This window comes from Urocitellus parryii, chromosome 5 (genome assembly GCF_045843805.1).
Source record: "Urocitellus parryii isolate mUroPar1 chromosome 5, mUroPar1.hap1, whole genome shotgun sequence".
Taxonomy (NCBI): Eukaryota; Metazoa; Chordata; class Mammalia; order Rodentia; family Sciuridae; genus Urocitellus; species Urocitellus parryii.
In genome coordinates, this window is record NC_135535.1 from 173891608 (window position 1) to 173950024 (window position 58417).

Sequence of the window (58417 nt, forward strand, 5' to 3'; positions counted from 1 at the left end):
CCCTCTCTCTCTCTCTCTCTCTCTCTGCTTCCTAGCATCATGTCCCCAGCTGCTTTCCTCTGCCACACACTTTCTCCATGATGTTTTGCTTTATCTCAGGCTCAGAGAAATGGAGTGAACCATCTATGGGCTAAGATTTCTAGAACCATGAGCCCCCAAATAAACTTATCCTCCTCTAATGCATTAAACCATCCGATTTAAAGGCAGTATCCAAAAAGAGCCAGACCTCCTCAGGTCTTTTAGTCAGAGCAGCAAAAAAGCAAACAAAACCAGATAACCTCTGGGTTCCATTCCTAGTACTGCAGGGGAGGAAAAAAAATCTTAAAATTATACAAAGTATCTTTTCTGTCCATAAATAAATTATATTAGAAACCAATAACAAAAAGAAAATGAGAAAATTCACAAATATGTGAAAATTAAATAACATGTTTCTAAATAATTAATAGGTCAAAGAAGAGATCATATGGAATTTAAATATTATTTGAGATGATTAAAAACAAAAACAACATGACAAAATTTATATAATACAGCAAAAGAGTGCTCAGAGGAAAATTTAGAACTGTAAATGCCTGTGTTTTAAAAGAAGAAAGGTTTCAAATCAATAACTTAACATCATCTTCAGACTATAGAGAAAGACAAAATCTGACAGAAGGGAAGAAATAAGAAATACTAGAATGGAGACAAATGAATAAAAAAATGATAGCGAAAATAAATAAAACCAAAAATAGATTGAAAATATCCATAAAATCAAAACATTATGAGGTAAACTGACAGAGAGAGAGAGAGAGAAAGAGAGAGAGAGAGAGAGAGAGAATGCAAGTAAAATAAAAAATGACAATTGAGACATTATAACCAACCTTACAGAATATATGAACCTTGTAGAATACTATGGACAATTGTAAAGCAGCATGTTAAATAACCTAGATGAAATGGAAAAATTCGGGGTGGGGATGTGGCTCAAGCGGTAGCGCAATCACCTGGCATGCGTGTGACCTGGGTTCGATCCTCAGCACCACATACAAACGAAGATGTTGTGTTCGCCAAAAACTAGAAAATAAATATTGAAAAATTCTCTCTCTCTCTCTCTCTCTCTCTCTCTCTCTCTCTCTCTCTCTCTCTCTCCCCCTCTCACTCACTCTTTGAAAAAAATAAATAAATAAACAAAGCAAAATAATTGTCTTTAAAAAAAAAAAAGAAATGGAAAAATTCCCAAAACACACAAACTGCCAAAAATAACTCAAAAAGAAAGAAAGTCTGAATATATCTTTAGCAAGTACAGATAATGAATTGCTAATCCAAAAAAATCTCCCAACAAGAAAAGCCCAAGTGGAAACAGCTTTATAGGTGAATTCTACCAACCATTTCAAAAATTGACACAAATCCCTCTCAAACTTCCAAAAAGATGGATGAGGAGGGGATGCTTCCTCACTGCATTTTTAGGCAACATTATTACCCTGTAATCAAAGCAACATAAAAACAATATAGAAAAAGAAAAATGCAGATCAATATCCTTTATGAACATGTAACTATCCATACAAAATACTGATAAACTAAATCCAGCATTATATTAAAAACATAATGTACCATCACCAAGTTGTTTTAATTCCTATATGGATCAAGATCAATCAATGTAATATATCACATTAATGGAATAAAGGGTTGAAAAAAACCTGCATGATCTTATTTATTTATTTATTTTTGGTATGGGAGATTGAACTCAGGGACACTTAACCACTGGGTCACAGCACTTTTTTGTATTTTATTTAGACACAGGGTCTTGCTGAGTTGCTAAGTACCTTGCTAAGTTGCTGAGGTTAGCTTCTAAATCTTTGTTGTTGTTGTTTATTTATTTATTTATTTTTACATGAGCTCTATTATTATTATTATTTGCATTACAATTCTTAATACACCTTTATACCACAAAAATTTATCATATCTCTGTATACAAGATATGTTGACACCAAATTCACATCTTCATACATGTATTTTGTACAATGATGAGAGTCTCCTTCCACCATCCACCCAATTCCCCTTCTCCCTCCCTTTCCCTCCCACCCCTCTTCCCTATCTAGAGGTATTAGCTTCTAAATCTTGATCCTCCTGACTCAGCCTCCCGAGTCTCTGGGATTACAAGCATACACTATACTGCCCAACCTACATGGTCATCATAAAATGAAAATGCAGAGAAATACTTGACAAAAATCCAATACCCTTTCATGATAAAACACTCAACAAATTAGGAAGAGTGGAATCTTCTTCAATTTGATAAAGAGCATGAAAATCTATAGACAACATCACTGTAATGATGAAAGACCGAAAGCTTGTTCCCTCGTGTCTGGGTAAAGACAAGAATCTCAGCTCTCATCACTTCTGTTCAACATTGTAGTTGAAGTCCCAGCCAGGGAAATAGGCAAGAAATAAGGGCATTGAGGTTAGGAAAGAAGTAAGTATTCACAGATAACAAGATCAACAGGAAACCTTAAAGAATCTGCACACACCCATACACACACACAAAATTAGAGGTAATAATTGAATTCAGCAAAGCTGAAAGATCACTATGCAAAAATTATTTGCATTCCAATATACAAGCAATGAACAATGCCAAATGAAATTATGGAACAATTCAATTCATAATTGCATAAAAATAAAAAATTAGAAATAATTTTAATATATTTTTTCATTTGCAGATGGACACAATACCTTTATTTTATTTATTTATTTTTATGTACTGTTAATGATCAAACCCAGTTCCTCACACATGGTAAGCAAGCACTCTACCACTGAGCTACAACTTCAGCCCCATTAGGAATAAATTTAACCAAGAAAGTGCAAGGTTGTACATTGAGGACTACAAAACATTGTTGATCTGAGTGTGGTGGCTCACACCTATAATACCAGCAACTCAGGAGGCTGAAACAGGAGGATTGCAAGTTCAAGGCCAGTCTTAGCAATTTAGCAAGACCCTAAGCAACTTAGTGTGATCCTGTCTCAAGAGAAAAATATAAAGAACTGGGAATACAGCTCAAAGGTAAAGCGCCCCTGTATTCAATTCCCAGTACAAAAACAGAAACACTGCAGAAAGAAGTTAAAAGAAAACCTTAAACAGGTGGAATGACATATTGTGTTCCTGGGTTTGAAGTTTTAATACTGTTAAGATGGAAATACTCTAAACTGATCAACATATTCAAATCAATTCCTTTCCAAATTCCAACAATTTCTTTTGTAGAAATGTAGAGGCCAAACCTTAAATTCATATGGAATTTCAAGGAACCCTGAATAGGGAAAACAGTCTTGAAAAAGAGTAACAAAGCTGTGAGACTCACAATTCCCGATTTCAAAATTTGCTACAAAGATACAGTATTTAAAATATTGTGGTACTTAAATATGGATGGACATCTAGATCAGTGTAACACAATTAAGATTCTGGAAGCAAATTTTCATGGCAATGGTCAGTTGATTTTGACAAGAATTCCAAGACCAGTCAATGGGGAAAAGAAGTCTTTTATACAGATTCTGCTGGATCACTGGATACTCACATGCAAAAGGATGAAGATAGACCCTTACCTCAGCCCATACACAAAAAAATAACTCAAAAGTATCAAAGGCATGTATATATAAGAAATTAAGTTATAAAACCCCCAGAAGAAAATAAACAGATAAATCCTTATAAATTATATTAGGTAATGGCTCTGAAATATGACATAAGAAGTACCAGCAACAAAAGGAAAAAAAATAGATAACTAGAATTACAACAAAAATTAAAGATTTTGTGCATCAACAGACACTATCAGAATAGTGAAAAGATAGCCCACAGAATTGAAGAGAATATCTGTATATCATATATCAAATAAGGCCCTAAGACTCTAGAATAAAGGTGAATTTCAATCTGATGAAAGGGATACACACAAAATTCAGAAACAATATTATAGTTAATGTTGACATTATAAATGCTTTCCCTTTAAGATCTAGAATAAAGCAAGGATAGTCTCTCATTATATCCATTTAATATTTCACTGGAGAGTTCTAGCCTTCTAGCTGGATCAAGAAAGAAAGCGAAAGGAATAAAAGGGAACTAGGTTGAAAAGAAAGAGGTAAAACTTTGACTTGTGCACCTTCTTTATCTGCATTCTTCTTCACTCTGGATTCCAGCCGGTCAGAGTTTGACTTTCGTCATTATTCTGCTGGCTGGGGTCTTCAAAAGGATGGACACTTTTAAATCTCAAGGACATCCTGCAGACAAACTGCAGTGGCACGCAGCCTCGTGGTAATTGCTAAGGCCATATTTATTTTAGAAAATGATCTTTAGCTAAGGATAAAACCTGCCTTAACAACCAGCTAATGAGCTTAACTGGGAAAATCAGAGGACAGAGAGAAATGGGTAAGAGGAGAGGGCCTGGAATTGCAGAAGCAAGGGAGAGCTCTTAGATGAAGGAGTGGCAGCTAAAAACAGCATGACAGGCCCGGAGAAAGGGCATCAGCAACAGATAAGGCCAGCATGGGTCCCGGCTCTTCCCATAGAGCTATTTGATCTTGGGCAATTTACTTAATGCTTCATTCTTGTATATGGAATGGAAATAAGGACGTAGCATATAACACCTGGCAGATACCCTCTTGTCCTTCAAGTCTTATTTGCCAATATTATCCCCCATCTTCAGAAACCCTCTTCCTACCTCCATATAATTCTGTCTTATTTTCTTCAGAGCATTAACGTAATCTGAAATTAATCAGTTCATTCGTTTAATGTTTGGGGTGGATCTTTGAGATTAGTCGATAAAAATATTACTTAAGCCAAGCAGTTTGTTGGTTCTAAAAAGGGGGTTGTTTTAAGAAGGAAAAGAAATCACCTGTGCCAAGCATTTGGCTTTGTGCCTGGGCCACAATAAGCAATTAGTATATAATAACCATGACTATTATCACCTTTGTTCTTTATGATCACATTATAAGTGCTTATTAAAGTTTGGGCTGAATTGAAGTGTTAAGCCTTAGGACATGGAGGCAACAGAGTAGTTCCAGGTGGCCCAATGTGCTAGTCACATGCAGGTGACTTGGTCAAAGAAAAACCTCCACTGGAGGCCAAACTCGAGGGTCAAACTAGAAAGAAGCCCTGACTCTAGACAACCAGCCCATAGTTCTAGAAAGAAGCCCTGACTCTAGACAACCAGCCCATAATTCTAGAAAGAAGCCCTGACTCTAGACAACCAGCCCTTAGTTCCTGGCTGGCTGCTCAGCTACCAGGATTCACTCTTGGGACTCTTACCTTGGGCCTTTTTCAATTCCCTCTTCATTGCCCCTCAGGAGGCCCCCCCACTCACCCCACCAGAATAATGTATGCCACATCTGTACCAAGCACAGAACTTTCTTTGCAAACTAATTTCATTTGTGACCCTATTCTCACTTCCATCAGTGAATGCTAGCTGGGGTGACCCTCCCGGTCTATCTCAAAACATTCCCCTGAGCAAGCCCAGAATCAGCTCAATGGAAATAGCTGCCTATGGAATACCCCATTGAATGTGTCTACAGCTTCCTTTTATGAAGTGTCACCCTTGCTTGTAAGAACTCATCTTTTCCTTGCAGGAGAAACAAAGAAAAAGCCAGTCAAATGAGTTGGAATCTGGTACATAGTAGGTACATGTCATCCACAGAACAGGACAAAGCAAAAATGAAAGGAAAAGTGGCAAAAGAGACACAGCAAGAGACAGACAGAGGCCATCGGGCTGTGTTACCAAGTTACTAAGATTAACTGAGAACTCAAACCCATGGAGAACCAAAACACTGCAGGACCCATCACCCATAAAATGTCTGTTAGGGAGTTAGAGATGTGTCCTCTGTGAGAAGAATGGAATTTGGATAAGATTTGAGCTTCCAAGCAGGCTTTGATTCAAAGTCATTTTGATGGAATGTGGGATGCCTTAGCAAAAATATGAAATCAATTCTGGATTCAGGTTTCTATCAAAGAGCAGCTCTTGCCCACCTTGGGGATTAGATGGTCAAGATGGAGTTTACTGCCACTAAAGAATATCAGAGCACTCACTTTGTGCTTCATGTTGGCCCTAACAATCACATGTAGTCAGTTTGCTTACCTGGCCTGTGGGGCACCACAGCACAGCCTGTGGCCAGCACTGAGGACATGGTTATTGGCTGTCCACTGTTGATGACCATCTAAGACCTTCTAGACTTGTTTGCACCAAAAGGGTTTCCTCCTTCAACATGAAGGCACAAAGACACCACAGAGCCTTCGTGTTTTAAACAATTTTCTCTGGGAAGCAAGATCCAAGAAGACATTTGACCAGCAACAAGGTGAATTTATTGAGGAAAGTCATAAAACCCGAAGGCAGAAAAGACAACAGGTTTAGGGCCTGGAACTTGGGCCTTGAGTTTCCAGAAACCAAGGCAGCCAACTGATCTAAGAACTCTCCCTCCCTTTCTTGCCAGGGAAGTTGACCTCTCATTTCTCCTCCCTGAAAACCTGTTCATGCTCCTTGGTACTACAAATGAGCACTCTTTGCATTCCCATTCACATGGAATGGGTGTTACCCACAAACCGTCACCTTGCCTCCCTTGTATGTGTATCCTAAATTCTCAGGAGATAATCTAATTATTCCCTTGTGGATCATATTTTCAATCCAGGTTCAGAAAGCTGTGGCTGCAACAGAAGCATCAAATAGTAGTCACGGTAGCTGGGACCCAATCTATGTGTGGCAAGGCAGGGTGTCCTCAGAGAAGCCATCACCACAATCAAGATAGCATGCACATCCATCATCCCTAAACACTTCCTGTGCCCCTGGAAATCTGTGTTTTTTGACCCTCCCCAAACAACTACTGATCTATTTCTTTTTTGGTGGGGTACCAAGGACTGAACTCAACCACTGAGCCACAATCCCAGCCCTATTTTGTATTTTATTTAGAGACAGGGTCTCACTGAGTTGCTTCATGCCTCACTTTTGCTGAGACTGGCTTTGAACTCTCTAACCTCCTGCCTCAGCCTCCCAAGTCACTGGGATTCCAGGTGTGCGCCACTGCACCTGGCTCTGATCTACTTTTTGTCACCATGGCTTTGTTTAGATTTTTCTGGAATTTTATGTAAATGGTATCACATAACATGTACTGCTTTGTCAGATTTTTTTAAGATTCATTTTTAGTGTTGCATGTATTTATAATTCATTCCTGTTCACTGCTTAGTTGTATCCCATTGTATGGATGTTTTCTTAGGTTTTTTAAAAATTTATTTCCTAGATATTTTTTAAATGGAGTTTTTCAGGATTAAAAGTTCACATCACTTACTCATCAAGAATGTGACAGGATAGATTTTTAGCAGAATGTGCAACATTTAGCTCAAGTTCCCAGGAATTGGCAGAGCAGTTTATGCAAATGATTAGCAAAGAATGTAGACCACAACAATGTCTAAGTAGTGTTCCCTAACTGCTTTTTTGACATGCAACAAGAGACGGCACAATGGCTCTGAGGACTCAGAAGATGGGAGGGAAGCAGCAAGGAGGAACAGGAAGAGCATAGGTCTTTGAGTCCTAGCCCAGCTGTTTGACCCAGGGAAAGTCACTTCTCATCTCTGAACCTCAATTTCCTTCTTTATGAAAGAGGGAAACTATACAATGATGTCTCAGGCTTAGCATTGGTGGAATCTCCTAACTCCACGGTGTCAGCAAGTGAGCTGTCTTCTCTCAGCAATGCAGGGTCTGAAGAGCATCCAACCTATGACCAAGGATGAGCAGCTCCTTCCTTTCTCCAGCTAACAGTAAACTGCATAGTGCAGAGTGATATTTTAGAGATAGCATCCAACTCCAAGGAGGCTTCTTCTTTCAGAAACTCTTTGCTGTCAGATTCTATTTATCTAGTCAGCTGCTGCTCTTGGCTTGGAGTTAGTCCTTGACATAGAAAGAGAGAAGAGCCCCCTGCTGGTGAGTCTCAGGCTGACGCTGAGTTCTACTTGGATAAAACTACAGCACAGCGTACTTCTTCAGGCTGTGTGCTACCTGGGCCCAGCTTCCTCTAACTCTAGTCCCTCTGATGTGCTGCCCCCACTTCCATTAGTGCAAGTCCACCTTCCAGACTCTCCTGAGATTCAGCAGGGAAGAAATGGCCAGGGAATACAATAAAAGGAGGCTGGAATGGAGCCAGTTGGACAGAAAGTAGTAAAGCATCCTTATGGCAAGGGTGGAGTGAGAGATGAGCTGGAGCACCTTCCTCTGTTCAAAAGTGCTTAAGGTCCACCTTGTCACAATCAGCACACAGAGTCTACTTTCATCCATTCAGCTTCCTACTGATCTGCCTCACTGGATCTGTAGCAGCATTAGGAAGTAGGTACATCCAGTTATGGTTATACCACCCTCCACCCATCTCGTAGAGAATATTCAGAGCCATAAAATGATTCCCTGCAAACAGGTCATCAAATAGCTCAACCCCAAGCTCTTCAGGCTCAATCCGAGGGTGTCCACTCCAGAGACACTTATGGAGCACTTTCCAAGTGTGACATCCTTGAAGGAATCCAAGATTTATCAGGCATGCCTCTTTTAGAGAATTGCTCTCCAGTAATAAACATCATTGCTTCAGTGGAAAGCAGGGTATAAAGTTACTGTAAAAGCCACCAATGAAGGGCCATCAGCAGCAGAAGAACATAAGGAAAAACTCCAGCTAAAAGGAGCAAGGAAAGCCTTGCTTTTCCTTTGGCTGCCATTTCAGATTCAGAGCCAGCAAGCCTGCTGCGGGAGCCAAGGAGGAGAGGGAACCCCGGAGCCTCTGGTTTCACACAGTGATCAAGAGGTATAGAAAAAGGAAGTGAGTAAAAATATTTAGAGGGTGAAAATGCCTGTGAGGTTTCACGTAAACAATTTCATTCACACTAGTTTTTTTTTTTAATTTAAAAACCATTTAATACATGCCAGCTTGAAAGGAGAAGACAGAGAAACTGGACTTTTTTTGGTTTGGTACCCAAGAAATGGTTGAGGGATTGTATCTGCAGTGGAACTAAGTGAATAGAATGTGAATGGAAGCTAACTTTTTACTTTTCATTGTTTTCTAGTGTTTAACATCTTACCATGTGCATACATTACTTTCATAATAAAAAAAACCCCTTTTATAATAGAGGATAAATCCAATCCTTCCTCTCCACCCTAACCACACTTGCTCAGTGACAGGCTCATTACCTCTCATCTATAATCATAACACTTTTCTAACAACTTATAACAAAGAGCTAGTCTCCACAGGGAGCTTGTCATATGTAAGGCATTGTGCCAAGTTCTCTAAATGTTGTTTTCCCTATTCCTCACTACAATTCTAAGGGTAGGTACTATGATCCCCTCTACAGATGAGGAAACTTAGAGAGATTAAGTGACTTGCTCGAAGTCATAAAGTTAATAAGCAGTGGAGCCAGCTTAAAATCCAGACAGAACTTGCCATGGCCTGTGAACAGAAATAACATTCACTACTTTCTGTTGCCAGTTATTGTCTTAAACTAGATATAATCACTTTACTCTTTTGCTTAAAGCTTGTGCAGCACCTGCTGCCATCTCCATTATTCAAATTCCATTTTCTACACACTCATTCACCTATTCTTTAAAAATCAACAAATTATAGCAAGCTCTAATGTTTACTTCAAACCTGTTTACATATGGTCTCTCGAAACCCCTATGACACAGGCAGGAGAGCAAAGAGTCCCATGCAGTTTCAATGGTTTGTCAAGAGACAAGACAACCAATGCTTATTATAGCTGGGACCCCAACCCAGGCCCTCACTGCCTCACTGGACATGTGCCCTGAAATTCCTTTCTGGTTCGTTCAGTGCTCTGAGCTTACTCTCAGATTTCAAGAATACCAAGTTTTTCCTTCTGTCTCTGATTTAGCCATGCTCTATCTTTTCCAGGTGTGCCTTTGTCCTGCCTGGTGAACCTGGGCAAATCCTTCATGACTTAGCTCCAATGGCCCATCTTTCTTTGGGCTTTTATAATAACTATTAACATCCCCATCACAGCACTGGTCAGTAATTTTAGATTAGATGATTTGCTCGCCTGGCTTTCTTTCCCAGGAGACTGTTACCTTCCCTAGAACAAAGATTATAAGTTGTGAGCATAGCCTGAGTAAAAAACTGGGATGGATTAGTGATGGTGGATGGATATGAACAAGAAATGAAGGAAGATATGATTAACAGTGAAGCTTTGTTTCTAATGCTTCCAAAATTCATTCAACAATGAACCATGTGCACATATACACAATATATAGACAATATATAATATCTACACATAGCTTGTTTGAATATGTATACATATATAGTGTGCATATATGAATGTACATGTATACATATATACTGCCTGTATATATGTACAATGTGCATACATATAGCATATAAATACGTATATAACAGTTTGCAGACATCCATACAGTTTTTCTGCACAGTGTGTGCATATATCGTATATATAATATTATACATATGTCATGTATATATGCACATATGCATGGTTTGTGTACATATTATGTGTGCACACATTTTGCATATATACTCTAATGCAATGCAATGGGAGATTACATAGTACATTAAGAGATGGTTGGAAGAACACACATGACACACAATACAGATTTTTTTTAAATAAAAAGACTAGTACTTTGAGGCTTGTCTTCCTGTTATGTTGAATGAGGAGCCATCAAAGGGAGAGGAAACATGGCAGGGAATATAGCTCAGTGGTAGAGCACTTACCTAGCATGCATGATTCCTAGGTTCAATCCATAGAACCACCATAAAAAAAGAAGAAGAAAAAGAAGCAGCTTCTGGAGAATTAGGAAGGAAAAGATTTAGAGAAACCTCACTGAAACCAAGCAAGAACCACGTTGTAAGATGAGGCTGGTTATTAAGTGAAATAAGCTGAACTTTGAAAGTAAAGGGTCGTATGTTTTCTCTCATATGTGGAAGCTAGAGAGGAAAAAGGGGGGAAAAGGTGGGGGAGGATCTCATGAAAATAGAAGGGAGATCAGTGGGGACTGGGGCTGTGGCTCGACGGTAGCACGCTTGCCTGGCATGCATGAGGCACTGGGATAGATTCTCAGCACCACAAATAAATACATACAATAAAAGTCTATCAACAACTAAAATAATATTTTAAAAAGAAGAGAGATCATATTGTTATATTGTGTGCATATATGAATATATAACAACAAATCCCACTATCATGTATAATTACAATGCACCAATAAAAAATTATGGAAAAAATCAGGCTCATTTACAAAAACAAACACACACACACAAAAAAAAAAAAAAAAAAACAGGAGATGGAAAACTAAAAGGGAAAAAAAAAATCCCCGAATCTGATAATTAGGAATATAGATAGTGAACCCAGAGTAAGGGTTTCAGGAAGAGGTGGGGATGGGATGACTCAGAAGTGAGGAAATAGAATGAGACAAACATAGACTTCTGTCTCTTTCCAAAACCTTTGCCTTGAAAGGATAACTAGAGAAACGGCTTGGGGTGGAAGCAGGATCAAAACCTCAACTTCATTTGGCTCCCTATGAAATGGGAGAGCACAAGCGTGTTTGTGGGCAGAAAGTCTCATCTTGCGGCAGTTCTGTTACATGGTGTAGTTTCAATCACAGCAAACACTACAGCCAAGACCTCCACCCACCCCTTGACATCGAATTGCTCAAAAACCCCTCACATCAACTCTGTGAGAGACATCCTATGATAATCCACATTTTACTGATGAAATTTTACTGAAACTGAGGCGCAGAAAGGTTAAATAAATGTCCAAAGTCACTCAGCTAGTAAGTTTCAGAACCCAGATTCCTCCCAAGTAATCTGGCTTCAATATTTGTGCTCTTGACCCAGAATCAATGAGGATTGCCGAAAATGGAGTCCTTGACCTTTTTCCTGCTTAGACTGACTTATATCTACCTTTCCCAGCTTCTCCTGCAACCCCCCAGGCCTGCACCAGCATCATAGTAGTGGGCCAGGGGAACACTGTGTTTTAGCAGTAGTGACCAAGAAGGAAGAGCAGAAAGAGGCCATTTGTTGGCATTGCAGGGTTTGCATCTCTCTGGAAGTTGTGAAAAGTCTTATACACATCAGAAGAGAGACATAGTAAACACTATGAGACCTAAGTTTAGGAGAATTGGCTCCAACTCCTAGGATTACTTAGAAAAGGAATGTGACATATGCAGGTATCAATATTTCATCCAATATTTCATTGATGAGGATGACATTGATGATGATGGTAGTGATGATATGGGGATGATATTAACTATCCTTCATCCCATCTGGTTATACTTCAAAGAGCAAGTGAAGGAATGGGTTAAAGTACAAGCCAATATGAACTATTTATAATTACTATTAGGCTCTCAGACTATCTGGAAAAAAAATTGCTCATCCTCCAACTTCCCCAGTTCCACCTTACAAGGCATTGACCATTGAGCACAATTTTGAGAAACAATTTTGAGAAAGTTTTTCTAAATCCTAATACTTTCCATGCGTCCAATTTGCCTCAAATCTAAAGTTTCCTTATATGGTAAGGCAGCATGGCACATTTTTAAAAGTTCACTGAGAGTGACTTGTGACCAACTGTCATTTTCCAAGATTTATGGAGCAGCTTTTGGGTGTTCACAATAACTAGTTGCACCACATATTCCACTCCCGCCTGTTTCTTTCTCCATTCACAATGTACTATCTCCAGTGTAACATTTACCCCTCACTTCTCACTTCCTCTTTCCGCAGATTTCACTTTTCTAAATCATGGCATCTTTTAATTCAAGCATGGTCCTGAGGAGGAGGTAGCTTTGGTCAAGAAAACAAGGGAACACACTTGAGGAAACATGAGAATGTCAACAGAGAGGCCAGGTATATTCCAGCTGCACTCTGCCATTCATTTAGAAGATTTCTCAGGAATCTCATTGGCAGATTGTGGAAATCTGGTCTTTAGATGGTTTTTTTTAACCTTTATATACAATGGTTCAGTTCACATATAATGAGTCAAGAATTACATGAAAAGTTACCCTTCTTTATGGATTTCTGTTTAAATTATCTTTGTTTTTAACTTTACCTTTTATGAATTATAGTTCAAATTAACATTAAAATAATTAAGCAGCATCAAGATGGGTTGCTTGATTGGTGACAGGTATGTGACCAGAAACAGGGACATTTGTTAACACAAGTAATCTGCTAGAACATCTGGAACACCATCTCCTTTTTACAGATGAGAAACCAAAGATCTCAAGGATCTTTTTTTAAGACAGAGCTCTGGTTTTGCAGTCTGCCTTAATCTAATAAAAGGAAAATGCAAAAATTTCAGATTGCACAGGCAATGTTTTGATGATTATTATAGCAATGCACTAGCTAAGGATGGGTTCCTGAAAAGAAGGGCTTACTCAAAATCCCTTGTTGGATGGATCAGCTACTCTAATGAATGTAATACACTACCAATTTTGCAAAGAAAAGCACTCTTCTAATGCTGTAAGTCCTTCTACACACCCAACTTGAAATAAATCAATGATTGCCCAGTGTTAATTGCTCTGTAAAACTTTATAGAGTAATTGTATTGTTTGCCTGCTGTGCAGAAATTTCCTGGAAAATATTCAGAATGAGTGTTTTTCTTTCTGTGAAATATCTAGATCAAAACAGAGAGCCCCCTTCTCCTACTTCCTTCTTTCTTCTAACCCCCTTCCCCACAAAACAGCCCCCCACACCAGGTTCCTCTCTAATGCTCTGAAGCATTAGTCATCCCAGCTCTCCCTTCCCTGTTTAGTTATTTTTCATCAAAATGTCAGTGAAACAGAAGCCAGTACTTATTTGATTTACTTATTTCTTTCTCACTTTTTAAGCACAAATGACATTTCTTTCAATATAAATATACAATTCTATTAAAAATACAAAAAAGTATTATAATCTTAAGTCACTGTCCAGCAGGTACATGTTTATGAATAGAGTCATAATTTAGATACTCCATAAAGATGCAACTTTATCCCAATTCTAAGACACTTTTAAGCATAAGTCCTTGTTCCATAAACAAATCCTTTTAGAGATGCTTTAAATATGCCTGTGATAACTGTCTAAATTTATGTCAGCAATCAAGGTTATTGAAGTGAGCTAGAATTTGACACCAAGAATACAATTGTATTATATACATATATTATATAAATTACTTTGTCAGATTGCAAAAATACATCAGATTTTGTCTATAACAGTTTTCATCAGTTAATAAGTTAAGTCTTTTTTTTAAAAAAAAAATAGCTCAGGTATATTTCTTCTGATTCGAGTGTGAAATGCAGAGCAGTCACGGTTAGGACGGGCACCCACCACAGCCACAATTCCACCAAGCTGGCAGAGGTGCAGGGCGAAAGGTACCCAGTAATTTGTCCCAGTGTGTGAAGTAAGGGGCAAAGTTGCAATTGAACTGAGAGTGATGCAGATCGTGATGCGCCACACCTCCATACCACCCGAAAGGCACTAGTCTGTGAGTGGACCACGGAAAGTCGTAGCCTGAGTGGTCCTCCACTGACAGCCAGATGTTGACCACATGGAAGATGAGGACGGTGAGCGGGTGGCACTTAAGGAGCTTGATGTTCACCAAGTCAAAGAAGCCCAAGGAAAACAACTCCCAGACGCTCATGTACTGCGTGGCCAGAGCGAACGAGGACGAGTTCTGGTGGTGCACCTTGTGAAAGGTGCGGTACAGCCAGGGCACTCTGTGGTGCAGCACGTGCCACACAAAGAATTCAGCGTCGAAGAGCAACAGGCAGAACACGATGTGGCTCACTAGCTCAAGCAGCTGGGGGGCTTCGGGTGGCAGGAGCTTGGGGCTGTGGGCCCAGTGTAGCAGCGTTAAGGGGAACACGAACACCACGTGCTGGTAGAGAGTCTGTCGCAGGCAGGGCAACAATTGCCGGGCTGACGGCGAAAAATCGGGATGAATCTTGTAGCGGCGCAGAGATGGAACCCAGGGGTTCAGGACGTCCAGCACCACGAAGGGGAGGCAGAAGCCCACATAGGTGATGACTGAGAAGAGGACCGGGAAGAAGGGCGACTGGATGAGGACCTCCCAGGTCTTCAGGCGGTCCCAGAGGGGCTGCAGGAATAGCTGGCTGGAGCTGCAAAGCACCTGGAGTTCGGAGTTGTTGTAGCAGCTCATGATGAAGCTGTGCCTGGCAGCTGCAGCCGCGCGACTTTTCTTAAGACTGGCGGCCCCGCCCTCAGTGATGTCAGCAGCCTTTTCACTTCTTTTCCAGGCTGCACGGAACTTGAATAAAGAACCCGCAGAGATGCTTAGTTGCTACAAATACACCCAAGCACAGCTGCCTCTAATGGCTTTTATACATGCATGTAAATCAGAAACTTTTAATATGCATGAAGAATTGTGTTCTCATTCATTTTTTTTTCAATTGGCATGCAACTTACACTCAACATAATGTACAAATCTAATCTACAGCGTTGAGTTTCCATGAATTTTTGGCCACTCAACTTGTATTTTTAATGCATATATAAAACTGCATATATGTTTCCATCAAGACGCAAGCATAACTTCATTTTAAAAGAAAAAGGAAAAAGGAAACTTAAGAGTCGTACCTTGCGCCGTCCGAGTCTTCTGTGTGCTCGCTCTATAACGGTCTACACAGCAGCGAAAGGCAAAAGAATTGCTATGTAGAGGGGACCTCGAATTCTTGGCTGTTCGCGGGTAACTGACGCTGGATATCATATAGGACACGTGGAGGGATGGGAAATTCCGTTGATTCCAGCGACTCCCGAAAGGAACTTTCCCTCCCGGCTCAACCCACCGTATGTATGCAGACTTGCCGGGAAGATTCTGAGCTCGCAAGTGCAGACACTCGTGGGGCCGCGTCCAGCGCATCCAAGACCAGGGACCGGGAGCAGGAAGCACAGCAGTCTAGAGCGAGGGCTGCGACTGCAAGCCTTCACTTGCGTTGGGAGGCGCGGGAGCAGGCGGTGGGGGGGGTGCTTGGTTTAACACCCAGAGCCTGCACAGATCGGGCTAAGATGCCATTGCATCTCAGTATGGGGCAGAAGTTATTGAAAAAGCGAACCACCTACTTTGATTTGCAAGGGAATTCTTTGCGAGATCCTGAAGCTTCCCGGGAAGGCTGCGGAAAGTACAGAGGATCCCTTACCTCCCCTGCTCTTCCATTGGCTGGATCCTCTGCACCAACTTTTCCGCAGCCCCGCATCTCCCTTCTCCAAATCACTCCGCGCCCAGAAAGCAAACTACCGATTCGTCTCTATCCCGTGGGTTTCTCAGCCACCAACTGGAGTCTCAGGGCCAGGAACTGAGCAGGAGGTCGGTACTAGGAGAGTTCTGGAGAGACTCTGGGAACAGTATAGAAACCAACCTTCGCGTTTAATTTAGGTGACTTACTCCAGACACAAGGGACCCCTAGTGGATAGAACTTTTGGACAAAAACCACTCCCCATTCCAGTTTTTCCTTCTTTTATCAATGTGTTTGGGGCCGAAGCTTGCATTTTCTTATCCGCCCGAAAGGGAAATAATAATAGCTGTCATCTTTGCAGCCTATTGTGAGTGTTTAATGGAAAAATAATAATGTCTACCATGTAACGTTTGCCTACTAGATGCTTGACATTGGCTAAGTGTTTTACTAGAAATGAGTTCATTCAATCCTCACGAGCTGGGCTCCCCCTCTTCCAAGAAGTAGGCAATATTATTTTTGTGGGTTTATAGCAGCAAAACCACAGCGCTAACATACAGTAAACACACAAAATAAGACACATATTAAATTTGTACTCTACATTTTACCTAAAGAATAATTGAGATGTTTGAAATTAAAATCAAGTAAGATTACAAAAAGAGAAATAAATATATATAAAGCCATTTGTTATGAGCAAATAATAAGTGGTATGAACATATAGACCAACAAACGAGCCTTAGATCTATAATATAGACAATTTATATATACATATGACAAAGAATAGGCCTTTTAATATATTTTTGTACAGAGGACATATATATTTATAATAGATCAATTCATAATTCAAAACCTTTCAAGAAGCACATATCTCAGAAATTCTACTGATGGAATATGGTGGTCCTTAGATACCCATTCTCTAGAGCCCCTAGACAGTAGACTCTGACTCTTCAGTAACCTTTTTTTTTTTTAAAGTTTGTTCTTTTGTTTTATTTTAAAGTCCAAAGTGCCCTTAAGACTATTATTATATCCTGCTTGCATTTTTTTGCCATTGATAGTCTCAGAAGCAGCTCTGAGTTTCTTGACAGCCAATACAAAAAGGAATGAGGACAGATTTTCTGATGCTGTTCTGAGGTCTAGATGGTAGCAGAAAACAAGTTGAAGGCAGGCCTCTGGCCTCCCTGCTGCCGGATTTCTTCCAATTAAATGCTGATAGACTCCTTCTCCATATACCCCTTCCCCATTCACTTCAAAGCCAATTTAGGAACTTTTCTCTTTTTTCATTCCATGGTCCTGCCCTTGATGCAGCAATTCAAAGGAAGAACCTTTTTTTCCTTCATTCCTGTGCCCTTCAGTGCCCCAAAGGGACTACCACCGCTCACTTTCTCAGAATTACATCCTCATCTAAAATTACCCTCAAATTTCCTTTTAGCACACCTTGTTCTTTTCTTGCAGTCCCATCTACCATGCTTGGATGCTTCAGATGCCCTTGCAGATTTTTTAAGATGGGTGGCATTGGCAGGTCTGCTTAATTTGAATTGAGCTTTTAAATTTGCTGTCAGGACATCTCCTTTGAGCCCCCAGCTCAAACCATCCCATTCCTTTCCTGCTTTGGTGGTTCTGTCCTCTGTCCCTAATAAAATACTCTACAAGCGCAGATTATATTAAGCTCTCCAAAACAAGACCTGGAAGCCAGGGCTTCAGACTGCTATGTCCCAACTCACCCACCTTACCTTGTGGCGCTTTGAAGCATAGCAGCTGTGCCTGCACATACAGCCCACCAGGACAGAAGTTTGTGTGTAGTATACAGAAGCAATCATCTCAGGGAAATTGATCAGGTAAAATTGTAATAGCTGTCTACTCATGTTGTGAAGGATGCTGAAAAAAATAGGCATAATATGTCAGGTGATCAAAAGCAATTAGTTGTAATGGACCAGAATAAAACTGATACATTTATAGGGCTGACTAAAGCACTCTTGAATTTGGCAAGCTTGTAGCTTTAATCATTCTCTATTTGCACAAAAATTTAATAGCTTGCTACTGGAACAGGTCTTTTTAGAGCCCAGGATATATCTTCTAGGACTTTTCCCTCACAATGCCAATCTTATCTTTGTGTATGGGGCGGGGGATGCTGAATCAGGGCCTGATATATGTTAAGCAAGTACTCTGCCACTGAGCTTTAACCTCAGCTGCAAACACTGTATCTTCTATGTAATCAATGTTCAAAAGGTACCAAGTGCACATTTTTAAAGATATCCATTCAAAATTGAGGCTAAAAAAGTAGAATCATTCTTTTTCAGAGTGTTAATTGATGTAATTTGGGTCTGTTCACCTACAGGGCAGTTTTCCACACAAAAGGATGTTTTTTAAATTCAGATACCATAAGGACTTTGGCAACACTACTTATTGTAATTCTCTAGTTGATCATTACTTTCTTTGTATTATTTTTATCTTGGCATGCACTCTCTGTTGGGGTTGGGAAACAGGAATCCTTTCTTCTCTAGTTACCATAGGTGTCAAACACTTTTCTGATAGTACAGCAATCAAACCTATGCATATTTAACACAATCTCAAAGATATTTTTTCCAACTCTCCAAAAAACTTTGTATAGTGTCCTCCCCCCTACACATACACACACACACACACACACACACACACACACACACACAACAAATAAAGAACACAAAGTCAGAAAACCCTGTTATCAATCACATCATCTCTTTTTTTTTAATGACATTTATGATTTTTTTTTCCTCCCCAAATGAAGCGAGACTGTTTTGGCAGCTATGTAACTAAAACAATATTCCTGAATATCAGAAATATGTAGTAATGTTAGACTTACATAGGTAGACTAGCCTCAAAGATCAAAGTCTAATCCTGAATTTTAAAGGCTAAAGATTAAGACTCAGTCTCAGAAAAGTCAAAACTTGATAGGGTTAATAGTAAATTACAGCCAAGTCAAGAGTGGAAGTGGAAGTTGGTGTCAGTTCTAAGCTAAGTATCTCTACAGGAGGAGTCTGGTGTTGGAAGGGGGCACCAAAGTTACTTTTATTTGTCAATTTACAAAAGATTCAGAAAACATTAGTGAGCCATACAAAAAACAGTAAGTATGTTGATGAAGAACATAAGGAATGCCAACTCCCTTCAGATGCTGCTTGATGTTCTGATTAAGCCAGGTATCGATGCACAGAACTGATCAATCATGTGGCATATAAGTTGGGACTTGCACTGATATTCTTGGAACTCTCATCAACCTCTCAAAAACATTTAAAACATAAAAAATCATCCCTAATAAAAAGCATACCATAGTCTATAGAGAAAACAGCACTCGTTCCATATATCCAAGGGGTTGTTACGGTGATCAAAGCCTATGCGAAGGCTTTAAAAAGTGAAGGCATACCATAAAATACAAACTTTTATTTTTAGTAATTCTAGAAGAACTTGGCAGAAAAAAAGTTTTACTAGCTCAGTTTAGAATTGAACTTGACATCTGCACCTAGCACATTTCAATAAATATTCTTGAATGAACAACTGGCAATTTTTTCTTTTCATTGGAATAATTACAAACCCAGTGTTGCCTTTCAGGTGCCATAAGAGATCATAATGGTTCCACTTTTGGAAATCTCTCCAAGTGTAAAAATAAATAAATGAATAAATAAGTCAGTGGCAAAAGATTCATTTACCATACAGTTTTAAAAGTTTGCATTTAACAGATTAATGCCTTTAATAGCCACAAACACGAAATAATCTTCATTACTTGAAAATAATACACTAAATTTTAGTGCTTAATAAGTGTTAGGCTAGGTTAAAGCCTCCTCCACTGCCATCCACCCACTACTCAAGTCTAACGTTCTGACCACTTATTCACTTAATAGGCACATTTTTATTTTCAGTTCACATTTGGAGGACAGTTATTCCTTGAGAATATTTTTCAGATGTTCTCCACTAGGCATAAAGTAGTCATAATCCTGAGTAGAAATGACCACAGCTGTAGCTGGCTTTACCCATCATCAAATTACCGACCTCCTAAAGCTGCAAAGGTGTAAAGTGGAGCGGGGGTTGGGGGTTTGGAAAGATATGTGAGAAAAGCCAAGAGTGCCATCTTGTGGCCAATAAAAAAATTTTTTTTTTTCTATTCTCAATTCTGATTCCCTTGGAATCTGTTCATTTTCCCATGTGTACACGGTACCTTAGAAAGGGTTTCAGTTGGCAGGATATTAACCCGTCTTCTCCTTGGCCTAGAGGCGGGGCAGATGTTTGTGTTCTGCTCAACAGAAGGTGCATCAAAGCTAGTTGACAAAGAACAGAACTGGAACCCCCACCAAACTATCACAGAACTCCTGGTGGTTGATGATACAAATCTGAGCTAATGACGAAACAAAACTATATGAATGTGGCCAGGATGAGAAGGCCACAAAGGGTTTATGTCACCACATCCAGGGTAAGAGGCAATTGACAAAAGCAAATGAGCATTGTAACCCATACGGAGCAAGAACAGCTGTGCCATCATCACCTTTAGACTGGTCCAGCTACTCTGCTTTGGAAAAATTCCAATGCAAAGTTTGGAAAGAAGATGAAAAAAAAAAAAAAAGGTGAAGAGCAGGCTTTGGAATGCATCCCTGTTCATTCCTCAGTCTGTCGTTATGGGAGAACTTGATGGATCACGATTCTCAAGGGAATCTCTGGGAGCCCCACCCCCACCCCCACCCCCACCCCCACCCCATGGTGGCAACCACTGCTAGAGAAACCAAGTCATCCATGAACTAAAGCCATTCGGGAAAGCTATCCCCACTAACTGGTGAAAACAGAAAACAACAACACCCAGTCACTGGCCCCTTCTTTTCAGCTCTACCCAGTAGGGAAACTCTATATCATTGGCCAAATCAGTTGGTTTGGCTAAAGAAGAAAGAAGGGCTGCTGGAGAGATTCGTGGCCAGCAAGGCAGGTGGCATCCTCCTGGGGATGCCCACTCTTGTGTGGCTGCCATAAAAAAAAACACAATAATTTTGTGTCAGTCCTGAGACCCTTTCAGGTGTCACTTGCGCATCTAACTCAACTTGGCTAAATGAAGAAGTCCTGTGTTTCCACACACTTGTCAGTACACATGCATCTATTGACTCTTATACTCTGGGCTCTTTGTTGGACTCTGAGTACAGAGATGAGTAAGAGATGTTCTGCCCCCAGGTTCACGGAGTAGTGGAGATTTCACTGGGCCTTGAATCTGTGTTTGGGGGGTCCTAGGGTGTGAGCTGTCTCTACCGGCCTCTGTTGCCTCATTTGTTCAAGGAGAGCATTGGGTAGACAGTCCTAGAATCCACAGTGCTACCTGCAGCCAGCCACTGCCTGCAGATGGAGTTCACACTGCCTACTCTCCACTCACAGCCTGTGATGGTTTAGATATGAGGTGTCCTCCAAAAGCCCATGTGTGAGACACGGTAAGAATTGTTCAGAGGTGGAATAGTTGGATTCGAAGAGTTGTGACCTAATCAATGGATTCATCCATGGATCTGGATTAACTGGGTGGTAACCATAGGTAGGTGCGGAGTGGCTAGAAAAGGTAGGTCACTGGAACATGGCTTTAGGGTATATAATTTGTCCCTGCTGAGCAGAGCTCTTTCTGCTTTTTATTGGCCATGTCCTGAGCAGGTTTTGTCTGCCACGCCATTCTACCATAATGTTCTTCCTCACCTTCAGCCCAGAGTTTATGGAGTTGGAATGATCATGGACTGAACCTCTGAAACTGTGAGTCAAAATAATGTAATTTTTTATCAGATGTTTTAGCCACAGCAACACAAAAGCTGACTAAAACACAGCCTCATTAACAGGGACCACACAGGACAACATCTGAGCCAATGTTTCCAGACCATCTTCTAGGCCTCCTTAGGCTGGAGATCCCTTTCTCCTCCCCATGGAGAGGAACAAACATTCATGGACTATATCAGTGACATTCATGAAGGGCACAGAGGATGGGGAGATGAGAAAGAAAAGCGTGAATCCTGGCCAAAGAAAGGGGAAAAATAGAATGGCCATTAAATAAAGGGAAACACATGACGCACAAAATCCTTCAGGCCCATGAGGCTCACTGAGTTTTATTGAAAAGTTCAAAGAGGACCCTGTAAATGTTACAAGCAGTATTCGTCTGCCTGTATGTATTAGCCAACACAGCAAGAATTGTTACTGTAGCTACTGTGACTATATCAGAACATCTGCAAGCACGTCCTGTCCATCCCACAGCATGATAAGGAAACAAAGCAAAGAAGACACATAGGGGCTTCCTGACACTGTGATGCAGAGCAGGCTTATTGCAAATGATTATTACACAAACAAAACTCAACAAGCGAAGTGAATTCCTGAGCTAAACTTGAAACTGAAAATGTCCACATTAACTTTTCACTTGAGTGAAAATGAATGAGGCTATTTCCTGCAGAGGCCACAGGACTTCAGCTTCACACAGACGGGATGTCCTCACTGAGCTGCAGCAGTTGGTTCAGAGTTGGTTCATGTCGGGAAAAAGTAGTGGTCATGCCTCTTCACAGGACTTTCCTTCCTTGACAAGTAGAATTATGGCCTGCCACATCATCAGGAGCTCATGAGCAAAAACATTTGAGTGTTCCAGTCTTCAAGCTATTCATAACACAGACTTTTAAAACAGGGCAATCTGTTTCTGAAGGTTCTGGCCAACTATTTGTGCTTGAGCTGAACAATCTAAACATTTGTCATTCATGTCGGATGAAACTTATTATGGAATATTTATTACTGGCACAGCGGGGATATCACTGGGTTTGACTAGGTACCTAATGCATTAAAAAAAATGAAAAAGTGTCATTTGGATTCCCCCAATACAAGCCCATTGGACTGGAGAGCACTTTAAGGCAAGAAGATGAAAACTGGATGCTTTCACACCTTCGTTTAAATCAATGACAGATTATTTAACATCAACCAATACAGTTTAAAATTTCCAAACGTATGTGTTAATTTGTCCTGAATAAGAATAAAAACATAATAGATTTTAAACTGTAAGGAGAAACAGAATGGTTTCTTTTCATATGTCAGTGATATTTGTAAAAAAAAAAAAAAAAAAGACAACACTAGGGTTGAGACACTTGCTTCAGGTTCAGCCTTAATTAAACAAAATATACTCAGGGTATTTTATTCCTAACTTGAGAGAATTGAGCATCTTCAGAGTCATAATTTTCTTGCATATAAAAATATAAAAGACCTGAGAAAGGAAAACCAGTATTTTAAGCAATGAAGCAAACACATTTTCTCGAGACTCGATGACACACATCTCAAGTCTGCATTTCACTGGTACTTCCTCATCAGATTGATAATTTCACTATACATCTGCCAAGGGGCATCCAGGCCCCAGATAAAGTCAAGATGTTCCCACTCCGGAATGCGCTTGTGGTACACCAAGTTGGTGATCTGAGTCAGTAAGATTTTGACATCTTTGTCGTCTGCAAGCCAGTCCTGACCCCCACTCCACACTGCAGTGGGCACAAGCATGTCTTTCACATTGTACAAGGGAGGGTAACTCTACAATGAAAAAAAAAAAAAAAAAAAAGAAAAATGAAACAAAACAGAACCATGGAGTGCTTTATTATTTTGTGATCATTTTCAAAATCACAATAAACCATCTCCACTAAACTCTATCTACTAAGTCTGATCTGAGTATAAGAAACCAGATTTTGAAAATCACTTTCAGTATACTTTTCAGGTGGCCATTATCCGAACAACAACAACAACAAATTCAACCCACCATGAAAGAATACAAGATGTGGACCTTGAGCACAGTAATGACTTTAATTCTCACTGAGGAAGGTACTATTTTCCGCAGGGAGTAGATGTGAAGCAGGAGAACCAACTGGTTCTGAAAGAGCTTTGGAGTCATATCCTCCTCCTTTCTCCTTTTTGGTGTGGAATGAATCATAGAAATTCTCTAAGCCTCAGTTTCTTCATCTTTAAGTCAGATACCATCATGTCTATGTCACTAAGTTGTTATGAGAATCAAATATGAAAAACACAGGTAAAACATCGTACACTTTAGTACTGGTACATTTAGCATTAAAAAAATAGGAATTATATTAATCCAGGGAGGAGACATAGCAATCTAATATGGCAGAAGCCCTATAGCTAACAGGTAATGGACCTGGGAATCCTGCTCTCTGCTCTGTGTTCATGGCCACTGTGAATAACACATGGCAGTGATGGTTCTTGTTTAGAGCCAGCGAAAGGACAATGAGAAAAAGCCCAACTGTAAAGCCTGGGTCACTCTGGAGTGGTCTGAAGGAAGACAAATGTCATCTCTCCTGTGCATGACCTATGGCACCCAAGCCAACTAGAATCTAGTAACACAGGCTGGCTTCCCAGACGAGTCTTCAGGGCCCATTTCAATTAAAAAACTGAAAACTTTACCTGGTTGTAATGAAGATAATTCTTGGCACTGCTTCCCCAGTCAAAGGCTTGAAACTTTTGGAATTTAACAAACTAAAAGAGAATTTGGAAAAAAAAATTATCTCTCGTAAAAGTTTGAGAAAACATTATAGGTTGCTAGAGTTAACCTTATGTCCTCAGAAACAATTTTATACCAAAATCCAGATTCACTCTTCACTTCCAAATTGTTCTTTGAAACAAAATGGAACCGTTTTGTTCTATTTACTACATGACTCAGTTTCCCACTCAATGTTGGAAAATAGCTGCTACATGACACGAGAAAGCAGTTGTACACGAATGCTGCGGATTACACAGGAAAGACAGCTGTTACTGTTAGTTGAACTTTTATTTATATGAATGCTTTCCACTGAAATTTGTATCTTGGACTTTTTCAAAGAGTTCAGGATTTTACTTCACATAATGCTATTTTAATCATGGGCTGCATATGATGGTACTCCTATAAGATTCTATCACCAAGTTACATTATAACCATGTTAGTTTGTGTAGGTACACTCTATGATGCTTGCACAATGATGAAATTGTGCAATGACACATTTCACAGAATGTATGTATACCTGTTAAAGAGATGCCTGCTTGTATACATACAAAGAGAATCCTATTTTCTGCATGTATATCTACCCTACTTGTCTATTATATTTTAAAATATAATATACTTAATATTTTAATAATATTATTGACTTAGGGCTTTTTCCTAATATCTGGTATCACTATAATCACAAAATGATAACATATGCCAGTGTGATTCTGAGTTGGGGAATTCTACAACTATGAAATAATATTTTATATGAAATTTAATGTATGCATATTTAGAAAAGCATGATAGATATTAATTAAAAAGTCATTTATTTTTTTTAAAGAGAGAGTGAGAGAGGAGAGAGAGAGAGAGAGAGAGAGAGAGAGAGAGAGAGAATTTTTTTAATATTTATTTTTTAGTTCTCGGCGGACACAACATCTTTTATTTGTATGTGGTGCTGAGGATCCAACCCGGGCAGCACGCATGCCAGGCGAGCACGCTACCGCTTCAGCCACATCCCCAGCCCAAAAAGTCATTTATTTATGAAGTTTGAATGAATACAAAATTCATACTTCCTACTGAATTAAAGCCAAAATTTCCAAGTTAAATAAATTGGAAACTACAAGTTTTGGCCACATGGTGGTGCCCAGCAAAAAAAAAAAAAAAAAAAAAATGCAGACATTCTTTGTCAGAAACACTTTTGATTTATGTGAAGCTTCAGTTCTTATCAATTGTAAAAAAAAAAAAAATTCTATTGCTTGATGTAATAAAAGAGTGTGAGTTTGGATACTACAGGGGATTGCTACAGGAGAAATGGTTAGCATTTGAATTTTGCTATTTAAAATGACAGACACTAAATAACTGTGGCATATTTTATGGCTTTGTAGTACCTGGGAATGCATCTATCCCCTGTCTCTGATTCAGCAAAGCAAACTGTTCTGCCACGGTGCTCAAGACAGCAGTTTACCACCTCCTCACACATGTCTTTCAGCATTTGTACACAGCACCAAGTGTGAGTATAAAATACAGAGGGAAAACTTGCTCATAGCTCTGACTGACCTTCTAAACCTGACTTTTGTCCTCAGAATCACTAAGCACTTCAAGTTAACCACTTGAAAAGGCAACTTCAAAGGAGGGAAGTGTGAAGATTACTTACAGTAACAAACAACCTGGAAATAAAGTAAAGCTCAATTATAGATATATGTTACATCAAACTTAAAAAACAGTATGTAATGTCACAAGTATAAAAAATATAAACAGAAAACAGCTTATAAACAAATTCCATAAATAATACTAAGAGGAAAAAGTCTTAAAATTGATTACACACTATGGTCGTACTTCTGTGATAATCCCATGTAGACAAAAATCAGAAGGAAATGTTCACAATATTTATAGTATTAAAACAGCTTTAAAATGACATGTAAAAATGAGTTTCAGGTCTTAATTGATAATGAAAATTTTAAGTTGGCTAATGATATACCTAGCCTAGTTATCTCATTAGATTAGAAGCCAGCTTGTCACAAGTTATGAAGGATTCATTTCTGTTTTCTGTAAAAATATCAGGATGTCTGTATGGCCTGGCCATTAGTTGATGTTGTAGAGCTGATTGGAATGCCTGCCCGTGCCCTGAACTCACCCAGGTCCGGTTTTCCCTGACCAGATAACAACCCTTTCCTAAACCTTAGTGACGCCTCATAAATTCTGGCCTTCCCTGGCCGGACAATGACCCTCTCTGAGTCTCTAAGATCTCCATAAATTCTGATGCCGGGGCCAGCAAAAATGTAAACTTGTGTTATGCTCCTCAGAGTGTTGTTATCTGTAACCCCCCCTTTGTGTAACCTTTTGGGCTATAAAACTGGGCCACAAAGAAGCCTCGGGGCTGTCTTGTTCCCGCCGTTTTGGGAGGGAAAGGCAGCCCGGCCGGTCGAAATAATAAGCTTGCTTTAATTTGAATTTAATTGGAGTCAGTGGTCTTTTCTTGCGTCCTGGTCTAACAGCTAAACTTTTCTAAAGTATACCACATATCAGAAATCTTAAAGAAATGTGTACCTTCCCACCACCCAGTCTACTCCTATGAATGTATCATCCTAAAAAAAAAAAAAAAATTCCTGATGAATAAAATAGATTCATATACAATACAAGAATATTCCTCCCAGTATGTTTCACTATTGCAAAAATACTACCATGGCAAAAAATAAAATTCACACAATAGAAAACTGTCCATTACAAATACTTTTAAAATCAGTTATGACCTGGAAAGGCATTTTTAATTATAGAAGGGACTAATTTTTCCCCAGTACCCATTCTTGTCTTCTCCCTTTCAGTAATGGAATCCCTAAAGATTTCTTGAAGCATATGGCAGCCAGGTTAGAAACCACATCTGCATCCCCCTGTGAACAGCCACACAGTGGCTGAGCCTCTCACTTCTCAGCAATCTCCTTCAGGCAGAGCCACCTGCCCTGAGCCTCCTCTCTCCCACCTCCCTGTGGGCTGGGACAGACATGGCAGTGACTCATCTTCAACCCACAGAGAAGGTTTGTATCCTGAGGGTAGCAAAGCTGCAGACAGGACCTGCATGACCTCAGGGAGATACGCACACCTCCCTCCCCCAGCCTGTCCCTTGTTCTTTGAATTGTATTGTGAGAAAGAAACAAACTATTCATTTCCGGCTATATATTAAGGTTTCTGATAAAGCAATTAAGCCTGTATCTAACAAATACAATGCTATTTTAACTAAATGAAAATTACTAAAAAGCACATTCAGTATGATTCTGCTTTTGTAATGGAAATGATTATTTTTTTAAAAAAAACTATGATTATATCAAAATATTAGGAGTGGCTACTGCTTGGTAGTAGAAATACAATTTTTTTCTCACACTCGTGTATGTTCTAAATTTCATAAAATATATATTGCTTATAGAATAAATAAAAAGTATACTAAATGTTTCTGGTGGTTTTAAAAAGCCAATCAAATGTATACTTTGGCTTTTCTTCTTTTTATGCAATATTTCAAACAATAGAGAACATCAAAATGGCCTAAGGTATTTATTAAAATGAAGATCCCAGGGGCACATCTTAAGAAATTCAGATTCTCAACAGGTCTAGGATAGGCCCCAGAATCTGCATTTTTATTAGCATCCTGAATAAGTTGTTACCAATACTTTTAAGATAAGTTAGGGCTGACCTTCTTCCAACAAGCAAATACCTGGGCTCTGGACTGATAGGAGAGAGGAAGATAATAACAAGAGGCTTGGCTTAGATGATCTCTGAAATTCATCAGGATTAAGAAGAAAACAGGAAGAACTGTAAACTAGATTTAAAAGCCTAGTTTTTACATTGTTAATAAGTGAATGCTAATTATTTAAACAAAAAGTAAACTTCTGAAAGTACAATCAATAAAATGACTTTAAAAGGCAACCCTGATCTTACACCACAGGAACCTTCACACTCCACACTGGGACTATAGCCTCCAGTCTGCCAGCACCCAGGCCCTGCCCACCCTCAGTGGAGCCTCACCCAGCAGGCACCAAGGCTGCCTCTGGCCAACAGCCTGGAGGACAGGGAACTAAGGAGAGATCACTATGAAACAGCTGTACAAAGCAGCTCTTGTCCTGACAAGGGCAGAGTGAGCAGAAGGCAGAGAGCCACCATGTTGTATATACAGAGCTGTCTTGGGACGGCTGTGGTTTCCACATTCCAAGGACCCCTAAAAGCCAGGGTCTGGTGGTCACTGACTTTGCTGAGCCATGTGGCATATCGCATGTGGGCTGCTGGCAGTCACTAAGCTGGGAAGTAGCTCAGACCTGCCTTCAGCTGGGCTCAGTCACCCTCCATGCATCTCAAGGAGCACACTAACTCCTCAGGTGACAAAAACTGGGACTTTTTGAGGTGTATCCATTAATAATGGATTCGTAATAATGTTTGAAAATGCAAGGGAATTTTGGTGTCAGTATATGTGAAGGAAAAAACTGGTTATAAACAGAAACGTGACTAAGGAGGAGAGCAGGGGCCCGAAAGAAGATCAGCTGTGAACTGGAGGGCTTTTGAAGATCTAGGGCATTGCTTAAGTGATATAGGTGTGCTGCCAGCAGGAACGACATGCATCCTGGGGGACCCTCTTCTAAGCCATGGCCAACTCTGACATGTAACAGTCAGCCTCCAGTCACTAGAAAGAGCCTCAGGCCAGGTCCTAGACCTTTAGAGATGAGGCGGGAGTGGAGGTGGGGTGTTCATGTTAATAAGTGTTTAAAAACATACTCCCAACAGACAGGGCTCCTGGAACAACTGAGGAAGGAGGCTAAAGCATCGGTAATGTCCCCAGTCAGTGACTCCCAAACCTGGTTGGGGAGAAGAATCTGCCAGGCGGAGTTTTAAAAAATACTGATATTCAGAGATAAAAAGGGCTGGCCTACTGAGCCTCCAGAATAAAAAAGAAATGACCTACTGATAAACACAACGTGGGCAAATCTCAAAATAATTAATAATAATAGTAATTAATAATCTCACCAATATGAATTAACTGGGTGGTAACTGTAGGCAGGTAGGTAGGATGTGGCTGGAGAAGGAGGTCACTGGCGAGTGTGCCTTTAGGGTATATATTTTGTCCCTGGTGGGTAGAGCTCTCTCTCTGCTTCCCGTTTGCCAGGTCCTGAGCTGCTTCCTTCTGCCACAGCCTCCCACCATGATATTCCGCCTCACCTTGTGCCCAGAGCTGCGGAGCCCAACCTCCGTGGACTGAACCTGTGAAATCATGAGCCAAAACAAACTTTTCCTCCTCTTATTCTCCTCTTGTTTCCTCCACTTTTAGTTCTGGTCAGGTCTTTGGGTCACAGCAACAAAAGGCAGACTAAAATAGCCTGAGGGGACTTTTGTGAGGCAACCCTTGCGTTCACTATCTTAATTAAGGTGATGACTTCACAGGTGTGTACCTATGCCGAAATGTATCAAAGGGCACCCTTTAATTATGCTGTCACTTGTACCTCAATAAAGCTGTTAAAATAAAATGTAAGTGCAGATTCTCCAGTCCAAATGAATTAGAATCTCTGGGGATGGAACACAAGAATCTTTCTGGTTTTTTTTAAGCCTAAATTGTAGCCAGTTCTACAAACCCAAGTCTTGTTACTTCTTTAAGCCATATTTTATTAAGAGGTCTACATCTAGCTAGGCCAGTGGTGCCTGTAGTTCCAACTGATTGGGAGACTAAGAGGGAAGATCAGTTGCACACATGAGTTCAAGAAAAACCTGGCAACATACTGAGACCCTGTCTCAAATAAATATATAAATGAACAAAGAAAAATAAAAGGTGTACTTTTTAAAACAATTCAGCAATTCCGATGCAAGCAGTGACTACCAGGTGCTTGGAAATTACTTAAGGTGCTTGGAAATTATCATCATTTACAGCATCTGGGTTTAGAGCTTAAACAATAAATTGTTCCATATTTTTAAAAAAGTTATCTGGGGAAAAAATATGTCAAAAATATATCCAGAGGTGGAAATGAGTCCCTAACATATTGTCAGATAGAAAAAGAAGAGCAAATTGTAAAATACTAAGGAGAAAATATATTTCTACTTTTACTATTTCTAACTTCTTCTTTTAGAAATGATATGCAGCAAGAGGTATAGAGCAGAATGCAGAGACATTTCACATCTCTAAATGCATTTTTCTTATCTGAGTGGGGTTATGTAATAAGTCTATTTTCAAGATAATTTTTATTTTTTGTTTAAATACAGTTTCTAAATTTTCTAGAACACATATGTATTACTTATGCAATAAAATGATCAAAACTTTATCTTTAAAGTTAATGGCCTCCACACACATCCATGATTGTCTTAACTCTGGTTTTTCCACGGAAGTCATATTGTGTAACTCTGGTTTTTCCAAGGAAGTCATATTGAGTCCTTAGGTCAATGTTGAAATTGCAGTGTCTATCTCCAAAGCTGCCCTACTATTATGATTTATGAAGTAATGCAGAAATACAATAAATCTTAGACTCAATGAAAAACAAATGAAGAGAAGAAGGAGGAAGAAGGAAAGAAGAAAATACATAAATCTGAGATTCAAATAAACAACAGGGAAAGGAATGGGAGGAAAAAAGAAAAAAGTCAACTCCAAAAGCTGTTTGGGAAATCACTACATAACATGATCTGTCTCACAGAGGCTAACACAAGCAACACCAATAGAATAGCAAGGCCCTGCGACCATACGCAAGGATACCAGATCAGATTTGTAAGCAGGTGTTTTTTGTCTTTGAGAAAGGTTTGCAGAGAGATGCTTCCAGGAATCCCCAGCCTTTCCAACACGGACTTCACATGACCCAACCTGCTCTCCTGGAACGCTTACCTGGCTCCAGTGTAACACGTTCTGCACAGAAGTTCCAGCGGGATTGTGTGCTGTATACACATCCACTCTTGACTGCAAAATATAAAAGATGAATTAAAGAATAAAAATAGCATCAAGGCAACATTGATAATGAACATATTTTTCTCCTCAAAGCATTAAAAATTACAAAGCCATAATCTCAAATATATGGAAAAAATGTTGAGTGTAAATAAGTCCCATTTGATCAACCACATACACAGATTATTCACAAACAAAATACAACAATAGGGTAAGTGTGAAGCTGTGCAAGCGGAGATCATAGGTCGTTTTACTTTTTTCTTCATGCTTTCCTGAATTTCCAAGATTTTAAACAACAATCATTTTTCTTTAGTCAGAAAAACAAAAATCAAAATCACTTTTAAAAATTCCCTAGAGCTTTCATTTTAGAAATTTTAAAACTATTTTCAGAATGCAACATTAAAAACTATAAAACATATTTTAAAACACCAGTATATTGCTGGCCAAGAGTTTATATTTTATGAAACAAGTGAATAAATATATACATACACGAATATGTGAATGAATGTGTGCACTGTGTGCTTGGAAATGAACACTCTAAATTTTTAAAAAAATATTTTTTAGTTGTACTTGAACACAATACCTTTATTTATTTACTTTTATGTGGTGCTGAGGATCGAACCCAGGCCTCGCACCTGCTAGGTGAGCACTCTACCGCTGAGCTACAACCCCAGTTCCTGAACACTCCAAATTTAAGAATGCCTATTGTGTGGTTTTTTTTAAGATTTTTTTTTAAAGATGGACACAATATTGGGGCTGGGGATGTGGCTTAAGCGGTAACGCGCTCTCCTGGCATGGCAGGGTGCTGCGTTCAATTCTCAGCACCACATAAAAATAAAATAAAGATGTTGTATCCATTGAATACTAAAAAATAAATAATAAAAATTCTCTCTCCTTCTCTCTCTCTCTCTTAAAAAAAAAAAAAAAAGATGGACACAATACCTTTATTTATTTTAATGTGGTGCTGAGGATTGAACCCAGTGCCTTTCGTGTGCAAGGCAAGTGCTCTACCATTGAGCTATAACCTCAGCCCCATGCCTATTATGTTTTTAAAGAGAAATGAATCATTCAACTTATAAATACCATAACTTTAATAGTGACAAATCCTCTATTCAATAGTCTCCATATGACAGCTGGCCTGAGGACAGCAGCAATACTATTGGCACTTGTGGAATCTGATTCTAATGCCTCTTATACCAAAGATACTTCAGAGCTGCTGAGGTCATTCCTGCATCTTCCACATTACTTAATACAAATGAGCACATTCAGATACCATCACTGAAAATTTAACGAAAGTTTTATCATCGACATAACATACCATATTCAAATTCTTCTCATTAAATCCACACACAAGAAAAAAGATATTTCCACAAAGCTCCTTCAAAATGACATGGGTGCAAACGTGGGTACCCAGCCACTTCAAAACTTCATTCTGGGGAAGAAATTCTTTGTGTCCAAATATTTCCTACAAAATAAAAAGAAACCCAAGAATATCTTAGCATTTTATCTGGAATGCAAGCTTCCACAACCCAACTCAGAAAGTACAGACACATTGCCATCCTTTCATGTGGTCTCAGGAGCAAAATGGCAACCAGCTGACATTCAAACCAGGGTATTTATGCAAAAAGTTGCCTAGCCAAAATCAGATGTGTTACAGATGTGCACTTAAATTCTCAAAGCGAAACCCAGAGGCAGAAGTTAAATAAATTTACAACAGACTTTTACAAAGGTAAAAGGGCTTTGGCCAGTCATCTAAGGCTACCCCCAAATGGGTTTCATTGTCTCTGATGGATCCTTGGTGACCTCTGAGAAATAGTTGAGGCTGTAGTTGATCAGCAATGTCTGCTAGGTATGCGTTTATCTAATCTGATATGGGCCAAATCAAGTCCACAGCTTGTTGGTTTTTTTTAAGATATTTTAATTTTATATATATATATATATATATATATATATATATATACATATATATATATATGTATATATATATATATATATAAAATTTTAATCATTTTAAATGTTCAGTTCAATGGCATTAACTACATTCACATTGCTATACAACTATCATTACTGTCCATCTCCAGAATTTTTGAAAAAGTGTTTCCTAGCCTGAAACTCTCTTCCCATTAAACAGTTACTTCCCCTTACACCTTTCCCCAGCATTGCTTGTTTTTATAAGTAAAGTTTTATTGTCACACAAGCACAATGTTTCTTTATGTACTGTTTCTGGCTGCTTTCTCAATACAACAGCAGTGTAGGGTTTACAACAAACACCATATTGCCCACAAAGCCAAATATATTTACTATCTGTCTCTTTGCAAAAGAAGTTTGCCAACCCCTGAGCTATAACCCCAGCCCCGTCTATTGTGTTTTCAAAGAGAAAGGAATCATTAGAATAACTTATAAATATTATAACTTAAACAGTGACAAATCCTCTATTCAATTGTCTCCAAAGGTCACCGAATCTGTACAAATTCCAACAGAGCAGTCATGACATTCTCAAGGCAGATCTTCATATACAGAAAACAGGAAACAGGAAAAAGATCTTCCTTATATTGAACTGGAATCTGTGTGTGCCAGTTGGAGAAGCTCATAGGAATGGGAAACTCATGTGCCTCCAGAGGCGATTTTAAGGGTTGAATTATGTTTCCCTAAAGAGCAGATGTTGAAGTCGTAATGGTCAGTATCTCAGAACGACCTCATTTGGAGAAAGGGTCTTGATAGAGGAGTCGAGTTAAAATGAGGTTGTTAAGGTAGGCCTGAATGCAATATGACTGGTGTTCCTTACAGAAAGGGGCAATCTGGACACAGACAGAGGTAGACATGCACGCAGAGAAAATGCCAAATGGAGACAGAAGCAGAAATTGGGATGTTGCTTCTTCAAGCCAAGGAATGCTAAGGATGGCCAGCAAATTAACACTAGAGGAGGCCCAGAACAGATTCGTCCTCATAGACCTAGCAACGGAGTACAGGCAATGCATGCCAATACAAGTGAGGGAAACTGTCAATGAAAAATGGCCTGAGAGTTGAAGAGTAGGGAATGTTGAGGACTGTGGAGCACTTAGGCTCAACCTCACTGCTACTTGTAGCCACTACTTTTTCTGACTTTTCACTAATCCATAGGGGAGTGTGGAGAACAGCTTCCTTTTTTCATCCCCTTTAAAAAAAAAAAAAAAAAAGAATCAGTTATCAAGATTGCTATGTGAATATCTCACTAATTTAAATTTATAACATTTTATGGGGCCATATTCAACTCTTCTTCTAGCAAATTTGGTCAAGGATTGACAGCCTATGATCTGTCCAGTTAGTCTTCTATAAGATAACCAATATGTGAAGACAGGTATCAGGTCTTTGTGAATATTCCCCTTCTCCAGACTAACGATGTAGGAATTAACTGGGGGGTAACCAGAAGTAAACACCACATATAGAGACTTCACAGTCATGAGGTGTGAAAAGCCGTAATTTTTAAAACTCCTGGCTTTAAGTCCACATAATGGTCACATGCAACAATTGCACATATTTTTGAAAGTCTCTACTAATCACAAGTTAACAGGGTGATTCATCACTGACCTAAATCATACAAACCCAGCTTTCCTTTTAACTGACAAAGGACCAGGCACTTCAGAAGTATAATCTAAATACTTTTGTGGCAGACTTCACTGAAAATTATATGCCTACAGGAAGTATATGCAGATAAAGAAAAAAAATGTTCCTTTATACATTTGTAGACCTGCTTGTATCAATTTGATACCTTTATAATTGATCCTTTATATTTGAAAAAGGATTACTCTACTTTCATGAAAGCAACATGTATTTTTCAGAACAGCTAATTCATAGGTTTTATTCAAAGGTTTTTGTATATCTATTCATTCATTTTTTACTCTCTCAGTATAATATAAAGCAGTATTGTTTAAAACAGTGGTTATTAGACCATTTAGCTTGCATCAGGAATCATAGAAGGTGTTTATAAAAACACTGAACCCTGAGTCCTGAAAAATAAACAGTTCCCTTTAATCCAAAACATATTATGCAGCAGTTAAAAAGAAAGTGATTTAACATAATAGCTCTCCAAGGGGGGAACATATTACATGCAGAACAATCTATATAGTTGGATACCATTTACCTTAAAACAGCCATATATCTCTCTTGGCACATCTCTTATGTGTACAACTTTACATGTGAAGTCTATAGGACAAGGCCTTCAGAGAGGATTTTACTTAATTCTGAGGAAGGCACATGGAGAAGGTTTAGTAATTGAGGAGCTCTTTACATGTAACTTCTAAACTGCTTTTAATGAAAATTAAAGCTTCAACTACCCAAGGCACTAAATGCAAATTTGGTCAGAGGGGCAGCATCTCATCTGCATAATCATGATGCGGTGTTAGTATTGGGTTTTGAGATCAGAATATAGCTGTATTCCCTGTGAAAGTCTTAAATGGCCTGTGAGCTTGTTACAATAGATTTTAAGTACAGTCATGTGTCACTTAACAATACGGTCCTGAGAACTGTGCCATTGGACAGTTTTGTTTTTTTTGTTTTTTTTTTTTTCATTGACACAGTTTTTAATATGACACAAGTTCTTTCTTTTAAATTTGTTTTAATTAGTTACACATGACAGTACAATGATCTTGACATATCATAATTTGAATCAGATAGGATATAATTTCTCATTTTTCTGAGTGTACAGGTTGCAGAATCACATTGGTTATAAAGTCACGTATGTACCCACAGCAATAATAAAGTCTATTTTATTCTGCTATCCTTCCTATCCCCCCTTCCCCTCCCCTCTCCTCCCATCACATCTCTCTACCCAATCTAATATGACACTTCTTTTTTTTTCCCCTCACATCGTCATACCTGAATTCTGTATAACAAAGAAGGTCTCCTTCCCTCTTCCATGCAATTCCCCTTCTCCCTCCCTTTCCCTCCCACCTCTCTTCCCTATCTAGAGGTAATTTTCTTCTCATGCTCTTCCTCTCTACCCCATTTTGAGTCACCTCCCTTATATCAGAAAAGACATTCAGCATTTGTTTTTTTGGGATTGGCTAACTTCACTTAGCATAATCTGCTCTAATGCCATGCATTTCCCTGCAAATGCCATGATCTTGTTATTTTTTTAGTGCTGAGTAATATTCCATTGTGTATAAATGCCACATTTTTTTTTTATTCATTCATCCATCTAGGTTGGCTCCACAGTTCAGCTATTGTGCTGCTATAAACATTGATGTGGCTGTGTCCCTGTAGTATGCCGTTTTCAGGTCTTTTGAGTATAGTCATCGGGCAGTTTTTGTCACTGCAAAAATGTCATCAAGTGTACCTACCTAGGGCTTGCTAATCTGCTAACCAGGAGCACAGGTGGCCGTAGCACAGTCAATGATATACCTCCCTGGGCTCCCCTTCCTGAGAGGTAGGGGTAAAGGGAGAGGGAAAAGCCCACTTCTCAAATAACAAGCACAGAGGAGGGTGGCACACAAGGCCCCTCCAGTGGCAGCATTCTTCAACTCTGAAGAGGAAATCTGTGGGGGAGGGGGCCCAATTACCTTAAAGAGAACATCTGGCAATTTTCCTAATAAGGTTAGAGGGCTCTCACAGAAATGAGTTAAGACCACAGGAGCCAATGCAAAAAACACTTTAATCCTTTTGGCCAGTTCAGGGTTCTGTGAAAATGCTATAAAACCTGTTGGAACAAAAGGAAGAGAGAACGTTTACCTTCTGGGACTTCCTTCTCAGGAAAGACAAGAAGGATTGACGTGGCCCCTGCAAGCAAGTCTGCCCTCAGGAGGCAAAAAGCCTTTGTGTGCGTCAGGGCTGAATTCCATTAAACTAGAAATACAGCATTTTTAAGTGCTTGTTTCAAATCTCAACCTGGACATGCATGGGAAGAAATCCAGGCTAGAAAAATGGACCATCTTCCCTCTCCCCTTAAACATCTGAACTAGAAGACTATTTGTACGGTTCCATCCACCACCTCCATTCCCCACCACCTCCCTCCATCCCCAATTCACAGCCACATTAAAGACACCGAGGGCGACTCGAAAGGAGCACAAACATCTAGAGTTCCTTAGTTTTAAGATATCTTTTAGCCCTGTCTCAGGTCACCTCTTGCCACTTGGCCCCCAAATGTCACTTTAGAAAATAGCACAGGGTACTGGGGCTGGGGATGTGGCTCAAGCGGTAGCGCGCTCGCCTGGCATGCGTGCGGCCCAGGTTCGATCCTCAGCACCACATACCAACAAAGATGTTGTGTCCGCCGAAAACTAAAAAATAAATATTAAAAAATTCTCTCTCTCTCTCTAAAAAAAGAAAAAGAAAATAGCAGGGCACAGGATATAAGTAAACTAGTCATAAAAGTAGAAATAAAACAAAGAACGTGAAGCTCCATTTTTCTGAGAGTGAGATGACTGAACCATATACAGTGACATGTTAAAAGTATTCATACCTTCCAAATAGTAAATCTCCTCCCAGGAGTGTATCCTAAGGAGACCATGTGATGTGAACACAAAGGTATTAGTCACAGTGCACACTAAAAGGGACAACTAAATAAATTATGGGATAGGACCTTAGGCCCTTATTAGGGAAATTAACCTGTTAGAATTATGGGTAATCTGTATCTTCTTTCAACTTTGTAAAATTTTTAATTTTTCTTTATAATAAATCTTATTACTTTTAGAGTCAGCATAAATAAAAGATGCATATGGCTTTTAAAAGTGCTTATTTCTGAAGTATAACCTGTCACCCTTGTAGGCAGTTATATTCCTTATTTATTTATTTATTTATCTATCTATCTATTTACATATTTATGCAGTGCTGGGGGCTGAGCACAGGGCCTTGCACATGCTAGGGAACCTCTCTATCACTGAGCTAGCCCCCAGCCCTTCAATTAACTTTAAAAGTTAGCATATTTTCTTGATTACTTTTTGAAGTTTCTAACCTTAGGAAACTTTCTTTTTCCTACCCTTTCACATTCTATATTGCTTAACATAATAGGATGTGGCTTGCCTTAATTTTTTTTACTTTAACAGATTAATATACTATATTTGGTGATTTATATTAAAGTCTGAATTTCCATAGAATATTACCCAAATTCCTTGCCCTATTCATGATTTCTGCTTGGCATTAAAAAAAAAAAAAAAAAAAAACAAGTGCATTTAAACCAACATTACTTTTATATTTATTGTTATTATTATAAATATAACTTATATATTTATTATAAATATAATTGATATATTTATTATGATATAATAAATAAACATGACAAATATATTTTTAATATTTATTATAAATATAATTATATTTATTACTTTTATATTTATTATATTACTTTTATATTTCATGTTTAAAAACAAACAAATATGTAAATGCAAATGTCTTATAATAAAGACATATCCATTTCCAATCTTTATTATATACATACCTATTGTGGTGCCTTGAGAATGACCCACATAATACACACTTTCTTGGCCAGTTTTATTCAGAATGAAATTAATTGAAGCTGGTAGGTCATATTTTGCCATCTCATCGAAACTATAATCCAAAATAAAAATTCTTACATTGAAAAAGTACATAAAATAGATCAGCACCCAAGTAAACATGAAGTTTGAGGAAATATCACAAACTGAATACAGCTAGGTAAACAAGCACTGAGTTCAGGAAACTGGCCATCACCAGGACCACAGAGCCCCCTTGGACTCCCCTCCATTAGTGCCTCCAAAGATTACAATTATCCTAATATTTCACAACACTGCCGGGATTTGTTCACGGCTAAAACACTCGGGGGTCACTCCAGGGGAACTGGGCTAACTGGGCTGCGCGAAATAACCACACAAGAGACAGAAATACCTTTTTCTTTGGGGTCGCTGTGACGGCTCCTCTGACCTTAAGGGTCCACAGAAAGAGAGAGAGAGAGAGAGAACACATACACACACACACACACACACACACACACACACACACACACACACACAAACGCTGACCCCTTTTATTGAGGAGAAGCTATTCAAATGAGGCAAGGGGTCAGGTTTCAGGGGGCTGAGTCTATCTTCATGATGTCTGCTGTCAGTAGGCAGGCCATACCTAAGGGCACAGTAAGATAAGGGGACACACAAAAGGGTGTTTCCATGGAACATTCTATCCTAAACAGGGCAAGGGGTAATATTACAAAGGAACAGGTGAGCATAGCTACACCCATGGGGCTGTAAGAAGGCACACTCCCTTGAACCCAAGAAAGGCAGGGCATCTAGAGGCATTTGCCGCCTGAAGCCTCAATCACCCAGCCAGGGAGTGACTCAGTCACATACAAGGTTGGTCTCCCACACACCACAAGTTTGTTGCACCCATTGTAGACTTTTTCTAAAAATGAGATTATGTCGTATTTACTCTTCTGTACCTGGCTTCATCCACATTGGTGCCTAGAGTTTCAGTTATTTAATCTCATCCTATTATGTTAGTATACCACACTCTATTTGTTCAGTCATTCCATTCACTACTGATGACATGCATGCAAGTAGTTTTCAATTTTTCACTATTACAAAAAGTATCACAATAAGCATATGGATATATAACTTTGGGTAAAAGCTCTCATTCTTATGTTTCATGTCCTTAAGGATGCTCCAGTTTTTGAAATGGAAAGCAAGTCTGAAGATATCCAGAGTGCAATCTTTCTCTTAACCTGATACACCAAGATAGCCCTGAACCTGAAGATGAGGTATGTGTGTGTGCATGCATGTCAGGGATAGATGGGCCAACTGCTACCACAGACATAACGATGTGCCAGGCCCCGTGGAGGGTTCTTCCTGGTATGCTCTCCTTTAAGCCCACAATAACTTTATGAGATAGGTATTTATTATCCCAATTTTACAAATAAGGAAGCAGTCATAGAGGGATCTTGCAACATACCCAGTGTCATACAGCAACTAATTAGGAGAGCTGGAAGTAAGAGAGAGAAGAGGAGGATTTCTGAAGACAGGAAACATCTGGGGTATGTGTTTATAGAGAATAGAGAAAGGTTATGGGGAGACATTTACCCAGCAGTTCCCACACCACCAAGAATGCCAAAATAACTTCAGAATTCCTAAATGAATCGAATTCTTATTTATTTATCTGTTTGTTTGTTTATTTATTTATTTAGGGGGGTGCTAGGAGCCACAGCAAAAGTATTATGATACATGGCACCTTTGATTTAGGTTACTGCCAGCTAGCCATTGAGATGATATGATTATGTTAAGCTTTACATTCATATGGAAATTGGACTCCTGCTGTTCACCTCGGCCTGTTACGGGACTCATGTTACGGGAGGGAATTTCTGGGGGAGGTCTGGGCCCCCGGTTGGGGGGGGGGGGAGGGACACGTGTGTCGACCGGCTTGTTAGCAGGGCGCACACGGGGACTGGCGGCCTTTTTAAAAATAAAGCTTTGTTTTCCTGTTTCTGTGCCCAGCCGGATTGCGGCAAGGGGGGGCTTATACTAGAGATTGAACCCCAGGACACTCAACCACTGAGCCCCAGCCCCAGCCCTTTTTTTGTATTTTATTTGGAGACAGGGTCTCATTGAGTTGTTTAGTACCTTATTTTTGCTGAGGCTGGCTTTGAACTCGAGATCCTCCTGCCTCAGCCTCCTGAGCCATGAACTGAAAGCTTAACATAATCATTTACTTATACTTTACCTTACTGCTACTTATTAAATTCCTGGCAAGGTCTAAAACCTTTCAAGAGACATCAGTGTTCCCTCTCATACAATTTCAGAGTTACTCATCTATCAGGCTCTTCTGCTGAGTTTCCTGTGCATTTTCTATAAGAACCTGAAGGGAAGAGACCCACGACGAAATCAACTCAAACATACCTGAAGGCCCAGAATTCATCCTGAGACGGTGAAAGAGTCTTGTGTTTCCGAGACCAGGTGTTTCCCCTGCTGTTCCCCATCCACACGTCAAAACCAGCATCAGCAAGAATGAAGCCCAGGCTGTTGTCAGCAAGGTTCGTGATCCAATTACTGGCATCTGCCAGCAAGCCATGCTGCAGAAACACAACTGGTTTGGGACCTGAAAGACATTCATTTTTAAGAAGTGGTAGCCCCAACTTCAAAACAAACACAATACCTTGCCAAACAGGTAATTGCTGAAAGATCCCAAATCAAATAAAGAAATTAAAACACTGAAGTATTAATGTACTCTTATATAACATTAATAAGGATTTAAAAAAATATACAGGGCTGACAAGGTAGCAGCAAAATGGACTATTTCTCGAAAGTCTGGTAACAAAGCACCCTGACTTAATTATCAAAGAAAACTTGAATACATTTTTAGGAACATACAAAATGTTTCTACAGTTTGCTGCAGTAATTTATGTTTCTCACAATGATAGCTAACAAAATAAAGCAAGAGAAAAAAATCACACTGGCAACAATGAGATACCACTGTACACCTACTAGAATGGCCAAGATCTGAAAACCCTGATAATACCAATTGCTGGTACAAATGTGGAGGAACAAGAACTCTCATCATTGCTGGTAGAAATGTAAAATGGTACAACCACATGGGAAATGAGTTTGGCAGTGTATTACAAAAGCTAAATATAACTTACTATACAATTCTTTTTTAAAAAATATTTTTTTAGTTGGATATGGACACAATACCTTCATTTTATTTACTTAATTTTTATGTGGTGCTGAGGATTGAACTGAGTGCCTCACATGTGCTAGGCAAGCTCTCTGCCACTGAGCCACAACCCCAGCCCTTACCTTGCAACTCTGCAGTCATGGTTCTTGGGATTTTACCCAAGGGATCTGAAAACTTATTTCCACCCAAAATTCTGCACGTGGATGTTTACAGTAGCTTTATTCATAGTTGCTAAAATTTGAAAGTCACCAAGATGTCCTTCAGTAAGCAGATGCAAACGTGTTGTATATGGACAGTGAAATCTTAACCATTCCTAAAAGGAAATGAACTCTGTCATCCCAGTGGCTCCAGAGGCTGAGGCCAGGGATCCTGAATTCAAAGCCAGCCTCAGCAACTCAACAAGGTCATAAGCAATTCTCTAAATAAAATACAAAAAAAGGGCTGGGGATGTGGCTCACAAGTGTTGGGGGAGGGAAGTGAGGGATGAATAAGCAGAACAAAGAGAATTGGGGGAACAGTGAAACTCTGAATAATACTATAGTAGTAGATAAATGTCATTATACATTTGTCCAGCCCCTTGGAATGTACAACTCCAAGAGAGCACCTAATGTAAAACTATGGACTTTGGGTAATAACGATGCAACAATATAGGCTCATCAACTGTAACAAATATTCAATTGGGGGATATTCATAAAAAGGCAGGCTAGGCATGTATGGGAGCAGGAGGCAATGGGAAGTCTCTGAATATTGCTGTTTATAATAATTTTATTCATAGTTTCCAAAATTTGGAAGTAACCAAATGTCCTTGGTTATAGCATTCTACTACTTAATTTTGTGGTGAACCTAAAACTTTTCTAAAACTATTAAAAAATCCAATACAAAAATTCTTTAAGTAAAATGAATAAAAGAGTTAAGTAGGAAAAAAATCACATGCATATCAATTCATAAATGTGTGCTCATATGAATTTATTTTCTACTCATTGGTAACTGAGACAGCATAGACTTAGGAGCAAAAGAAACCTGACTTCAACCGGTTTATGGTGCTGAAACCATTCAGTCACTCCTCATACAAACTTTTTCTCATCACCAACCATGTACTAGCACTGGGGACACAGCAGAGAATAAAAGAGGAGGGGGAAAACATCAACCTCACAGAATTGACTGTGAATTTTAGAATCAAACAAACCTGGGTTCAAATCTGTCCTTTCCCACTTCTAATGTGGTACATTCTGCAAGGTATTTAAACATTCCTTGAAACTTAGGTCATTCCTGCTAACTGGAAATGTTAATATGTACCTTGTAGGGAGTAATGAGATGTAGATATTATATGAGAAGTTCTTAGCAAAGTGTCTGACACACAGTAAAGAGTTCAAATACATCAGTTCATATTACTAATCTGCTTAACCAGTCTATGTTCCATAAATAATTAACAGGAATAAATGAGGTCATTGTCAAGCACAGGGACTGACACAGAGGTCAAAATGAACAAATGGGAGCTCCCTTTGCTTCTGCTCATCTTTTATAACAGTGAATCACTGGAGACAAGCTAATTGTCAAGCAGTTGAATAATTAATTGCAATCCACATGGTGCAATCATTAAGCCATCAACAATGACAGGGTGACAGGGACTGTGATGGCACAGAGAAGCTTATAACAACAATAAAAGAAAAAAAAGACAAGATACAAAAAAGATGCAAAATTACAGTCTAACTACAGCTATGCAAAAATTATATAGGTCTATGAGAAGGAGTTTAAAATATCAAGGAAAAATAGGAAGGATGATTCGTAAGGATGACAAGACTGAAAGTGACTTGGCACATTTTTACTTCTGCTCATGTCTTAACATATATAGTGGTTCCTGGGTGTCTACTGCATATTGGATCCAGGACTCCTTGGGCAGATGCCAAAAACTGGGGACATTTAAGTCCCTTATATACAATGGCACAGGGTACACATATAACCTACACATATATCTTCCTACACACTTTAAATTAGCTCTAGATAACTTATAATACCTAATACAATGTAAATATTTTGTAAATAGTTGTTCCGTTGTATTGTTTAGGGAATAATGAAAAATAATTGTGTTAAGCATAGACACAATCTTTGGTTGGCTGGATCCACGGAGGCAAACCCTATAAATATGGAAGGCCAACAGTATTTGGCAATTAATAAATTGTTTTTAAATGACAGTTCCTTTGATATAAGGTGGTCTTGGCAGTCAGCTCCAGGAGGCATTGTTCACATCCATGACAACATCAACGGCATGCCCTGGATCTGTGATAGCACAGGGGTGCTACTCCCCCGTGTAGTTAAAATAATAGGACTCCAAACCAACATTCCAAATGACTCCTAGATTTACTAATCACAAAATTGCAGGCCTCTGCACTCTCAGGTCCACACATCTGACATTCTTCCTGGGTGAAGACAATAGAAAGCAAATAAAACAGTTGCTTTATTTATTTCTTTCCCTTTAAACGTTCATCTTAATGCTACATTAATAAGATGAAGTTTGCTATGAAAGTTCTATCCTCAAAGCACTGTGGTGGACACAGAATCTTATGGGCAGGCTCCCTGCCTTTAGTGAGGAAGACCCAAATCCAGTGTAGGGAAGAGAGAGAGAGAGAGAGAGAGAGAGAGAGAGAGACAGAGAGAGAGACAGAGAGAGAGAGAGAGAGAAGGTATTTTGAAATTACAAACTTCTAAATAAGTGACAATAACAATCACAAAAATTCACTCATCATTAAAGTGAGGAGAGCTGGGGCCAGTGATTTCAACATGGTCGCCTAAGCAGCACCAGAGTGCCTAAGAGAAGCAGCACGGTAGTGATTCATCACAGTGCTGCTCATTTGATGAGGCCGTGACATGGATGGAAGTGAGGAAGGATTACTTGGGCTCTGAAACTGAGTGTGGTCCCACAGGAGGAAGATGACCTGGTGAGTAGGGAAGTTCCTCTCCCCTCTAAGGCAATGACCTTCTCTGCCTTGACACTGAGTCCTGATGGACTCCACTTCCATCTAAAACACTTGTGAAAAAACAGCCTGGCCTGGGGAAGAACCCAGAACAAGGAGGAAGGAGGCCAAAGTTGAGGGTGTTAGCATGAATCAGCCCTTGGTTCTCACCAGCCATGAAACCCTAATAAGACTTCCTTAACTTCTCTGAAGTATGGGTATTCATGGAAAAGCTCAAGAAATAATAGTCCCTGATAATAAAAATACATAAATGAAGTAAACATCATTAGAACACAAGCACAGTGAGGAAAGATAAGATGAAGTGGAGATATAATCATAATTACAGCAAGGGTCAATCATGTGTCATAAGTATTATCTTTATTTGCATTATCTCAGATAAGTCACTTTATATGCATTATCTCACATAAGTCACCTAACAGCTGAGTTGATATGAGTAGAATCATGGACCCCCAAAGATGGCCACATCCTAATTCCCCAAACATGAGAATATATTCCTTTAGAAGGCAAAAGGGATTTTGCAGATATGGTAAGGATCTTGAGATGGGGCTATCTCCGTGTATTATCCAGGTAGGCCCCATGTAACCACAAGGATCCTTATCAAAGGGAGACAGGGCTGGAAGGAAAGAGGGATTGGAAGGTGCAGACTTCAGGCTTTGAAGATAGAGCAAGGGCCTAGGAGCCAAGGAATGCAGGCAGCCTCTGGAAGCTGGAGAAGGCAATGAAAACCCATCTTCCTCTGGAGGCTCCAGAAGAAACAGCACCCTGCCAATACCCTGACCTTTAGAACTGTAGAATAAAACAAACAAACAAACAAAAACAAAAACCTGATACCAGGCACAGTGGCATATGGCTGAAGTCCCAGTTACTCAGGAGGGGATTTCAAGTTCATGACCAGCCTGGCCAAAAAATTAGCAAGAATCTCACAACTTAGGGAGACTCTGTCTCAAACTAAAAAAATAAAAATAAAAAGGGCTGGGAAAGTAGCTCAATGGTAAAGCACACCAGCATTCAATCTCCACACTGGGGGCAGGGGTGGGGTGGGTGGGGTGGGGACTGTTGTTTTAAGCCACACTGTTAGTGGTAATTTGTTAAAGCAGTCACAGAACTCTAATGTAGTCAGCAACTAGCCCTTATCCTCATTTTTCATATGAGGACTCTGAGGCAGCTAAGGAAGCTGGCCACAGCCCCAGGGTCAGCAATAGGGGAGCCAGGATACCACAGAAAGCAGCATGGCTCCCGTGCTTGACTTGCACTACTCACTGATAGACTCCTTGGGGAAGGTGAGGCTAGGAGGGATATGATTATTTTCAAGATTAATTTCAAGAATCCTTTTAGCCTTGCTTCCATCTACCTTAGAGTTCTTAAGTTCTAACATGCCCATGTATGGGTTTCAGAGAATCCCCAAACTCCTTTATGAAATTGCTTGCAGTATTTTATGGATATGCATTTATTCAGGGTCTACCCAGTGACTCCTAAACCTGGCTGCTCATCAAACTTTCCTGGGGAGCTTGTAAACCATTCAGTTCCCTGAGGTCCATCCCTAAGGTTCTCAAATAAGGCCCAGAATTCTACCTTTCAAGTTGATTTCTTGGGTGTGTCTGAGGAGCTAAGTCTTTGCCTTGCCCCAGGACCATGAGGCTCTCCCCAGCCTGACAGCCAAGGCTTACTGGTTCCCCCACCCCAGAGGGTCAGCCTAGCTCCTTGTTAATTTGAGAGAAGCCTGCATATCTCACAAGAGGGAGCCTTCTTTCTCTGCAATGGCAAGTTCTAGAAAAAAATGGCAACAAGAACTTTGGATAAGGTATACACACATTCCCACTACTTCATACTGAGTGATGCAAAATCAGTATTGTCCCTCATTTTATACTTCCCAGGATGGTCCATACCACTAAGCAATTCAGAAAAGTTTAATACCCAGCAAGATAGACCCTCGGCTCTGGACCAACCCTAAGTTCCTGGGCCACTCTGACAGGTATAGGATATGCCTAGAAGGCATGAGGCTCTTGGTTAGTTCTCCAGCACCACAAAAAAAAGTGGGGGAAGAATAGACTTTCATTAACCCAAAGTAAGGAGCTACTAAGTCACACAGCTAGTTAAGGTAGAAGAACCAAAATTCAAGCCAAGGGCTGGCAGTTTTAATGTACTCATATTAATTAATAAGTTTTAATGTACTCATACTTAACCATGAGGCAATATAGCTTCCCCAGTTTTATTCACCATAATAAACCCATAAATTATTTGGAGCTTAGAGGTAGGGAATCCTTAATCCAAATGTGGCCTAAAGCAATGATACTGTGAAGTCTCAATACTTTGTTCTATCCAATCCCAGGAAGGCTGCAGGAGGGTTCATGCACAGATGAGGCCTTGGGTTGGACCAATTAACAAGCAAATTAGTCAGAAAAGACTTCAGCCTCCACGAGCTCATAGTCTATTAGGGAAGACGAAGATTATAGACTTTATTGATTGCCTATCTAAGTTGAGTTTATTGTCTTAACTAATATGAAAGAAACACAGAGAACTCAGAATATGTAGCCCAAGGGCTTGACCTGGTTTGAGCAGCTGGGGAAATCCTCCTGACAAGTGACATTTAGCACTTGGCCAGGAAGAAGAAGAGGGTTGGGGGAGGGAGGAGCATACAGTCTTCTGTTCTACCCTGACCCTCTACTATTCCAGCTCCAACCTGGGTATATGAGACAAACAGTGCAGCTGACACTGAGGTATATTTCCCCATTAGGCAAAAGATTTGAATTCATGTCCCTATCCAATGCACATCAGAGGCCCTGGCGAGCCTGGGCATGAGCTCAACTCTAGTCACCAAGCTCAGGCACTGATTAATGAACTCACATCTGTTCAATGCCCCTGCAGGCAAGGAATTACACACCAGATAATCAAGGCCTACATGTAGTTTATTAGAGAATTTATTTTAAAAAAATGGATTCTTTAGGAGGGAAGAGTTTCTGCAAGGAAGGAAAAAATCCAGAAACCATCCAGCATCCTAAAATAAACAAGCAAAGCAAAACACAGGGTGATGGCCTTCCCTTCCAAAAACTTAACTCATAAGTCATGCTGTGAATTTTCATGGATGACTCAAAAAGCTCAATGGTCAACCCCTGAAGAGTCTGCAAAGGCCATAGTTGAGAGGCCTGTTCCTGCATGCTGCCGTAGTTATTCCAGGTCCTTAGTGTCCAGAATGCCACTTTACCCACCGGGCCATCAGATACATAACTTCTCAGGGACACATGTGCCATTCTGGTGCTTTCTTTGATTGGCTGATTTCCCAATTATGAAATGAGTAATCCATGTCCCTGTTGCTGTTTAATGTATTTCATTTTTAATGCTCCAATTTAAAATAAACAATGCAGGAGTCTAATATTCCTTAATATTCGGTTGTAGCTGAATATCCAACCAGCATTTACTTGTTTTAGCCAAATTAAATACATATTATGACTATCATGGGATCAACTTGCTCAATACTGATTACACAAGGCTTCATTCTCAAATTAAGGAACTCTGAATTTGTAGTCAGACTGGAAGGCAGATTACCCTTTGACCTCAGACAAATCTCTTTTGCCCTTTGAGCCTGGCTGTCTCACTCTAAAAAGTGAGGTTGCTGTCCTAGAACACAAAGGTTTAGATATGTTCAGATCTACCAGGGGAGTGTGTTAAAACCAGAAGCTCTCTAAATCAGAGCACCCAAGCAGAAACCTGAGATTTTTTTAGTCCTATGACTTTCTAAAATAGGCTGAGCAGATGGAAAATAGAATCACTTCCCCATAAATGATTAATTTCTGAATTTCAGTTCCTTTAAGGAATTAGCAAATAGAAAATAGTGGAAAACAACACACAAATACTCCAAGTAGCCAACCAAGGACCACCACCACATAGGATGGAGGTGAAAGTTACAGATAATAGCCAGGAAGAATATTAAGAAAGGTGTGTGTCTTCACCCATTAGATCCCTGAAGATTGTTGCTTAGCAAAACACATAATTATAGTTGGGCTTTAAGTAACTTCATCCTATAAAGCCATGTAAGATAGATGAGAACAGGGTGAGGATATGCACACTTACCAGAGGAGTCCACTATAACAGAAGTGAAAGATGTTCACCATTTAGCTGAAAACTCATGTGCCACAAGAAATGGGGTCCCAAAAAATGAATAATGTTTTAACATATCTTGTAATTACTTGTAAATAGCACAGATGTATAGCATTATTCTGTGTATATTAAAAGCATTCATTTCTTAAATCATACTAAATTTCCACATTCCCATTTTTGAAATTCTTTCTTTGCTTTAATATATGGGGACTTGAACATGGAAGTCACTTGGGCCTCTCTTGGCTTCTGAGCTTATTTAGGGGTGCCTAGTTAAATGGCAACAAGAACTTAAGGTGTGGTCAGGGAAAGCAAGAAAGTGATGAACTGATGGGATGTAGCATGGGTGGCTCAGAGAGGACCTGACAGCTGCTTGAAGATGGTCATGGAGAATGATTCTGCAGTTTCCAATCTAGGTCTCTGGAAGGGTAATGGGTAACAGGAAGTCAGAAGTCACATGCAATAGAAGAGTTCTGTTTGGGGTCTAAGACTTATTTATTCATTTATTTAGTCTATTTTGCTTTTTAATGAACCAAAAAAACAACACTAGAAACACTGCTCTTGAATAGACATGAAAGACACTAAGAGCCTCTGCCCCATGTTTTGTCTGCCCTACGCAGTTCTTAGGAAGATCAACATTCCTTTAGAGAACTGAGTTCTTCGTCACAGATTTCCTTGAAAAGTTCCTTTTGAGTTTAGCTCACAGCAAGCGTGATATCCATGTCAGTGATCCTTTGCTGGGGATGGGGGACCTCATCAGAAAAGAGAAAGGAGATGGGGATCTAATGCTATGGCCACACTTAGCTTAGAGCACTTTCGGCTTATGTTCCCTATTCTGAAGACCAAAAATACCCACTTCCCCATCTACCAACACCCCTACCCCCACAAAAAAAAAAAAAGAGTAAAAAAATATAATCCAGAGAACCAGAGGGTGATAACAATTAAATAGGAACTGTGAGATCATCCCTGTCAATCAACTGTTGTTACAGAGAAGGTGAAGCACATGAGCAGTCAGGGGCAGACCCGACTCTGGCACTAAGATCACCTGACACTTCTTCCTTCCTTCCTATCAAGACTCATGTTTGCTTTATTTGTTTTCCAGGGCACCTCGCCTTCATCTGCAAGTGTGATGCATACACCTTGGGCAGAGAGTCCTGCGTGGATGGAAAGAAAAGCCAGGAGGTGGACACAGAAAGACAAGAGGAAATACATTCTCTCAGTGTGTTTGACTGAAGTTTCTACACTTTTTAACAATGACTTACGTTATATTTGTCAGATAATTTTAAGAGGGAAAAAATCCATATATATTTTCTTTATATGGGATGTGAATGTTAGTATAGAGGATTGTTCTTTAAAAGGAAATAAAAAAGGGATGAAAACCAAGATCATATGCTCACTCTGGCATAAAATTTATGCTTTGTGTGTTCCGAGCAGAGGAAAATGAGAAGCCCCCACTGCAGTTCATCACTCGTTCTTTACCACATTTATAAAAAGAAAGCTTAATACCCTGTAGCAACAAACCCTAAAAATTTTTGAGAGTAAGAAACTGAATTTCAAAAAGAACATTACATTTATTCACAATCACTTAAGCATTATTAAATACCTTATTCTAGCTAGAATTTATGGGAGGAAAAAAATAGGTAAATAATATTAGATTAAGAATAAATGAAGCACATAGAGACACAAAGCTCATGTTAACACAAAAGGCTTTTAAGTTTATTTTAACAATTTGGGAAGAAAATGAGGTAAAGCATGTGCCTCCCCACATAAAACTTCTGTCAAAGAAGAGAGAGTTACCCAATTATCTTAATCTAAACCCTCATTTCTAAAGAAAATTTTTATAAACAGAAAATGTTAAAGAGATTTCAGAAACATCCATAAAAAATTAAGAAATGAGGAATGAGATAGGAGGGAGGTATTTCACTGTGTGTCTTTTTATTCTCTTTGATTTTTGAACTATGTGAATTCATTCTACTTAATACTCAAAATATTTCATTAAATAAGATGCTTCCTTATAAGACAAAGAAAGGAGACATTTCATTATATCCTCAAAGGACTTTGATCTGTGAACCTTTAAGCAAAATATGAAATTAGTTGAGTCAACCTTACTTCTTTAAAAATCATTTTTTATGCCTTCAATAAATATGATACATTTAATACTTTGGCCTAAAACTCACCCAGTTAAATCTGAACTTGGTTACTGACACTAAAGCCAAATTCCAGCAATGTTATTACTTTTAAGAGCTCTTCTATCTCGCTTCAGAAAACACCCATACCTTTGTCAAAATGATTCTTCCTTCCATGAGGGATTCGGTAAAGGCACAGAATATACCCATCTTCTGTCTCAACTAGGTGTTCCTCAGCAGGGAATCCCCTGTAAGTGATGATTTCACTCTGGTAAGAGAAAGGACAAAGGGCATTCTATGGACAGAATCTGAGGCAATATCCCACATTAACAGGCAAAGGAGAAGACAATACATCAACGACATATCCCAGGCTTTATTTAAGAAATCAATTGTTACCCACATATGAGTCTGCTCACTCTAAAGTCAAAATTCCATCATGAGAGTAAATTCTCATGGCCACAGGTATTGGGCTCAGCTTCAGTTTCATCATTCTAGCATGTTCTACACAAAGCTATCTAAATTTTACCATAGCTTTGGGCCTCATTGTTTCCATCCTGATTACAAGGTACAGATAAATACTCTTTGCCTTTCTTTTATAAATACACCAGCTAACATCTCCTTGTTTTAAGAGTTCTAATCCTAGGAAATAAAGCATAAAACAATTAATCCAATTTTATCAATGAACTAAAAAAATTACACTAGAGTATCAAGGTGCAGTAGGGGGAAAAAAACTTTAAAAACAAGGAATTTTTAACTAAAATTTTTTTTAACTAAAATTATGATCAAATTCACTTTTCCATAAGGAAAGTTGCAAAGGGCACAGTAGTTTAATGGAATATAGATGATTAACAGATTAATGTAATAAAAAGTACTTATTATCCTCTCTGCCATAAGTACTTGGAAGAATTTAATTTTATCATTCTTATGAAAAGGAATTTGTTAAAAGAAAGGGAAGTAAAAGAAAAGTATTGGGATAAGAACTTAACTTAACCTTGAGACCCTATTATTATAGGGCCATACTCTCTTGGTTACTATGAATTTTGCTCAGTCTCTAGGGTTACCTGATTCTCCAGTTGGATCACTGCATTTTCTATATTAAAGTTGCTGTTTACTTTAGCTTGTATTTTTCCAATATTTTATGCCAAAATGAGGCTTTTCCAGATTTGATGGTTTCTTAAGATTAAAAACTTTGAAATGCATTAAATAATCAAAGGATTATTTTTGCTTATTTCTTCTAATAAATTTTTTTCAGATACTTTGACTTTTGTATTTAAGTATGTTCCCTGAACATTCTATACAATGATCTTTTTTTCAATATATTCTAAAACTAGCACTCAGAAATTATGTTCTTGCAATAGGTGCTGTGAAACTTCCAACAGTCATTAGGTTCATTAACTAAATATCACCTGTTGGAAACAGTCTAGCAAACAGAATCTAAGATTCAGAGAAAAATATAATGAGTTATAAAGACATTACAGTTGTGGTCTCATGTCGTTGTGTTCTCATAACTGGATTTAAGGAAATAACAGTCACCATAAGTCGCATTTAAAAAGTATGTGACTTTGAGAAACTTACTATATTCATGTTTGCTTCAGGATCCACAGCTGCCACCTTCCCTCTGGGCCCCTCGGAATGCAGGATCCCAAGGACGAAACAGGCCACCAACCACAAAAACTGCATTTTCACTCTGTATTTTTTAAAAATTAATTGTTACTTGCCCCAATTTTACTACACAAAAATGCACTGGTAGATCAAGGTTCCAATAGAACATTCTGAACCAGGTTTAGGGCAAGTAAAAGATAAATATGAGGCAAATGACTGTAGCTGTATCTGGAAGGAGAAAGGGCGACATCTTTTTAACAAAAAACAAAAACAAAAACACAGGGCTCAGTGGTGGAGCACTTGCCTGGCGCGTGTGGTGTGCTGGGTTTGATTCTCAGCACCGCAAATAAATAAAAAATAAAAATAAAGATCCACTGACAACTAAAAAATATATTTAAAAAAACAAATAGACAACAACAACAAAAAACCCTTCCAGCATGTCATCCCCAGATAACATGTGGCCTTTGGAACCCAGCACAGTCACTTGCCTCCTCACCACAAAGTTAAATTGTTCCTAGAGAGAGAGACAGCAGGAGGCAGAACTTAGAAGCAGACAGGATGAGAAAAAGGAGTGCCATGAAAATTCTGGAAACTATTAATTTTCCACCTTTTTCTGTCTGTGATTTAAATGTTTATAAGTTTGGTCACCATTAGCTCTTGCCTCCCATTATCTATTCACTTCTGTTCTTGCCCCCAAATTATGTTGGGATTCAAATTTGTCATTCAAGAGAGAAAAGGTGAAAACGAAAGACAAGAGAGTCTTCAGAGAACAAAGGAGTGAGCCAGCTCCTCTTTTTCCTGAAACTCTGCAACCATCAACAAAGCTCATCCTAGTTTCTGACTCAAAATGACAGCATAGCAAAGACTAGGGGGTGGTAAAGGTGAAGGGATTGATTCTCTTAAGGATTCCCCAATGGTTAGAGGAAATGTTGGGACTTGGCCCAGGCTTCCTACATTTTTTAAAAATAAATACAATCACTTACAAAGACCTACACGCATATGCCCATACAAAAACTTGTACATAAATGTTTACAGCAGCTTTGTGTGTTAGTAGCCCCAAACTAGAAAAACATAAATGTTCCAAATGGATAAACAAATTATGGAATATGAATACTACTTAACAATATAAAGGAATAAATACACAAAAATGTGGCCAAAATAATTATGCTATATAAAAAAGACCCCCAAAAAGAAAGAGAAAGACAGAGAGAAAACAAATATTGTTTGATACCATATATATAAATTTTGGAAAATAAAATCTAATCTGTACTGAAAGAAAGCAGACCAATACCTGGGGAGAACAGGGGCAGGAGGGAGGGATTTTTACCAAGAGAGTACACAAGGAACATTTTAGATCCCATTTATTGATGAGATCACAGGTAAATGCCTTTGTGAAAACTAAAAACTCTACAATTTAAATATGCCCTGCTATTGTGTGTCAATAATACCTCAAAAGACTTGTGTTTAAATCAAATACTCCACAAGTCTTAAGAAATTGGTTCTTAGCAGATTGCAAAAGTGATTGATTCCCTTCTGCTGATGCAATTCCTCCTAGAGTTATTTTTCTGAGCAATAGGGAACCATGAAATTCTAGGAAGGAATGTTACATCTTGAGTCTACATTGACACACAAGCCCACTGCTTTTAATTACAAGTGTATCTTTCTTTATGCAGTTAGGAAGGGCTGTTAATCCCGGGGCTACCTTTTATCATAAATATGACCTCCCCATTCCATTACAACTACACAATAAGGAGTAGAATGAAGAGAAGAAAAAAAAAAGTATTACCAGAATTTAAAATAAAGAAGATTTCTGGCAGCAGCTGCTGTCCACATAGCATCTTTTCTAAAGAATCTGGACCAGCAGACCAGGGGACATTCCATACGGTGACAGCTGAAGTTTATTCCAATGCAGTGTCTCCCAGTTACTTTTCTTCCCACCACAACACTTAATTTCTCAACATTCTAAATGAGCAATTATAATCAAGGAATTGATTGAGTTCAAAGAGGAAAAAAAATAAACAAAAAACCCTCTAGGTTGAATTCAGGGTGCTACTCTGGGCTCCTAGCACCTTTATCTCAGTTCCTTTTACTTTGTAATAATCAGTTAATTGCCCACTAGCCTGCCTTCATTTCACCCCAGGCAAGAGGGCAGAGATTAAAGTTGATTTATCTTTGTATCCCCAGGACACAAGCCAAATGTCAAGCACATATTCTATGCACAATATAGGTTTTGAATGATGGCATGTGGCGGTGGTCCAACGTTCACGGCAAAAGAAAAGACCCCAATACAACTTGTCATTTACTTCTCTAGTAAGAGCAGCAACACAATAACTGCTAAGCTGTTGCAGTGTGTCAGACCTTAAACAGAGCTTTGGCTGCCTCGCCAGTTAACAAGCCCATGGCAGTACCCTTAAGTCCACTTTTCAGGAAACTTCGGGTCACACCGGCATAGGAAACAAAGTGCCTGGTCAAACAGCAGTATCGCCGGAATTTTAACCAGGACTGATGCTCAAGTCTGCTTTTGACCACTCAATTGGCTAACAAATCGAGAGCCATAGGGCAGGCTACCTGGGGGAGATAAGGGGAGGGAAGGAGGGCTGGCCATGAGGCATTTCAGCTGTCTCTGCAGAATAGGGGACCTGGGCAAATTCTCTGACCGGAGACCCCGGCCTGTGCAGGAAATTGGAGCGAGCCCAAGGACCAGTGAGCCACTCCGGAAAGCCCCTAATTCAGAGTGCTGGGGGGGGGGGGTGCCTCTGGTCACCGGCCGCAGGAAAGGAACCCGCAGACATCTCAGGTTAAGATGCACCGAGAGCCGAACAGCGAGCCCCAGGCGCGCGGGGACACAGTACCCGGGGCCGTTGAACCCCGTCTCCAGGCCCGTGGACGCAGGCAGCCGCCAACCCCCACGTGGACCCGCAATCGCACACACGCGCACAGCTGGGGTCGGCACTCACCCGGTGCTGTCGTCTCGGGCCGCTGTTCCCGGTCGCAGCGTCTCCTGGCAGGCGCCGGGGACGGGGCGGCCCTGGTGGGAAGGCGGGTACCCGCTCAGGCTATTAGCACAGCCAACCAGAGCCGCCAGTCACCGGGAAGTGCCCCGGCGACTCCGCCCTGGCCCTGGCAGGTCGCTTCCGAGCGGCCGAGGAGCCTGGCCCCAGAGGAGCATGCGCGTTGGGAGGTTGAGCAGAAGGGCTGCCGCGTGTGGGTCGCCAGGCCCCACCGCATCCCCAGCTCTCCCCGCGGGCTGTGCCAAAGTTCCCACCTATATCTTAATAGGAAGAAACACCATGAATAAATAACTATATAATGTATGAGGTGGTGGTAAGTGCCATGAAGAATAATAAAATAAGGTAAACAGATGATATTTTTTTTTAAAAAAGATGCTATATACAGTAATAAGGGACTCTGATTAAGTGACATCGGAGAACAAATACCGGAAAGAATATGTTGGGAGCCACGTGATGATGGGGACAGAACACTCTGGGATGGAGTACATATCAAATCATACACTCCACATTAGCTCAGATTACCAAGTAGTCTTTCTGTACATCTTATTTTTATTATTATTAAAGATTTTTTAAAAGAGGAAGAAAATGATGTGCACATATTGTGGTTTAAACAAGGGTGGTGATGGCAGTGGAGGTGAAGAGAAATGCTCAACTCTAGTATGTTCATAAAGTCAAGCCAACAGGATTGCTAGTGGATTGGATAGCAATTGGTATGAGAAAAAGAAAAGTGCCAAAGATGACTCTACTCCAATTAGTAAGATAGGGTGCCATAAATTAAAATGGACAAAGTGCAAGAAGAGCAGCTTGAGAATGAATTCAAGAGTTTGTTTCAGATGTGTTGATTTTGAGATGCCTGTTAGAGAACTCTACCAGCTGAAGCCACAGCAGAAAAAGAAATCACTCAAGGCTTTCCAAGCACAGGAAATGGTTACATAGGTAATGGAATGGCTGGGAAGCCAGAGTTTGGGCAGGCATTGCAAAGATTATTAGCAACAGTGGAAGGAGATACTGTCATTAGAAACCAAAGGTTGAGCTGCTGCCTCTGCCAGATGCATTACTCAAGGACAAAAGAGGGAAGCCAGAAATACCATGCTTTCCTTTCCTTCTACCCACCAATCTCCCACTAGTCTTTCCTAGAGAGCAAATACAGCTTAAAGCTGACTGCTGCAAGAGTGTAAGAAGTGCAGCCAGGGGCTGGGATTGTGGTTTAGTGGCAGTGCACTTGCCTGACAGATGTGAGGCACTGAGTTCAATTCTCAGCACCACATATAGTAAATAAATACATATGAACAACTAAAAAAAAAAAAAAAATCTTGCTCTGTGATATTGAGCAAGGCTGTTGAAGAAGAAGAAGAAAGAGGAGGAGAAGGAGGGGAGGAGGAGGAGGAGGACCAGTGAGGGTCAGACCCTTTCACCTTCAGAGACACAGAATAGAGCAGGGGAAGGAGAGAGAATGAGTCTGAGAAAAAAAAGGCAAAGATTGTAAATAAGTCAGGATGGCGCCTGGCATTTTGCCAGAGGGAGTGGTTTGTGAAGTAATGCCAGTGAGCTATTAAGTGTGGAGATTCCTTATTGGTTGACTGCTGTATCTAGTTTATGTTAATTAAGATAAGCTGTGTGGAATGTATATATACCCCTCCTGTCCTACAATAAACAGCTCCCACTACTGCTGTATCAATGTACACAAGTTGTTCGTCACACCCCCACCCCCACACCCCCCCACCCCACCACCCCACCCCCGTTATTTTGCTGCAGCTGGACTGCAGCAGAAGATCAGAAAACATTCACATGGAGATGGTAAGTAGACACCAGGATATACAAGTTAGCATTCAAAGTCAAGTTCCAGTCAAGAGATATAATTTGGGAATATTCAGTTTAGAGACAAAATTTTAGGCCATGAGCTTAGATGAGTGCCCCTGTAAAATAAGTCTAAATAGAAAAAGATGTACAGAGAAATTCAACAGAAGACAATTGGAGAACTGAATGTCATACCTGACACTAGGCAGAAAAAAAAATTTTTTTCAAGGAAGAAAATAATCAGCCCAGGGAATTGTCAGTGATAGCTTGAGTGAGTGAGCACTGAGAAATGAACATCAGATTAGCAACATTCCAAGTGTCAGACACTGCACTAAGCCCTTTACAAGGAGCGTCTCACTGAATCCTCAACAAGAGCTCTATAGCCCCATTTTACAGGTGAGGGAAAGAACCATTCACTTGAAAGGTGAATTTTTCTTGGGGGGTAAATCCCCAAGGAATCAGCCAGAATGGGAAAACCTTTTAACATACAAAGCCATTGACTCAGTATTGGAGCAAAATTTGTACTAGGTTAAAACAATTTGAAAATAAAAGTACTAGAATAAACCTCCATTTGATTTTCACCAAGATAATAAATGATTCTGAAACAATTAGATAGCCATGTGCAAAACCTCATATATTATAGAAAAGTCAACTCAAAATGGACCACACACATATATTTGAGAGCTAAAACTGTACCCCTTCCAG

The 58417-nt window shown here is 39.5% G+C and overlaps 2 protein-coding genes across 2 annotated transcripts; both read right to left on the minus strand.

Moving 5' to 3' along the window:
• Window positions 1-14266: 14266 nt before the first annotated feature.
• Window positions 14267-15115, minus strand: Ch25h (cholesterol 25-hydroxylase). The gene has a single exon (XM_026397008.2). The coding sequence runs from the start codon at window positions 15113-15115 to the stop codon at window positions 14267-14269; it is 849 nt and encodes a 282-aa protein (XP_026252793.1).
• A 7098-nt stretch (window positions 15116-22213) lies between these two features.
• Window positions 22214-55991, minus strand: LOC113188625 (lysosomal acid lipase/cholesteryl ester hydrolase-like). Its single transcript, XM_026397026.2, has 10 exons — window positions 55862-55991; window positions 52878-52989; window positions 51453-51570; window positions 41338-41536; window positions 38916-39025; window positions 37042-37178; window positions 32823-32969; window positions 31448-31519; window positions 24555-24626; window positions 22214-23675 (listed from the first exon to the last, which is right to left on the minus strand). The coding sequence occupies exons 2-10, from the start codon at window positions 52980-52982 to the stop codon at window positions 23442-23444; spliced, it is 1194 nt and encodes a 397-aa protein (XP_026252811.1). The 5' UTR covers window positions 52983-52989; window positions 55862-55991; the 3' UTR covers window positions 22214-23441.
• Window positions 55992-58417: the final 2426 nt, after the last annotated feature.

Excerpts from the sequence above, each read along its gene's own strand:
- Ch25h (XM_026397008.2), bottom strand. The coding sequence starts at position 15,115 with ATGAGCTGCTACAACAACTCCGAACTCCAGGTGCTTTGCAGCTCCAGC.
- LOC113188625 (XM_026397026.2), bottom strand. The coding sequence starts at position 52,982 with ATGCAGTTTTTGTGGTTGGTGGCCTGTTTCGTCCTTGGGATCCTGCAT. Across the intron at positions 37,179-38,915 it reads TTCTCAAGGCACCACAATAG|GTTTTATAGCATTTTCACAG; the intron begins GTATGTATATAA and ends TTGTTCCAACAG. Across the intron at positions 23,676-24,554 it reads ATTATCTTCATTACAACCAG|AGTTACCCTCCCTTGTACAA; the intron begins GTAAAGTTTTCA and ends TTTTCATTGTAG.